This window comes from Chenopodium quinoa, unplaced genomic scaffold, assembly GCF_001683475.1.
Source record: "Chenopodium quinoa cultivar QQ74 unplaced genomic scaffold, ASM168347v1, whole genome shotgun sequence".
In the NCBI taxonomy this organism is placed as follows: Eukaryota; Viridiplantae; Streptophyta; class Magnoliopsida; order Caryophyllales; family Amaranthaceae; genus Chenopodium; species Chenopodium quinoa.
Genome location: NW_018743331.1, coordinates 3,724,000 through 3,796,088, shown reverse-complemented (window position 1 = coordinate 3,796,088; position 72,089 = coordinate 3,724,000). Strand labels below are relative to the sequence as shown.

At 39.2% G+C, this 72,089-nt stretch overlaps 1 protein-coding gene and 1 pseudogene across 4 annotated transcripts; both read right to left on the bottom strand.

The window, feature by feature from the left end:
* Nucleotides 1-40,795: 40,795 nt before the first annotated feature.
* On the bottom strand, nt 40,796-46,119 carry LOC110737550 (annotated as a pseudogene).
* LOC110737777 lies at nt 46,117-56,525 on the bottom strand. Of its 4 annotated transcripts, XM_021918125.1 has the most exons (14): nt 56,087-56,518; nt 55,940-56,002; nt 55,574-55,627; nt 55,004-55,087; nt 54,680-54,749; nt 54,410-54,454; nt 54,068-54,130; nt 49,971-50,027; nt 49,653-49,730; nt 47,530-47,713; nt 47,245-47,440; nt 46,915-47,141; nt 46,626-46,779; nt 46,117-46,538 (listed from the first exon to the last, which is right to left on the bottom strand). In XM_021918125.1, exons 2-12 carry the CDS (start codon nt 55,971-55,973, stop codon nt 47,029-47,031), a joined length of 978 nt encoding a protein of 325 aa, XP_021773817.1. In that variant the 5' UTR covers nt 55,974-56,002; nt 56,087-56,518; the 3' UTR covers nt 46,117-46,538; nt 46,626-46,779; nt 46,915-47,028. The 4 variants fall into 4 exon arrangements, with proteins under 4 accessions (XP_021773817.1, XP_021773818.1, XP_021773819.1 ...); XM_021918126.1 differs by lacking the exon at nt 49,653-49,730 and having other exon boundaries at nt 49,977-50,027; XM_021918127.1 differs by lacking the exons at nt 46,117-46,538; nt 46,626-46,779 and having other exon boundaries at nt 47,001-47,141; nt 47,245-47,343; nt 56,087-56,525.
* Nucleotides 56,526-72,089: the final 15,564 nt, after the last annotated feature.

The following is a 72,089-nucleotide window of genomic DNA, read 5'->3' as shown; positions in this document are numbered from 1 at the left end:
GTAATCACTCACAGTCATAGTTCCTATCCTTAAGTTAGTGAACTCCAAACATTTCTGTTTCCTCAAATGATCAGGATAGAACTTTTTCCTCAAAGCTACCTTGAAATCCTCCCAGCCAAAATTAGGGTCTACCATCAATTCTTCTTTCTTTTGGGTCCACCATAAGTCAGCTTCTTCCTTTAAGTAGTATACAACATTATTAATCTTCATATTGTCTGGACAGTTGATTGCATCAAACAACTTATCAAATTCTCAGATCCAGTTTTCAAGACTAGTTGGGTCCTCTTTTCCTAAGAAAAAGGGTGGTTTGGCTGCAGCTACACCCTTAAAGGCTTCACCAAAAGTATCCCCCTTTCCTGAACCCTTCCCTTGGTTTGCTACTTGGGTAATGTTTTCAGCAAGATCGGTTAGTTTCTTAAGGACCTTGCCCATATTGGAACCAACTTTCTTATTCTTTAACTTTAAAGACATATTTCCTGATGTTCACATTTGAGAGAAAGAAGAAAGAAAAAAAAAATTAAAATTTATTCATATACATAAACATAGAAGAAATCAAGCAAATACTTTATTATTATTAATTAATATTCAAGTACACTTTATTATGCATATAATTTATCGAAACAATCATAACATAAATCATTTAATTGATCACTCCTCTTCTACTGGGTCAAACTCTTGATCTTCATTGTTAATCTTCTTGTTACCATTGGGCTCCTTCAAGTAGGTTGGTACATAGTCACTGTAGTTAGGGGTTTGGCCTGACTTTGGATTTGGGTTTCCTTGAGGGTTTGGGTTGTTGGGTTGTGGAGGAGGGGAAGAGTTGGAGCTAGAAGATGATGAGAAGTCATGGACTCTAGGCCTTTTTAGAATTCGGGCTTTTGTTTGAGGTTTTGGATGTTCACGTGGTATAGGTACATTGTACTGAGAAAAGTGGGAAGGATGAGGGTAGTTCTTACACCGTCCGAGTGGTGGAATGGATTCATCATCAGAAGAGTCAAAGTCTCCCTCATACTTTGGGTAAGAGAAAGGAAGTTGATCATTTAGATAACGGAGTTGGTCAACCTCTCTTAATGTGTGGTGAGGGGTAAGTTTAGGTGGCTTGACGGACTTCCTCTTAGGTTCATAGTTACGCTCCAAATAGTGTAGGTCATTCTTGAAATGGGTCAAGGTGGCTAGCCATTTTCCTTCATGGTGATGCCTCTCATTCCAAAGCCCATCCTCCTTAATCACATCCCCATACTTCTCAAGTAAAGGGTAGTACTTCTTAATCTTGGGTAAGTGGGTTAATGCCAACAAAACTAGCCAAGGAGGTTGAGTAAAAACTTCAAGGTTGTACTTCTCATAATAGTGTACAACTAATACTGTTATTCCAGTCACAAAGTCGCTAACACTGATTGCATCAGTTTTCAAGTAGTGAATGTTAAAGTACTTCTTCCTAATATCATCCAACATCTGTTTAGAAAACAATAATTCAATAAGTATTCATACCAATGTTCACAAACATATAAGTTTAACATATATGGGCCACATATATACTCAAAAATCATGTCCATGGACTTCTTCAAAAGTTCATAATATACTTATCTTATATGCACACATAGTCTTTGAAACTTAAAAAAAAATTTCAATTCATTTTCTTTTGAAATTAATAATGTACTTGACTCATGATATAGGATGGTCGAGCCCGCGTCTCCCAGGTAAGTTACCCACACCGTCGGGGAGAGCCTTGCCTAGACAGAGAGGCGTACCCATTATAGGCCTCGTTATGAGAACCCGAGCATCCTTTTCTCAATCATCTTTCCAAAGAAGAAAATAGGGTTTTTTTTTTTTTTTTTTTTTTTTTTTTTTTTTTTTTTTTTTTTTTTTTTTTTAAATGCGAAACTCTATCCTATATGCCCATCTTAAGTCTACCCATCCAATTTATTTATTTCAACTTTTAATCTTGTTTTAAGACCCGACAAACTGATACCACTTTGTAACACCCCCAAATCCCTCTCTACGTAAATTGTAGAAAAATACGTATAAATACCGTAGAGATAGGTTTAGGCGTATTACCGCCGCGTATAACGCAAGGCTTATACAAAAATACTTTTGCAGCGGAAAACTATATTCTTTATTAAATAACCATAATAAAATTCGTCCATAATTCGTGACACAAAAATGACTCAAACTTTTCCTAGCTAGGTGAAATTCCCGTGGACTCCGTATGCATCAATTAATTTCCACCTGAAATATTCACCTGCTTACCATAAATGATAAACAGGGCAAAGCCAAAAAAAAGCACGTATTAGCAAAGTATGCTAAGTAAGTCATGTGTAAGATAAGTAAAACGTAATTTAAATCATTTTCGTTTAAGTAATAAAAGAAATATCAATGCCGTATTCAAATAGAACTTTTTCAATCCAATTCTTTTAATACGAATTAAAACTCAATCGATTCATTCCAACCAATTCCTCACTAAGTGTGCACACCCCCCAAGTGGTTTACTTTATAATCAAAGACCAAACTTGAGGAAAGACTAGGTCATGCAAAGTCCATAGTCTTCTCTAAACCATTCCCTAAGTGGGATTCAACATATCGATTGATTTATTTAAAAACTCGTCTTTAAAAAAAATCCATCACACTTACATAAAAACAAACTTGCAAATCATTTCCAATAATTTTCCAATCACAATTTAAGGTCCTTTTGATTTAAATCCAAATCATTTAATTCAATCCGTCATGATTTCATAATTTAGTACGGAACATAATATCATAAATTCATACGAAACATAAAACATGATTTCATACGGAATGTAATAAAATATGATTTAGTACGTAACATAATAATTTATAGACTCATAATAAATTATAGTTTTATACGGAACATAAATTGTAGTTTCACAATTAAAATTTTATACGGAATAAATTATAGTTTCATACGATCAAAAAATGTAGTTCCATAATCAACTTTCGAAGGTGTCAAACCACATAACGTACCTTGATCAATCACGAGCGATTCACAACTACTTCTCTAAATCACGAACACCCTACACATAATTATAACCTTAATTAATATAAGGTTATCAAATAAACACAACAATTTAATTAAACTACCCTATATGTGCATGAATTAATTATCATTATATAAAATAATTTTCTATTTATCATTTAAAGAATTTTCTGTTTTTATAAAATTAATTTGTATTAGAAATAATAATTAGGAAAATGATTAGTAATATAAATAAGATTAAGAGAAAGGAGGGATTAAAGGATGGTGGAAGAACCAATGCAAGGGAGGAGCAAGGGTGGCTGCTGGTGGCTGGAGTGGCGCCTGCTGGTGGCTGCTGGTGGTTACCGGCAGCAGGTGGTCGCCGGAGGTGGTGGCCGCCGGTGGTGGTGGCCGGAAATTTTGAGGGGAAGGAGCGGAGAAACCGTGAGAACAAGGGGAAGAAGAAGAGAATTCTTGAGGTTTTTGGTGTGATTTTTGGGGTGTATGAAAGGGGTATTTATAGGTGTTTAGGGGATGAGTTTATGGCATTTTAGGGTTTATAATTTATGGAAGTTTTTGATCATGAAATTCCTTTTGGTAGTTTTTAAGCTTGGAGTGCAAGGATGACATAGAATAAAATATTTTTAGGTTTAAGAATGGAAGTAAAGAAATTTAAAGATTTTATTTTTAATAAAATAATTTAAAATCTTTGTAGAAAAACCATGAATGGCCGAAAATATTGAGCAAAATATTACTCAATATTTTCGGACCTATCATGTTAGTTTAGGGATTTTATAAAATAATTTATTTGTCAAAAACTTAAGAATAAAATCAATTTTTCTTGCTAGATTATTAGGGTGGCCGAATTTGGACAATACTAAGGTATAAAAATCAGATTTTTAATTATATAAAGTTTAAAATATTATTTGATAAATTTTTGAAATCATTTTATTTCATAAAAATAATTAATTTAGCAAATAATTAATAAAAATCTGATTTTTAATGTATAAAAATCCGAAAATATGCTTCATTAGTTTAGGAATTAATTTTATTTTATGAAAATACTTTTATTTAGAGAAAAATCAAATTTTTAATTAAAAAAATTCGAAAATGATATTTATTTAGTTTTAGGAAATTAATTTCATTTCATGAAAATAATTAGTTTAGCAAGATATTAAGTAAAATTGGATTTTATTGGGAAAATCCGAAATTATATTTACAAAAATCAGATTTTTAAATTCAAAAATGCCTCTAATTTTATTAATTAACATAGTTTTGTTTTATTATTTATTTAATCAAAATACTATTTATAAAATTTTTAGTTTATCCATTTAATTAAAATAAATGATTTAGGCGCCAAAATTCAAATATCATTTTGGCTCCAAAACTGAAATACTCTTAAGTTAGAAAATACGTCGAAAATACGAGACTAAATACTCTTTAATTTAGAAAATGCCTTTCAAAAATACGGGGTATTTGAGATGCCCTCTCGGGGCATCTGAGAATGACCGGAGCGAGAGCAAAGCAAGTTCCTGCCGTGGGTTGTCTTCATGGTTCCATTTCATGGATTTATAAAATTGAGTTTTAGCATAGAATATCAGTTCTTGGAAGTTCTCCAAAAGTGTGAAAAGCTGGAGGACTTTGTACCATCCACTCCAGTGTGGTTAAATTCTCTTCAACAGACGAACATTTCCCGAAAGTAGACGACAAGTTTTAAATTTTAATGCAGGCATTATGTCTGGAAGGCTAACATCTCTTGTTTTAAACAACACTACTCAGGCTATTGTCATTCTGCATGTGGCAATAATCTTTGTTGGAATGCCCATCAAGAAAGGTGGGAGAGCTTTGAGAGAAAGCCTAACTACATACGTGAAGTTAGCTTATGTTTCTGGGTTTTGTGGAATCCCTCGGGATACTGGTCTTGAATATAGCCGAACGGTCGCGGACACCTGTAAAATACCGAATATTCTGGTACGGAATATTCGCCTCCGACGATTAAGTTAGAGACCGAAAACGAAATAAATGTAGAGAGAGAAAGTAGAGAGAAGTTGGCGCTTTTAGTGCTCTTGAATGATATGTCTTAATCTACCCCTCCCATCATAAATGATTGGGGTATTTATAGGGAAAGTGTGCCCCTTTAGGGTTACTGCCCTAAAAGGCTAGACTCTAATTGGCGCAGTCAGTTTAGGACATGTGTCCTATAGTGGCGCCGTTTTGCAACTTTCTAGGGATTTGGGCCTCCTGATGTAAGGAGGCCTTTTCTCTCTTTAGGGTTCTCTTATGTTTGACACGTGTTTTCTTCCTATAGGGACATGTGTCGCCTTTTTTTGGGCCACGTGTCGCTATGGGATTAGACCACGTATGTGTAGGGTTTCGTAGTGACCCTCACTATGCGGAAAGAAACCCCCCAAGACCCGCCCCGATAACTAAAGCAATTAAAGCATGCAAACATAATTAATACATAATTAAAAGAAAGAGGGATAAAGAATTATACCCTAGACGCGTGCTTCGCTCGTTAAAAGAGCTCTTACTTCAACCTCGCAAATGCAAGGCCTCCGACGGTTCGTACACTCGAACCCGACCCGATCGTCTTAAGTCCCGAAGGTTAGTCGGGACCCGATTAAAATATAAACTTTGGAGTTTTACGAACTTAAGGTATTCTAAAAAATGGAGATGCCTTTATAGTTCCACTCAAGTGTGTGTTCTTAAAATCCCAACCAAGTGGGTATTTATAGAGAATGGGAACTTGAATCCTATTTCATGATCAATGTGGGATCATGTGCAATTGTGATAATTTATTTAATTCTAAATTAAATAATTAATCAATTGCAACCACAATGCAACAAGTGTCAAGAGGGTAGAGAGAGTTAGGTGAGGACCATGTCCCTTGGGGGGGCACCATTGCCTTGCTCCCCAAGGGAAGCCTTGAGGCTTTTGGTCCCCACACCCTCAAACCGCCACACCTTAGACAACTGCGCCTAGCACCAAGGCTGGGCAGCCAGCCAGCTTGTTGTGCCAACAAGCAGTGCCAGCACGCACTGGCCCCTAGCATGCTGCGAGCTACTGGGCGCTGGTGCTGCTAGCGTGGTGGTGCTGCCTAGCACACGCACACGCACACGCACACGCACAAGGCGATGCCTGGCATGGTGCTGCTGTGTGAGGCTGCCATGCGATAGTGCTATGCTTGTGCAAAGGGCTCTGCGATGGTGCTGCTATGCCATGCGAAGGCTACGATGGCATCTAGGCACCCAAGCACGCATGTTGCGGTGGTGCTGTGCCATGCGAAGGCACGCACACACGCAAGCATGCTGCTGCAATGGGCTGCCTTGTGCGCCTAGCACACATGGCGCGCCTATCACACATGGCGCGCCTAGCACACATGGCGTGTCTAGCACACATGGCGCGCCTAGTACACATGGTGCGCCTAGGCTTGCGACGAACTAGCTTAGCCTAGCACTTACATGGCTAGGCCAATGTGATGCTACGGCTATGCTCGTACTTGTTGTTTGTGATTTTGTGACGCTCGGTCTCGACGCCCTAGGCTCGATATCCGACGTCTGTGTTCGTAAAACTCCGACGACTCATTGAATCCTTCAGATTAATTCGTCGTCTCGGATCGGTTGTTCGATTGGGTTTGACCCGAAGGGTTCAGTTAAGATTAAGCTGTAATATTAATTGTACCTTCATATTACTGATCGGAAGCGGCCTCCACCTAGGCATTCCGATCACTTGACCTTACTGAAGAATTAGCTCTGTAATAATTCTGAACCCTCTATCAGAATAATACACTTGTTGGAAGGACACCATTCCTTTCAATCTCCCACTTGTCCTTCCGGACAAGTGTGCATACAGTGTATAGCCCATTTCCTATGTCACTTAATGTCTCTTCGTGAACTATAAGGTAAGATTCATCGTCATCCTTATTACGTTCAGAAGTGTTTCTCGATCTTCGAGTTCGACTATCAATAAGCTGATGATTTCTAAAATCCATCTGAGCACGACCATGCATTTTCACAGTCTCGCTCTTCGAGCGGCCTTGTAAACAACAAAGACATGTTCCCTATTGTTACTAGGGGGACATTCCCAATCTTGTAGTGTAAGTTTCTCTTACTAAGAGGACCTAATCTCTCGAGTGTTCCCGTTATGATTCCCAGTTACGGCAGACGTTAGGGAACATCAAAGAGACTAGTACTCAAACAAGAAAACTTCACAATACTCATGGTCGAGGAAATAAGTTCCGATAGCTATAATGAGAAATGTACTTATGACATTTTAAATCTCTTAAAGTACTCTCATAGGTCGAACCGGTGCAGTTCCAAACTGGCACCTGTGCAAATGATTTATGACTGTCACGTCCTGGCAGCACAAGAAACGGTGCTGTAAATCATACTACACACTAATCTATGGCGGTCATCAATCGTCCATCTGTTAGATGACCTCGATTAGGGAGAATTTTCGATTTAAACATTCAATGTTCACTTAACATGTGTTTCTTTATCAAGACATGGTCTTGATACCCTATTTTGAATATTTCCGTAAATCGAATAGACTCACTATGTAATTCTAAACCACAATTAAATAGCAATTGAGTGAATGGTATTTTTGCAAGAAAAATTAATTACTCCATAAATGAATGGTTTTAATACAATGTCTTACATTAAAACGACCAGTTTAATTAAAACACATGTACGGGGAATTTCAAAGCTAATCTCCAACGTGCTTGATTCCCATTGCCTCAATGTGCTTGTTGTGTTTCACTTGAGGCAGAGGTTTAGTCAAAGAATCGGCCACATTATCATCAGTTCCAATCTTACAAATTTTGATTTCACCTTCGGATTTCCATTCCCTTATCATGTGAAATCACCTTTGGACATGTTTGACCTTCTGGTGCTCCCTTGGCTCTCTAGCCTGTGCGATAGCTCCATTGTTGTCACAGTAGAGATCTATCGGACCCTTGATGGAGGGTACAACACCAAGTTCACTAACAAACTTGCGAATCCAAACAGCCTCCTTAGCGGCTTCTGAAGCTGCTAAGTATTCGGCTTCAGTTGTAGAATCTGCAGTGGTGCTCTGCTTGGCACTCTTCCAGCTAAATGCTCCTCCATTTAGGCAAAATATGTACCCTGACTGTGACTTGAAGTCGTCTCTGTCAGTCTGGAAGCTAGTGTCGGTGTAACCTTCAACAACCAAGTCTTTGTGGCCACCATAGACCAGGAATTTATCCTTGTTCCTTTTCAGGTACTTTAGGATGTTCTTGGCTGCAGTCCAATGCGCCTCTCCTGGGTTTGATTGGTATCGGCTTGTAGCGCTTAAAGCATACAATACATCTGGCCTGGTACATATCATGGCATACATGATCGACCCAATTAGCGAAGCATATGGAATCTGATCCATTCTCTCTCGCTAAACAGGTGTCTGTGGACACTGTTTCTTGCTGAGAGTTACGCCATGGGACATGGGTAAGTGCCCTCTTTTGACATTCTCCAAGTTGAATCGTGCCAGTACTTTATCAATGTAAGTACTCTGGCTTAATCCAATCATCCTCTTAGATTTATCCCTATAGATCTTGATGCCCAATATGTACTGTGCCTCACCTAAGTCCTTCATTGAAAAGCACTTTCCCAACCATCCCTTTACGGACTCTAGTAATTTTGTGCTGTTTTTAATGAGCCGTATGTCATCGACATATAGGAATAAGAATGCGATTTCACTCCCACTGACCTTCTTGTAGACACAAGATTCATTTGGATTCTTGATAAAACCAAACTTGCTGATGGCTTCATCAAATCTCAAATTCCAACTTCTACTTGCCTGCTTCAGTCCATAAATGGATTTCTTAAGCTTGCATACCTTTTGCAGCGTTGCTTGGATCTACAAAACCTTCTGGCTGTGTCATATACACAGTTTCTTCCAAAATCCCATTTAGGAAGGCGGTTTTGACATCCATCTGCCATATTTCATAATCGTAATATGCAGCAATCGCTAGGATAATCCGGACAGACTTTAGCATTGCAACTGGTGAAAAGGTTTCATCATAGTCAATCCCGTGGATTTGTCTCTAACCTTTCGCCACCAGTCGAGCTTTATATATTGATACATTTCCATGTTTGTCTGTCTTCAGTTTGAAGATCCATTTGCAACCGATGGGTGTGTAACCCTCAGGAAAATTCACCAAGTCCCAGACTTGATTTTCAAACATGGAGTCCATCTCGGATTTTATGGCCTCTTGCCATTTAGCAGAGTTAGGGCTCGTCATAGCTTATTTGTATGTCGCTGGCTCATCACCATCCACAACTAGGATGTCCTGATCATCGGTTAAGACAATACCAAGGTATCTGTCTGGTTGAGATCTTGGCCGTTGCGACCTACGAAGGGTAATGGGTTGAGCATTTACATTGTCTGTTTGATTTTAACCAATCTTCTCAGCTGTTTCTAAAGCACTTAGATTGTCAGTTTTATCAGGTAGACTTTGTTGCTCGTCCTCTCGAACTTCGTCGAGTTCGATTTTCCTCCTACTTGTCATTCTGGAAAGGTGTTCCTTCTCTAAAAAGACACCATCACGAGCAACAAACACTTTGTTCTCGGATTTATTGTAGAAGTAATACCCTTTGGTTTCTTTTGGGTATCCCACAATGAAACACTTGTCTGATTTTGGGTGAAGTTTGTCCGAAATTAATCGTTTGACATATGCTTCGCATCCCCAAATCTTGAGAAAAGACAACCTAGGAGGTTTCTTAGTCCATAATTCATATGGAGTCTTTTCAACAGCTTTTGACGGAGCTCGGTTCAGTGTTAATGCCGCGGTTAGTAATGCGTGTCCCCAGAAAGAGATAGGAAGTTCACTAAGACCCATAAATGATCGAACCATATCTAACAAGGTTCGATTCCTCTGTTCTGATACGCCGTTCCATTGATGAGTTTCGGGAGGTGTCAGCTCTGAAAGAATACCATTTTCTTTCAAGTGATCGTCGAATTTATTGCTCAAATATTCGCCACCTCGATCCGATCGAAGTGCTTTAATTTTCTTGCCAAGTTGATTCTCAACTTCTTTCTGAAATTCTTTGAATTTCTCAAAAGATTCAGATTTATTCGACATTAGGTAGACATAGCCATATCTACTAAAATCGTCGGTGAATTGGAAGGTGATGAAATATCGGTAACCTTGTCTTACGGGTGTACTCATTGGTCCACATACATCTGTGTGTATTAGACCTTATAAGTCACTAGCCCTTTCTCCCAACTTGGAGAACGACTATTTTATCATCTTGCCTAATAGACATCCTTCGCAATTTTCAAACGACTCCAAGTCGAATGAGTCAAGAACACCTTCTTGTAGAAGTTTCTTGATGCGTTTGACGTTAATATGGTCAAGACGACAATGCCACAAGTAGGTTTGATTCGACTCGATGGTCTTAGCCCTTTTGGCGGTATCGTCAATGTTATAAACTTGTTTGTCAAGAGAAAGCACATAAAAACCATTTTCTGAATATGCCTTACCATATAAAACATTATCGAAATAAAATGAACAACTATTGTTCTTAATTCGAAATTCAAAACCTTTGGCGTCCAACGCCGAAATTGAAATAATGTTTATGGTAACTCTAGGAACATGATAACAATTGTCAAGTTCTAAAACAAGCCCAGAGGGCAAAGACAAACTGAGAGTTCCAACGGAGACGACAGACATTCTTGCTCCATTGCCGACCCAAAGCTCGTCCTCTCCCTTCTCTAGCCTCCTATTTATCCTTAGTCCCTGAGCATTGGAACAAAGGTGTGAGCCACATCCGGTATCTTATACCCATGATGTTTTGCTAGCGAAGTTTAAGTCTATAACAAAAATACCTAATGAAGAAGCAACGGTGCCGTTCTTCTTGTCTTCCTTGAATTTGAGGCAGTCCCGTTTCTAATGTCCCTTCTTCTTGCAGTAGAAACATTCGGAATCGGATTTGGAAGAGGCTACTTTTTTGTCCTTGCTGCCCTCGGCAGTGTTTGACTTAGGCGGAAAATTTTCCCGTTTTCCTTTAAAGCTCTTCTTCTTGCCCGAGCGCTTAAATGGCTTGCCCTTTCTCACCATGAGCATATCATGCTTTCCCTCATCCTTAAGGGTTTCGGCTTGCTTCAATATACCATGAAGCTCGGTGAGAGTTTTCTCCATGCTGTGCATATTATAGTTCATTTTGAATTGATCATAACCTTTATGCAGCGAGTGGAGAATGATGTCAATTGCCATCTCGGTTGAATACCCAGCATCTAGCCTTTCCATGTTCTCAAATAATCCAATCATTTTAAGTGCGGGCTTACTGGCTCTCCTTTCTTGAGCTTGCTCTCAAGGATTTGCCTGTGGGTTTCGAACCTTTCAGTTCGGGCTTGCTCTTGAAACATATTCTGAAGCTCAGAAATGATCTCAAAAGCCGTCTCCTTTTAAAAAAAGGTCTTTTGAAGGTCCGGAGACATAGTGGCCAACATGATGCATTTGACATCCTGATTGGCACTTTGCCATCGGTTAAGGGCGGCCTTGGTGACCTCCTCATTGGAAGAGTCGGGCATTTCCTCATCAAGGACGTATTCCTAGGGTTTCTATGTTGGTTGATTTAAGTGAACTTAACTTATCATCGCAACATTTGAAATCCTAGACATGCATCTAACATTCAAGTATATATATAATAACAGTATATATAAAGCATAAAAAATAGATGCATTTGGCAACTAGCATGACCCCTTGAAATCTTCAAATCTTCAAGGGCCTTCATCTTGGCTCGTCTTCATCGAAACGCCGTCTTGAGACATCTTTGCCAAAATAAAATTACTAGCTACTACAACTAAGATTAATCTAAAGTACAAAAAATACTTAACGGTACGCAGACCGTATTTAGATTTACAAAAATACTTAACGGAACGCAGTCCGTATTTTCTATCCTAGTCGGGTCCCACTAGTTGCCATTTTTCTCAATAACCTGTTTTGAAACAATCTTTCATTCACCCATTCACTATTTGTGAATGGCCCATGCATTTTACGAGATAAATCAAGTAAACACGCAAAACTAGTAACTAACTTAGGTGGTTAATCCGATTAACGCGCCTAATTAAAACTAGTCAAAGTTGTTTAATACATTATGTATTACTAAGGTGTAATCTGTTCGCATAATTAGCTAAGCTCCCACTAAATTCCACATCCAACTTAATTAATCCAATTAATTAAGTCGGTTAACCCAAATTTGTCAAAATCAAAAATTTTGCAAGAACCGGAAAAATCGAGGTCTAACCTCGTTAAAATAATTACATAAATATTTTAAAACGGCAAAATTTTCGCAAAACACATAGCTTGATATTAAGCAAAAAACAGCCCACTCATTATCTTGTGGGTTGCACACCATGGCTGGCAAGCAGCCCATGGGGTGTGCTTGGTGCGTGGTGCTAGCATGCAGCGCCTAGCGTAGCATGCCACGCTGCTAGCACCAGCAACCTGCCTTGCATGTTGCGCATGCTGGCTAGCATGCTGGCGCCTGCCAACAAGTGGCGGGCTGGCTGGGGCTTGCTGCCATGCTGCCTAGCAGCGTGCCCAAGCACTCCAGCAGCCTAGGCCACTGCCCACGCATCAGCTCCAAGCATCCCTCGCCACACAGCAACGCAGCATCATGGCATGGCCCCTGTGAACACCATAGGCACCCTACATGCGGGCTGCTGGGCAGATCGACTAGCCTTGGTGACGCTTGGGGTTTTACCTCTATTTGCGTGCATTTTTCTCGGGATTTTAATCTCGATTTGTGTGTGACACAAAATTAATTTCAAATTTATTTTAGAATCAATTTGAGGGAAAATGAAAATAAAATTAGTCCAACTTAATTAAATTCAATTTTAATGGTGCACAAGCCTAAATTTCTTGATGCTTAAAATTGAAAGAGCTATGTCCATAATTAATTTAGCCCATATGCAAATTAATCATGGATTTGACAAGTAGGGAGTTGGAGAAATAAACTAATCATCTAATGATAAAATTTTCCAACTTTTATATTTGGGTAAAATAACAAGATTACATCTTCCAATATGAAGATTAATCAAAATTTACTCACAAGCATTTGAACTCCAAGGATTTTAATAAAGCAAATATGAAAAATCCAAAATTAGTTCAACATGGAATTTAGGGTTAAAGTTCCAATCAATTAAACATTTAAAAATTAGATCTTTAACATACTAGGAACTTAAAAATTACACATTCACAACAAATATTCACACATTAATGCAATTTATTTGCATAGTTGTGAAAAACAAGTTTATGTTAAAAAGAACATATCAACTTAAGCACATATTATAGCTCCATAATCATGCTTAAAAGATATTTAAATTGCAGTAGATTAGGGATGCAATAATGCATTTAATCTACCCTTGACATGCTTGCATTAATCAAGGCACAAAAGATTTAAAATTTTCGTTGAAAACGAAAAAATCATAAAAAAAAACTGGGTTTTTGGTTCGAATTTGGCTTCTGGACAGCCCTCGAAAGGATTGAAACTGATTCAGAATGTTGATTCCACCCAAAAAACACTATTTTTGAGCCAAAATCTGGGTTCGACAGCCAAAACGAGAAAAAAAAACGAGTTTTAAAATTAATTAAAACGAGCTTCTAATCCAATTAGAAAAGCAAAACCAGAAATTAAATCCACTTTAAAACACCTTAATTAATAAATAATTGCAATACTTAAAAGGAGCGCGGCTCCGATACCGCTGTAGGGTTTCGTAGTGACCCTCACCTAGACCGAAAGAAACCCCCCAAGACCCGCCCCGATAACTAAAGCAATTAAAGCATGCAAACATAATTAATACATAATTAAAAGAAAGAGGGATAAAGACTAATACCCTAGACGCGTGCTTCGCTCGCTAAAAGAGCTCTTAGTTCAACCTCGCAAATGCAAGGCCTCCGACGGTTCGTACCCTCGAACCCGACCCGATCGTCTTAAGTCCCGAAGGTTAGTCGGGACCCGATTAAAATATAAACTTTGGAGTTTTACGAACTTAAGGTATTCTCAACAATGGAGATGCCTTTATAGCTCCACTCAAGTGTGTGTTCTCAAAATCCCAACCAAGTGGGTATTTATAGAGAATGGGAACTTGACTCCCATTTCATGATCAATGTGGGATCATGTGCAATTATGATAATTTATTTAATTCTAAATTAAATAATTAATCAATTGCAACCACAATGCAACAAGTGTCAAGAAGGTAGAAAGAGTTAGGTGAGGACCATGTCCTTTGGGGGGGGGGGGGACCATTGCCTTGCTCCCCAAGGGAAGCCTTGAGGCTTTTGGTCCCCACACCCTCAAACCGCCACACCTTAGACAGCTGGGCTGGCAGCCTGCCTTGGCTGCCAAGGCTGCCAGCTGGCGCCTAGCACTAAGGGTGGGCAGCCAGCCAGCTTGTTGTGCCAGCACGCACTGGCCCCTAGCATTCTGCGAGCTGCTGGGCACTGGTGCTGCTGCCTAGCACACGCACACGCACACGCACAGGGCGATGCCTGGCATGGTGCCGCTGTGTGAGGCTGCCAGCACGCTGCACGCTGCTCGCTGCTGCCATGCAAAGGCACGCACGCAAACAAGGAAGCACAACGTGCTGCTGCGATGGCCTACACGTACACGCACATACGCACTGGCCTAGCCATGCGATAGTGATGTGCTTGTGCGAAGGGCTGTGCGATGGTGCTGCTATGCCATGCGAAGGCTGCGATGGAATCTAGGCACCCAAGCACGTATGCTGCGGTGGTGCTGTGCCATGCGAAGGCACGCACACACGCAAGCATGCTGCTGCGATGGGCTGCCTTGTGCGCCTAGCAAAATGGCGCACCTAGCACACATGGCGCGCCTAGCACACATGGTGCGCCTAGCATACACATGGTGCGCCTAGGCTTGCGATGAACTAGCCTAGCCTAGCACTCACATGGCTAGGCCAATGTGATGCTACGGCTATGTTCGTACTTGTTTCTTGTGATTTTGTAACGCTCGGTCTCGACGCCCTAGGCTCGATATCCGACGTCTGTGTTCGTAAAACTCCAACGACTCATTGAATCCTTCGGATTAATTCGTCGTCTCGGATCGGTTGTTCGATTGGGTTCGACCCAAAGGGTTCAGTTAAGATTAAGCTGTAATATTAATTGTACCTTAATATTACTGATCGGAAGCGGCCTCCACCTAGGCATTGCGATCACTTGGCCTTACTGAAGAATTAGCTTTGTAATAATTCTGAACCCTCTATCAGAATAATACACTTGTTGAAAGGACGCCATTCCTTTCAGTATGGGGGTATTTTACCCTAAACATTTTCCGCGTAGAGGGGGTGACTCGTACCATACGGGCCGCCTCCTCTGATCTTTATCCGTCCATTATTGGCCGAATGTTTGGGCTGATGGAGCATCGTCATTAATAAGAGACAGGCGGTACCGTCCGCCTACTCATGGGATTTTTCTTTTGGTTGGCTGCCTTGATTGGTCCGCTTGATTTTATTAGTGAACCTGAGTTTTAAAATCAAGCGGATGGGGTGTGCCGACCAACTTTGGGTGAAACACCTGCCTTCCGTGATTTCCGGAATGACCGTTCGGATCCTGCTGACCTGGCTGTCTATTTTGACGCGCCGTTAGGGTGACCGTACATCTTCCCGTCTTAAATGATGGATCGGTTTTTTAATCGTTTAAGCCTCTAGTTAAAAATTTTCAAAAGTTGTCGTTTGAGCTTCTGGGCCGGAAAGGTGGTTTTACCATTTTTCCCTCATAAACTTGGCCTATAAATAGGACTTGTTTGACTTCATTTTGTTACTTTAGAAATTTACGTATTCTAGAGAGAAGTTAGAGCTTTTTAGAGAGAGAAAGTAACTTTCTTCCCAAATCTGCAAGAGCTCCGCCGTGTTCCTTGAGTTTGCCGGTCAAATTTTTGAGTTTTCCGGTCAACCCTCAAGATCTTCAAAGACTTACAAGGTTTTCTACACATACAGAGGTAACCGCTTGCTCACTTCTTCCTTTTTTCTTTACTTGTTTTATTTTTATAAACACGAACTAGCACAACACTCGGCTTCGTCCGTTTCTCCTCATAAGGCCGGCCGTTCGCCTGGGACTGAGGATTCTAGAGTGGACGGGGATAAGTCCTCCTCTCTATGGAGTGGGTCCATTTCGAGTGCGTACCAACTCACCCGCCACCTATTCTTCTCTGTCCCTGGAGTCGAACATGGCGCGTACGAGGCAAACGTGCGAGCGAGACGTCCCTAGAAACATTAATGGGAGTATGGTTGACCCTTTAGTCCCCAACGATCCGAGTAATACGGACAGGGAGACCACGAACACAACCACTATCAGTGGTAGTGCATGCTTTGTGGTTGAGGTGACGGCCTCCTTTGAAGAACGCCAAAATCAGCCAGGCACTTCTTTTTTAAGGGAGGTGTCCAGGCAGAATCCGAAACCACCCCTCTCACAATTTACCAGCTCGGTCCAGGCATCCTTCCTCTTTTTAGGCAGACGCTAGGGCGTCCGTCCAAAATTTGCAACAACCCTCAATCCAAAATTTGCAACAACCCTTGGACTGACATTCATATTACTGAGCTAGCCGACTTGCCCCCTTGCAGCGCTCCTCCTTCTGGAAACCAAGCAGATGCTGGGGGAAGGAAAGATAAGGGCAAAAAGCCCTAGTGCTTGAAAGCACCATTGTTACTAAAGGTGGCCAGGGCTCCAGGGGAGGGAGCTTGGCCGAGGCTGCTGAACTGGACACAGTGTTGTCCTCTGAATTTGGGACCGCTTCCCAAGCTGCTGAAGGAGAGGCTGAGAACTCGGACGCCGATCAGGCGGCCGAGGAGCCAAATGCTGATAATTTCAAGGACTCTTACGCCTGTACGGTTGGCGACACTCCCTTGACCTTCCTGCACTTAAAGTTTGAGGAGTTCAAGAAGTTCCTCCACCTGGGAGAAGGCTACAAAATCCTAGCGCCCACTCGCTCTTACTTAGTGGCCGCCTGGGAAAACAAGAGGCGGCAGAAGAAATGCTTTAGTGTCTATCACGCTGCCTTGGAAGTAGGCCTTTGCTACCTTCTTCATCCGTTCATCTAGAAGATCATGGACGTGTATTGTATTGCGATTTTCCAACTGGTGCCGAACAACTGGTTAAACTTTTTTGGCTATCTGGTGACGTGCCTTCGGCAAGGCTTCAAGCCGGACGTCCCAGTTTTTTGTGAGATGCATTCCATTGTCTACCAAGATGCTGGCACGGACAACTGGTTTATTCTGAGCACCTAGGAGGATTATATGGTGGTGATGGATAAGCCGTCCAAGTGGCGAGACTAGAAGCACCGATTTTACCGCATAAAGACAAGTGACAAAAATTTTAATTTGCGGATGAATCGGTTCAATGCTGACTCGATTCAGCTTGGCTGCGGGCAACAAAAACCTAGCAAGCCGCCTGTCCATCCTGATTACATGCACCAACTGGAGTACTTTGGAGTTAGGAAGGTAGTTAGGGATGAAAAGACGGTGGTTGTGCTGCTCAATTGGATCCCGCTGGCCACGTGGCTTAGGAACCTGGTATTCATGTCGGCCTATGGCCTATACAAGAACTACCCTCAAGGTGGAAACTTGTGACTTAGCCGTTCAAAAGTTATTTGTAACATGAAAATATTCTAACACTTTTTCTCTTCTTTTTCTTTCCTCGGACGTAGCTCTTATGATGCTGGATCCTGAGCAAAAGGGGGAGGTTGACATGTCTGAGCTGGACTTAGTGCGGTAAAAATTTCGCCAACAGCAGCACGACCAGGCTAAGGAGGTACTGACAATCTGTTCTTCTCTTTTTTCTTTTTTCCTTTTTTTTTTTGGGCCGAGCTGGTGTGTTGGAGGAAAAATTTCTCCCCATTTCACTCGGACGCAATTCGACTTGCCTTCACGCCGAGTTGATATGTTGGGAAGAATATCCTATCTGATTTCACTCGAACACCACTTTTATCTATGTTTACCGAGGTGATAGGTTGGGAAGGGGTTCCTTCTCAACTTTGCTCTAACGCTTGCTTCATTTTATCTAACTTTAACTCATTTCTTTTAGGCGGCCGCTCCTACTCCTCGGTCAAAGAGAAAGCAACCGACTTCTGCTTCTAAGGATGGCCTGTCATCCAAAACCAAGAAGACAACAACCACAAAGGCTAAGTCTTCCACCAAGGCGGCCAAGGTCACGCCGCAGACTTCTTCCATCAGGCTAAAGGAGAGCCACCCCAGCTGTCACCTAGTGGGGTCTTCAAGCCCGTGGATCCGCAAACTGAGGGGGTCCACTATGAGTCCATCCATGCGAACGATGGGGGGTAAGTCGTCCCAGGCAAAACGATCGGCAACTCGGCCTGAACTCCGCATGTCGAGGTAGTAGATAAATCCGAGTTGCAGAAAGCTACTTATCAGTCGGCCGAAGAACAACACGGCCGCACACAAGACGAAGGGGATGAGCCAATGCCTCCTCTTTCATTCAACCTTCCATCTCCTCCATCTTTCTTGGACAGTATATTGAACATTCAAACGACTGTTACTTGTGTTTTTATGCAATTGCTTGTTAAAAGGAATGGTGTCCTTCGAACAAGTGTATTATTCCAATAGAGGGTTTGGAATTAATTAGAAAGCTAATTATTCAGTGAGGTCAAGTGATTGGAATGCCTAGCTGGAGGCCGATTCCTATCAGTAATATTAACGAATTATTAATATTACAGCTTAATCTTGACTGAACCCTTCGGGTTACACCCAATCGTGTAACCGAACCGAAACCACAAATTAATTCGAAGGCTTAAATGAGTCAATAGAGTATTACGAACAAAGACGTCGGATTCCGAGCTTGGAGTTTCGAAGCCGAACGTCATAAGTCGAGTCGATTATAGGAATCGACGAAGACGAGAAATCAACCAAACAACCAGTTAAAATATAGCCCTAGCCTTGCGTTGGCCTAGCCGAGCGAGGGCTAGGCTATAAAGGGTTGCTAGCCATAGCCGCTAGCAAGGCTGCAAGCCCAGCAGCCCTACTTGGGTGCTTGCTAGGGCTTGCTTGCCGAGCAAGCATGCTAGCAAAGCCAGCCGCAAGCTACCCGCACTAGGCCTCGCTAGAAGCTGCTAACGTTGGCTACCCGGGCTAGCATGCCCAGGCACACAACACATCAGCAATGCCCAGCAGCGAGCAGCTTGCATATGCATGGCACGCTACTGCGGGCTTGTGCGACGAAGCAGCACAAAAGCATCAGCTCGCAAGCTGAGCTTGCGGTAGCAGTGCACAACACGCCCAGCAGCAGCCCGCATGCATGCAAGGCATGCTTGCTGGGCTGCATGCACACGCGACCAGCAAGCAAGCCCAGCCTAGGGGCCAGGGCGACAGCGAGGCAGCCTTGGCGCCCAAGGCAGGCTACGCCAGCTGGCTTGATGCATGTAGGCGTGTGTATGGAGTGGTTCTTGGGATTACTTGGGGAGCAAGGGGAGGATGGTCCCCCCTTGTGGTCCTCACCTAACCACTTGCTCTCCCTTTGCCACTTATCGTTTGGTGATTCACTTGGCTATTAAATTTAATTTAGAATTAAATTAAATTCCATTTTGCATTTTTTCCAACTCTCCCATATTGATGGGAGATAGGATTTCAAGGGCTCCTTTCCTTATAAATACCAATCATTTGGCATTGGGAAAGAGCACTTGAGTTGCTGAGCTTTGAGGGATCTCCAAGAAGAGAAAACCTTTGTTCTAATACTCTAAGTTATTTTTGGCCTAGCCCCAACTAAGCTTCGGGGTAAGGGCCGGCTCGGTTCGAGGAGCGAGGGTGTTAGCTGTCGGAGGTTCGCGCATTTGCGGGTCTCTACGCCTTCAAGTCCGAGCTCTTAGTGAGAGCGAAGCACGCTTCAATGGTAATGATTCTTTCTCTCTCCTCTTGTTAATTATGTGATTAAGGTTTTAATACATGCTTAGTTACTTTAATTTGTGTGCGGATTTTGGGCGGGTTTCCTTCCGCGTGATGTTGGACATCACGAATCCCAACACTTGTTCACACTAACACTTTTCCTTACTTTGTGCAGACATTGTCGAGGAGATGCACATGAAGCTACCCGGCCAGTCGCTCACAGGCGTTGACTAGAAAGCTATTAGGGAGGCCATGCAGCGGGCCGTCCCTAAGGAGCATCAGGATAAATTTCGTGGCATTAATGAAGGTTTCTTGGCCTAATGATCAACTGCAGCGCCGAGGTAGCGTCTCTTAACAACACTTGGCTTATTTTTGCTTTCATACTTAGATCATTTTCTTAGTTTGCTTTTGCTGACTTGTTTCCGTCCGAATGCAGATCCTCCTCAAGCTCAGTGCCTTCCTGGATTGGAAGGATAAGGAGAATGAGAAGATCAAGGCGGCCTGGGCCACCATCAACTGGCTACAAGATGAAAACGCCGGCACCCTGGTGATAAATGGTTTATTTGACAACTTATTGTGGTTATTTTAACCCGGATTTGTAATCTTTTCCCCTCTTTCTAACCCTTATTTGTATATGAATATTGTACCTTGGTATTGCCACCTCTTTGAATGTGTTTGTCCATGATTTCACGTATAAGACTAGCTTTGACAAGCAAACAACAAACAAACAAAGATCGTGGAAAAACCTAGAGTAACCAAATAATGAAGGGAGAGGCCGCTCTTGGAGGAGCGGGCGTGCACCTCTCCAAGAGTGGGCGCTCCTGCAAGAGCTCAACAATCTGCCCAATTCTGAGATTTAGAGGAGCAGGCGTGCGCTCATATAGAAGCGGGCGCTTCTGAATACTCTGCTACAATCTGCCAACTTTCTGGAGCAAGAGGAGCGGGCGCACACCTACCTAGGAGCGGGCGCTCCTCCCCTAGGAGCTGAATCTGCCATCTACTGAAGAACAGGGGAGTAGGCGTGCACCACTTCTAGAGTGGGCTCTCCGAGCTGAGGAGCACGCGCTCCAAACTGGAAATCCGCTTTTCTTTAGACGGATTAACATATGTAATTCGGGGAGTATAAATACTACCCTTTTGGTTCATTTTAATGATAGCAATCTTAGTGTAGTATTTAGCAACTTTCTCTTAGTTAGCAACAATCATATTTGGTAATTTTAGTTTAGAAACTCTCAAATTAATCATTGTAGAAGCAAGTTTTAAAGATTATTCTCAAAATTTCAGCATTTGTTCTCAACATTAGAAGCTTCAATTAGTATCTTCTTTCATTTACCTCTACTTATTTTCTGATTTTATTTTGTTATTGGAAGTCACTTGAATCTCTTTTGATCTTAATAATTTGTTGTTGCATGCTAGTTTTACCCATAGTGAATCACTTTTCCCCAATTTTAGAATTACTTAGAACTTTCACTTGGAACATTTGCATGTTACTCACAATGAATTGTGAGTAGTCCTCTTTGCTAGGGGTTGGGTGAAGCTCAATCTAATGGTTAATTACTTGATTTTGGGAGAAGCATTGATGATTGAATTGTGATTAAATTGATTATATGAGATTGCTTGTTAGTTCATTTTGATAGGAATTGCTACCCTTGATTTTGGGCTTGATGGCATGATATGCTTGGTTTGACATGGAAATGTAGATTAAGTTTATCATTACTTATTGCAATTTGAATATGTATTCTTATTGCTAAACTAATGAGGGATCTAAGTTTAGGGGTGTGAGTTGTACTCTTAATTGCATGAGGTTGGTCTTACATGTAGTCTTTGCTATCTCTTGTCTCTAATTGCTCCCAATATGCTTGATTACCATGGTTGAGTGGATCCCATTCTCTAGTGCTTTTAAATACTTGATTTAGAACAATAGTTTGTTTGTCTACTTGACGAACCCCCAATGAACAATAGTCTTCGAACTAGCTTGCTTGTTAAGATCTTTAGCGATTATATCCCGTTCCTTGTGGACCGAACTCTTACTTATCATTATGCTTGGTTTGTGAGATGTTTGCTTATAAATGTGTTTGAATGAGTGTGGAATGTGCCACCGTTCTAACGCTAATCAAAATGGTGCCGTTGCCGGGGAGCGGTGTTGTTAATTGCTAATTGATTGCTTGAGTCTAGTTCACCATAAAAGGAAAAATATAAAAAGAGTTTGTTTTTTTTTTGCTACACTTGTAGCCTTGTTGCTAATTGCAATTGTTGAGTGTGTATGCGCAGAACCCTACCAACTGCTTCAAATTTTCTATGGAGTTTGAGCCCCCAAGGGAAGACTAGTTTGGATGCGGGAGCCGGTGGCCTGATAATGAACAAGACGGAGGAGTAAGTGATAGAGATCATAGAGGATGTTGTGAGGCACCATATGGATTGGCAAGAAGGAGAAAGGGAGTCCTCAAGCAAAGGAAATAATGTGGTTTACTCCATCTATCACCTTAATGCTATCTACAATTTGACATCTCAAATGGTCAACCTTGGCAAGGAGATGACATCGATCAAGGCAAAGCTTGAATCTCCCTCTTCACACCAAGAACATCCCTCCTAATCTAAGGGGAGAGGTATGAATTCTAATCCTTCTACCTCTACATCTAATAGCATGCCTAGTGGGTGTTTCTTTTCTGAGAATTGCAGCTCATATGATCATGATACTTCTTCTTGCACTTATGATTCTCAACCCCAACCCCAATATGAGGATGGTAATGAACTTGAAAATGAACATTTCAATGCTTTGTCTTATGATAATAGACCTAGAAATGACAATCAAAGGTATTTACCACCTAATCAAAGAGGGCAAGGGGAAATTCCTATAATCAAAGAGGTATAATGATAATGATTACCATAACCAAAACCAATGGTGTAATAGGAACCAAAGGGACCAAAATCCCCAAGGTAACTACAACCAACAAGGTGGTTATGGTAACCATAACCATAATAATCAAGGGAACTATGAGAATCAAAATTAATATCACCAAGGAGGAAATAACAATGCTAGGAACAATTGGAACGATAATAACAATAGAGGGTTTTCTAATCAAAATGCTTCTAATTCCAATGTGAGAGGTACTAGAGCTCCCTAAGATAACTATTATGCACAAGCACCTCCACAAAGACCCAATTTAGAGGAAATGATGGAAAACCAAACTAAAATGTTCAACACTTTCATGGCCACTAGTGACAAGAAATTTAGTGAGGTAATGACTCATAATAAAATGGTTGAAACACAAATTTCTCAATTGGCCAATGCTTTAAAGGAAGAGGCTAGTACTTCCAAACTTCCACCCCAAGGACTAGATCCAAAGAGACCCGTCAATGCCATCTCAATTAGGAGTGGGAAGGTGTTAGAAGAGAGTGTCCCCAAGAAATACCATGAGAAAGTGAACATTAGTGAGCCTCCATTTGAGAGTGATTTTTGTGCATGAAGAAGAGAAAGCTTTTGAGAATGAGAAAGATAATGAGAGTGAAATAGAAAAAGAGAGTGAAAAATAAAAAGAAACCAAACAATTGCAAAGACTTCCATATCCCCATAAATTTGTGAGAAACAAATTAGATGAAAAATTTGGAAAATTTCTTGAAACATTGAAACAACTTCACCAATACCTTTTACCGATGCTATCAAGCAAATGCCTAATTATGCTAGGTTTTTAAAAGATATTTTAAGTGGAAGGAGAAAGTGTGATTTGGTGGAAACGGTGAATCTCACTGAGAATTGTAGTGTTATTATCATGAACAAAATGCCACCAAAGTTGAAAGATCCCGGTAACTTTTCTATCCCTTGTGCTATATATAAGATGCAAATTGATAATGCCTTGTGTGACCTTGGGGCTAGTGTTAGCCTTATTCCATCTTAGTTTATCAAAGACTTGAGATAGGGGAACTTTTACCCACTAACATTACCCCACAATTGGCCGATCGATCAATTAAATTTCCAAAGGGTATGGTAGAGGATGTTCCCTTAAGGGTGGGAAATTTTGTCATTCCGGTGGACTTTGTTGTATTAGAGATGGATGAAGATGTTAACATTCCCATAATTCTTGGTAGACCTTTCTTGCTACTTCGGGTGCTTTGATTGATGTTAAAAGTGCTAAAATAAAACTTAAGGTAAGAGATGAGGTAATAGAATTTGGCTTGAATGAGAGCATGAAATATCCAAGCTCAACTTTGGAGACTTGTATGATGATTGATACTATTGATTCTATTGTGAATTCTATGCATGAGCACTTGCTCACTTCTAACGGGCCCTTGAGAATGTTTTATTGAACAAAGAAAAGATAGGGTAACAAAGCAAGGAGATGGCAATGTATGAAGAAATGCTTGAAGGAAGTACAGAAAGAAGCATTGAGCAAGTATGCATGGGAATCAAAAGCCATGACGCATTTGAAATAGCTACAACAAAAGAAGGTAAGGGTGTTCCAATGGTAGAACTCAAATAAACCTCTACCATCACACCTAAGGTATGTGTTCTTAGGTCCTAACTCAACTTATCCGGTAATTGTGAATTCTTCTTTGGACGAGTGCCAAACCCAAATTTTAAGTGGTGTATTGAGAAACTACCAAAGTGCTTTAGGCTATACCACTGATAACCTTAAAGGTATTAGTCCTGCTTTATGTATGCACCACATAACACTTGAGGAGGGTGTTAATCCTACCATTGAAAGGCAAAGGAAACTCAATCCTCAAATGGGGGAGGTGGTAAAGAAAGAAATCGCCAAACTCCTTGATGCGGGCATCATCTTCCCCATTTTGAGTTCTAAATGGGTTTCCCCCGTTCATGTGGTCCCTAAAAAGGGGGGAATAACCGTAGTTGAGAATGAGAATGGTGAGCTTATTCCAACTAGGACGGCGACCGATTAGAGGATGTGTATAGATTATAGACGTCTAAATGCATCCACTAACAAGGATCATTTTCCCCTCCCTTTTATTGACCAAATTGTTGAAAGATTAACGAGACACAAGTACTATTGTTTTCTCAATGGATATTCGGGTTTCTTTCGAATCCCCATAAACCCGGATGACCAAGATAAGACAACTTTTACTTGTCTATATGGTACTTTTTCATATGGGAGGATGCCTTTCGGACTTTACAATGCGTCAGGAACTTTTCAAAGGTGTAGGATGAGTATCTTTGGAGATATGCTTGAGGCCGAGGTGGAAGTATTCATGGATGATTTCTTGGTTAGAGGGCTCTCATTTGAAGATTGTTTGTCTAATTTGGGCAAATGTTTGGCAAGATGTGAGAAGGTAAACTTAGTTCTAAATTGGGAGTATGCCACTTTATGGTAGAAGAAGGAATCGTCCTCGGTCACAAGATTTCAAGCAAAGGGATTGAAGTTGATAAGGCAAAGGTTGAAGTGATCGAGATGTTGCCACCACCTATCTATGTGAGAGGAGTAAGATCCTTTTTGGGGCATGCCGGTTTCTATAGGAGATTTATCAAAGATTTCTCCCTCATAGCTAGACCTCTTAATTCTCTTCTTCAAAAGGAGGCCGACTTTATTTTTGATGAAAAGTTTCTTGATGCTTTCAACAAATTAAAGGAGGCTTTGATCACTTCTCCAATTGTGCAGGGGTCAAAATGGGATTTGTCGTTTGAGCTCATGTGTGATGCTTGCGACGTTGCAATTGGTGGTGTTTTGGGACAAAGAATTGAAAAGAAGCTTCATGTCATCTATACATGTCTAAGACCTTGAATGAATCTCAACGCAACTACACTACAACGGAGAAAGAATTCCTTGCCGTGGTACATGCTTTTGAGAACTTTTGGACTACCTCATTGGTTCTAAAACTATTGTTTACACCGATCATGCGGTTATCAAGTACCTAGTGGCAAAGAAAGAGTCCAAGCCTCATCTTCTTCAATGGGTCCTTTCACTATGTTGAAATCCGTGATAAGAAAGGGGCCAAGAATGTAGTGGCAGACCATCTCTCCCGTTTAGAGAATGTGCATGCAAGTGATGATGAGGTACTCATTTGTGATGAAATAAAGAGATGATGTGCTTTATGTCTTGAACGAGAAAGAGCTTCCTTAGTTCGCCGACTTGGTGAACTACTTGGCATGTGGGGAGTTTCCTCTCGATTTCTCCAAGAATCAAAAGAAGAAACTTAAAAGAGAAGCAAAGAATTATGTGTGGGATGACCCCATTCTTTATAAGAGAGGAGTGGATGGTTTGCTCCGAAAATGTGTCCCAAATGAAGAGGTGCAAAATGTATTGAAAATGTGTCACTCCGACCCTTGTGGAGGCCACATGGGAACTAACAAAACGCTTGCGGTTGTGTTTGCCATGGACAAGTTTAGGTCCTATCTTATTTCCTCCAAAGTAATTGTGTACACGGATCACATAGCGGTTCGCTATCTTATGAACAAGAAGGAAGCAAAGCCACGCCTCATCCGTTGGGTTCTTTCACTTCAAGATTTTGACATGGAGATGAGAGATAAAAAGGGAGCGGAGAACTATGTGGCGGATCATTTGTCTAGGCTTCCTTTTGAGAACAAGGAGGATGTACCAATCAATGAAGAAGTAGGATTTGAAACTCTCATGGCTATAGCTTCAACATCTAGCCCATGGTATGCGGATATAGCCAACTATCTTGCTTGCGGAGTCATTCCCCCGGAGTTCTCTTCCAACCAAAAGAAGAGGTTTTTCAAGGAAGTAAGGAGGTACTTTTGGAATGACCCTTACTTGTTTAAACACTGTGGAGATGGCCTTTTTGGAAATGTGTTCCGGACCATGAAATCAAAGGAGTTCTTGAGCATTGCCACTCGTTGCCTTGTGGAGGACATGGGGGATTTGATAAGACGGTAGCAAAGATTTCCCAATCTCTCCTATGGTGGCCAACGATGCATAAGGATGCTCAAAAGTTTGTTTCAAGATGTGACAAGTGCCAAAGAAGTGGTGGCATAATCAAAAGAGATGAAATGCCTCAACAAAACATTTTGGAAGTTGAACCTTTTGGTGTTTGGGGTGTCGACTTTATGGGGCCTTTTATTTCTTCATGTGGGAATTTATACATCTTGGTAGCGGTTGATTATGTGACTAAGTGGATTGAAGCTATACCCTCCCCTACCAATGATCATAAGGTTGTGCTTAAACTTCTCAAGAAAATCATATTTCCGCGGTTTGGGGTTCCTAGGGTGCTAAATAATGATGGAGGTTCTCATTTCACCAAGAAGCAATTCGAGGCTCTTCTCAAGAGTTATGGAGTTCATCACAAATTTGGTCTACCTTATCATCCTCAAACTGAAGGGCAAGTGGAGGTGTCAAATAGAGAGATCAAGAATCTACTTGAAAGGATGGTGAACAAATCTAGGAAGGATTGGTCCCTCACGCTTAACGACACACTTTAGGCCTTGCGGACGGCGTACAAGACTCCAATTGGTACAATTTCCTATCAGTTGGTCTATGGGAAGGTTTGTCATTTGCCGGTTGAGTTGGAGTATAACGCTTGGTGGGCCATAAAGGAGCTTAACATGGATATGTCATTGGCCGGTGAGAAGAGATTGCTCAAGCTTAACGAACTTGATGAGCTTAGATATGATGCCTATGAGAACTCAAGGCTATACAAGGAGAAAACTAAGAAATGGCACGACCAACATATAAGGAACAAGAGCTTCAAGGTTGGAGACAAGGTGTTGTTATTCAACTCTAGGCTTTGTTTGTTTCCCGGAAAGCTCAAATCCAAATGGTCTGGGCCTTTCGTGATTTCAAGGACTACTCCTTATGGGTCTTTTGAGTTGGAGGCGGGTGACAAAAAGTTCATGGTTAATGGTCATCGTTTGAAGCACTACTTTTGCAAGGATGAAGTTGGTTTTATTGAATGCATGAGGCTTGATCCGATGGATCTTAAGCCACCCTCTAGATGGTAATTGCTCATGGTCAAGCTAGTGACCTCGTAAAAAAGCGCTTCTCGGGAGGCAACCCGAGTTCTCAACTCTTTTGTTTCTTTATTTCCTTTATCTAAGAGGGCGATTTGACCCGCGGGCGCGGGTAGGAAGTCCCGCAAGTTCGGCCCTTATAACCGCGGGCGCGGCGAACTGGGTCTGCGAAATATCAGTCTTCTTTTCGTCAGCTTCGCCCACCTTATTTTAGAGAGAGTGAAGAAGAGAGATGTCGAAATTAGGGGAAATAAGATTGGCGGACAATAGGTCGTATCTACTGTCCTAAATCAAATTAACAATTTATATTCCTAACCTAATTCTATCAAGTTTACACTAGATAGTGGAAAGCTAGGGTCGAACCACAAGGAAACGGGGTATTGCACAATCAAGTGGAATTAAGAATCTATTACAAGTAACAAGGGGTATTTTGGTTTGTTTCTGTGAATATCTAAGATTAAACTATCTACCAAGAAAGAATTAAAATAAGCAAAATAAGGAGTTAAACTAGAATCACCAAAATAAAGATGAAAAATAAGATTTTAATGAAAATATGATCAAAAACACTAGGGAGAGGGGGTTCCAATCATGATCTACTAAGACAACTATGATAATAATCATGGATTCATGCCAAGGAGTACAAACTCTACCCTCAAAATAATTCATTCTCATGCAATCACTCAAAGCAAGTCAATGAAATCGATCAAACCCAAACTAGATCATTCTCGTGCATTTAATCTAGAACTCAAATATTGGGCTAGAGGTGCACAACAATAGCTCCAAGCATTATAAGCACAAAATCATCAACTCAAGGCAAAACCCAATCAATCATCAATATAAACTCAATCAATCATGATTTTCACCCCCTTCCCTAGCTAGAAATCTAAGCTAGAGGAAAGAGGATAGTCATACCAACTACTCTAAACATGGATTCAATCCCAACAAAACCAAACATGATTCAAAACCAAAGAAAAAGCAATGAAATAAGTAAAAGCAAAGAACTTTATGGAAATAAACACTATTAAGAGCAATAAAACCAAACAAAAGATAAGGGGTAAAGAGATTACTACTATAAAAATTGAAGGATTAAACAACCATGGACTAGTTGCATTGAAAAGATGAAAACTTGAAGGAAGCTTGAAAAGATCTTGATTACAATAACGGAAACTTGAAGGTTAAGCTACTTTCTCTCTCTAATATTTTGATATTCACTCTCTACAAAATATTCCAATGGAATAGTGAATAATCATAAAAATTCAAGCCAAAGATTATTTATAGTTTCTTGATAAAACAAATAAAATGGGTGAGGGAGAGGCCTCTCCAGCAAGCTGCCACGCCCTCTCTGCTGTGGGTACGAAGTTGGGAAAACCCAGCTCACCGCGCCCGCGACCACATGTGCCGCGCTCGTAGCATTTAGCTGCTGCGCCCGCGGCCACCAGGGTCACGCCCACTCCAAGCCATCTCCCAACTATCTCCAAAAACTGGTGTTCAGCTCAGAAGCTTCTTGTCCGCGCCCGCGGCTTTGGCACCTGCGCCCGCGGCTTGCTTTGGCAGCGCACCCTCTCCTTTTTGCACCTCCTCTTCTTAGAATAAGTCACTCTAGCAACTTCAACTCCGCTTAGCAACTCAAATTCCGCCCACGAGTGCCATGAGCTATCAAAGCAAACAAATAAAGGGTAAAAAGCAAAAGAAACGATAAAAGAAAAGGAAAACACGAGAAAGAACAAAAGTAACTAAAACAAAGGTAAAAAGGGTAAGAAGAGGTACAAACAAGTGACAAATAAGGGGAATGCATTAGTGAAAAAGGGTGAAATGGTGGCGTAAATGCCACTCATCAGGGGGTCGTCAAGCTATTGACGTTAAAGAAGCGCATCTGGGAGGCAACCCGAGTATAAAAAAAAAAAGGGAAAAACAAGGAAGAGAGATAATAAAAAAAATTGAGTGAGTGGAAAAATGGAAAAAAGACCATACTTGAACTGATTTTGCTAACATTTTTGGTTGAAGATGTCTTCTTGTGGTGTTTTATGTAGGATTTTGGAGCAAAAACAAGCAAAGAAAACAAAAAGAAAAGTTGTCATCAGTGAGGAGTGAGCGCTCCCGTCTCAGTACACACCCGCTCCTAGATCAAATTCATAATCAGAAAGCTTCAAAGCAGGTAAGAGCGGGCGCTCCTCATGGACTGTATTCCCGCTCCACAATGCTCCGTACAGATCGGATTCTACAGGCGGAATAGGAGCGGGCGCTCCACCCTCACTGCACGCCCGCTCCTTGTTTTGCAAAAACAAACAGTAACTTCTCAAGATTTAGGAGCGGGCGCTCCTAGGAGCCTACACGCCCACACCTCGAGGTGAAAAATGAGGCAGGAACTTCACAATGTTTTGGAGCGGGCGCTCCGCCAGAGCTGTACGCCTGCTCCAATCTGGGTTTCAAAATCAGTAAGCAAGTTCAAGTATAGGAGCAGGTGCTCCACATAATCAGCACGCCTGCTCGTATTAAAAGCTGTAGAAAAATTTAATTTTGGAGCAGGTGCTCCTTGGCCTCTGCTTGCCCGCTCCAATCTAGGCAAGTAATCAGATTGGATTTCCAAAGAAGGAGTAGGCGCCCCACGATAACTGCACGCCCGCTCTTGACGAATGGTGTGGCTAATTTTTATTTTGGAGAGGGCGCTCCTGACTTGCTAAACGCCCGCTCCGTAGCTGGACAGGTGAGGATTAGTCTTCGATGGCCAGAGCGGCCGCTCCACCCTCACTGCACGACCGCTTCTGCCTGATCCGGGTAAAAAAAAAAAAAAAAAAATCAGATTTCCTTATTTTTTTACCCCCTTTTTCCCACTCTTCACCACTAATTCCTCATTTCTTACTCTCTCTCCTCATTTCCCATCTACTTCTCACTCTAAAACTCCAATTTTCTCTAAGTTCTCTCTTCAAGATCCTCATTTTCTCATCAATTTTCTCACTAAAAATTCACAAATTCTTCTTCTCCACTCCATTCTCTTTCTAACAACACCAAATTTATCCACATTTGAAAACAAAATTTCCAAACCCTAGAAGACCACCATTGTTAAGCAAAGAAAAGCTTGGAATTTTGAAGAAATCGGAGCAAAAGAGGCTAGGTTTGAGCAAAACTTTGGTGATTAAGAGTATTTTCATACTCTTTTGGTATAAATTTCTTTCCCTACTTCACTTTCCCTCTTAAACCCTAGTGGTTTTTCTTCCAATTTCTTTATTCTTGCTTATTTTTGATGAATTTTTTAGAATTTGAGGATTATTGTGCTTCATGTGCTTAAGTGAAATTTGGTTGAACTAGTGGTAAATTAAATTTGATTTGCTAGGTTTAGTGATTGAGAATTGTGGTTTTTGTGAATTGAATTTGTTGTGTGTTGGTTGAAACTTTTTGTTGGATGTGGAAATCGTGGTGGAAAATATTTGGTTGATTGAAACAGGTACTTTGTTTATTTCGGGGGTTTTAAGTTAAGGAGGTTGTGTTGTGAGTTTTGGTGATAGTGTGTGGTGTTTCTGAGCGACCCCTTTTTAGCCTTTTCCCTTCTTTAATCAAAATGGTGATGAGATTGTTTAGAGGAGGAGGAGGAAAGAAAAGAAAGACTCATCATACCGGAGTCCAAAAAAACGAAAATCAATCTAGTGAAAACCAAAACCAAAATCAGAACCAAAACCAAAACACCGCCCCTCCAACCATTAGAATCCGAAAAATTAAAAAGTACCACGCCGAGCTTTCAAAAACAAAAATCCTTCCAACAAGATTTTACGACCAAGAGACTTTCCAAAGGTTAGGGATCGATGAAGGAATTCCACGTGTGGCCGACAACTTCAGATGGTTAAATTTCCTTAACAAAAGGGAATTAACCTACGAATCGATCACACTAGAATTTCTTTCATCCATTTCCATGCGCTGGATTAATGGTGAAGGAGAGCCTCTTGAGTGTGAGATTAAATTTAGGCTTTTCAACCAAGAAAAGACCCTAACTTTAACTCGTGTCAATGAAATCTTTGAGTGGCCTACCTTCAACCAAACGATCCCGATAATTTCTACCTCTCGAGCTACGAGGAGCAAAATTGGTGGAATGCTATAGCGGGGTATCCCAACTTTACCACTCGGTCTAGCCATGCTAGCCATATCATCCACCCCGCACTCCGTATATTCATGAGAAATATGGGGTATGCTTGCTTTTCGAAGCAAGACCTAGGGAAGCTAACTAAAGAGGAGATTAATTGCCTTTTTATGGCTTCCCTATTTGAGGGGAATCTCGAGAGTAATGTTAACATGGGATATTTGTTTATAAAGAGGTGTTTGGAAATAAAGAGGAGTACGAAGTTGAGAGGGGAAATAAAATGTAGGGGAATGATCATGATTATTGCCAAGGCATTGGGATTCACCAATTACCTTAACCAATTGACTCCGGTTGTTAACGGTTCCAATGTCCTTGACATTTAAGGGCTTTCTTCAATGCATATACTTGTTGAAGTCAATGGTCGTGTGACCCAATACTCTTGGTTGGTCAAGAGTAAACATCGTTGCATGCTTCCCAATGCGGCGGTGATGAACACCGTGGGAACACTTGGCAAATGCTAATTGAGCCACCCCCCACGGGAGTTCCCGACCTTGACCAACCATCCCAACTCGCCGCCATAGCATTTCTACCGTTCCTCGATTTATGGGCGGCCCATCCTCTTATTCTTCCTCTTTCGACCTAGAGTCAGCTTTCAACCAACTAACCTAATTAACCAAAGAATTCTACAAGAAAACAAGTACCAAAGCTATGTGTCAGAGATGTCTTATCAAAACCAAGTTGAAAGGGGAGACTTTCTCCCCTATGTCAACTATCCATACCGCCCCGTTCAAGAAGGGCGGTTCCGGGTTAGAACAACAACCATCCCACCTACTCCTATTGGCAAGGACCTCATAGCTCCATTTTGGAGCTACGATCCTATCCTCCCTACGATTATACACAACCCAAGGGTTGCGATTTTATGGGGGACCCTTCTTATTACCACGTCCCTAAAACCTGTGGTAATATGACTTCCGAGGAGATCAATGACCACCCCTTAAGAGGATACTTTGGGTTTCCACCCGGGAATGATGGTGGTTGGGGTGTGAGTAGTGCACCGGATTTTGGCCACTACCGAAATCGCCCCAACTATGATCTTCCTTCCAACGTGGATCATCCCTCTTATTCCGGCGATGTAGATACGAATTACAACTACATGCCATCGCCACAAAGAGTGGATGATGGGAGTAGCATGTAGACATTTGTATTTACCGTTCCCTTTTCTTCCTTCCCATCATTTGTAACATCGAGGCTGGTGTCAAGTTATATCTTGGGGGGGGTCTTGAGGTCTTTGTGCATAGGGGTGGTTTTTGGTTTTGATATTGTATGTGCTTATTTGTGATGCTATTTTGTGCATATATTGAGAAGTTTTAGTTTAGATGTGGAATGTTTGGCATGTGAGGCTTGGTTTAGCCTTTGAGACTTGTGGTTGGTTTCATATTGTCTTATGTTCTAGATTGCGTGCCTACTTTAGGTTGGTCATTGTTCTTTTCATGATGATATGGCACGCCTAGGCTAGAACGATTGCATATTGATGTGTTTGCCTCACTTCTCCATTGTATGTGTGCATTAGAGCATCTTTCTTCTATCTTAGCTTTGGTCTATTTATGGTTGGTTATATTGATGGTTGAATGCATGACATGGTTGGTTTTCTCTTGGTCTCATTTGATGATGATATTAATGATGATGATTTTAATGAATGATGAGTTGATTTTTTTCCCTAAATATCCAAAACCCGAACATCCAAATTTCTTCCTTTGTTCCCTTTTCTTTTCCCTAATATCCAAATTCTTTATGTAGTTTTTCTTTTCCCCCATTCTGAAAGGAATGATGTCCTTCCAACAAGTGTATTATTCCGATAGAGGGTTCGGAATTATTAGAAAGCTAATTCTTCAGTGAGGTCAAGTGATCGAAATGCCTAGGTGGAGGCCGCTTCCGATCATTAATATTAATGCATAATTAATATTACGGCTTAATCTTGACTGAACCATTCGGGTCGCACCCCTATCGAATAACTGATCCGAAACGACGAATCAATCCGAAGGATTAGATGAGTCATTAGAGTATTACGAACAAAGACGTCGGATATCGAGCTTAGAGCATCGAGACCGAGCGTCACAAGTCGAGTCGAATTTAGAATTCAACGAGACGTGGAATCAAGCAAGCGACAAGTACGAGCCAAGCCGTAACATCGCATTGGTCTAGCCATGCGAGTGCTAGGCTAGGCGAGGTCCCAAACCGCATGCGTGCTAGCGTGCCTAGCATTGCCTAGCACACGCACATTGCACAGCACGAGCATCGCAAGATGCTTGCCATGCGTGTGTGTGTTGTGGCTGTGCATGCATGGCTGGCGTGCTTGCTAGCATAGTAGCACCAGCCGTATCATCGCTAGCATCGCAGGATGCTTAGGCATCGCACAACACAGCATCGCAAGCCATGCGTGTGTGTGGCTATGTGTGCTTGCGAGTGTAGCAGCACTAAGAAACAGCAGCTGGCTGTGCGTGCTTGCTAGCGTAGCAGCATCAAGCAGCAGCAGCTGGCTATGCATGCTTGCTAGCGAGCACGCAGCAGCACGCACCAAGCAGCAGCAACAGCAACGCATGCGTGTGCTGGCTGGCTGCGCATGTGTTGCGAGCTGGCTGGCTAGGTTGCCTAGCCTTGGTGCTAGGTGCCAGCTGGCAGCCTTGGAAGCCAAGGGAGGCTGCCAGCCAGCCAAGTGGCGAGGTGGTGCGATTTATGTGTGGGGACCGAAATTGAGGGGTTGCTTGGTGAGCAAGGGGATTTGGTCTCCCCCCCCCCCCCCCTTGAATGGTCCTCGCCTACTTTCTCCCTCCATGTGATACTTGGAGCTTGTTGATTGCCTTGCATTTTTATTTTGTTTTTGATTAAAATAAAATAGAGGAAAAATGCAAATCTCCCACATTGATGGGAGAAGGGAGATCAAGTCTCCATTCCCTATAAATACCCAAGTTTTGGGTTTAAGAAAAATCACTTGAGTTGAACTCAATAAGGCACCTCATCACTAGTGAGAAAACCTTTAAGTTCATAATACTCTAGTTTTGTTTGGTGAAGTCCCGACTAACCTTCGGGATTAAGACCATTCATGTCGGGTCGAGGGTGAGAGTCGTAGGAGGCCGTCGCACTTGCGTGGCTCGAGCTTTGAAGTAAGAGCTCATGAATCGAGCGAAGCATGCGTCAAGGGTAAGAATATATTTTCTCTTTCTCTATCTTATGTTGTTAATTATGTGATTGCATGTTTAGTTGCTTTAATTAGTGAGCAAGTCTTGGGCAGGTTTCTCTTTCGCGTAGCGTTGGACGCTACGAAACCCAACACATTCAACTTGTTTCAAAAAATTAAAAAAAAATGAAAAATAAGATTTGAAAAAATGAAAATTTGTTTTGCCTTTGATTGAATCACGATGATGATATTGGATTGTATGTGGTAGATACTTGCTTTCTTTTTGTAATAAAATTTCGAGCATGGTTTAGATGCCCTTAGTTGAACATAGAATTGGCTAGGCTAGTGTGAGAATAACCTTACCGAATGTACAAGACTTAAAGTCTAGGTTTGTGGTAAGATGTTGTCACCCCGAAAGGTAGTATTTGATCCCACATTTTTCCAAAAAAGTGAGGTTTTATATTTTTCAAGCCATCAACATTTTGAATGAGTGGCAAGGATCCTCCTTGAATTAGTACCTAGATAAAGAACTTGAGCTCCAACTCCTAAGATCGCGGCTTAAACTACTCTTGTTATTAATGAAGGTTGTTTCATAAGGTGTATATGCATGGTAGCAAGTTAAGGCATCCGGTTCTAGTTTTATTAAGTGTATTTTCCTTGTTCATTGTAAATAATAGTTGGTTTTGTATATGAAGTTTTCAAATAGAAAAAATGCAAAAAAAAAAAATGAAAAAAAAGAGATGTGATAATAGTCACCACCCTAGAAAATAAACAAGCTTGGAGGTGCATTTTTGCTTAGAATATGATCATGGTTTGTATTTGGAGATCAAAGCTAGAGCCCTACTTAAGGTTGTTCTTTATGGATTACATTTTAGCTTGAAATCAAATGCAAGCTCTTTTAGTTTTCTTCTATGCCTTAACTTGGTGTCGAATTCCTCATAGTTTTGTGTATTGCTAGAAAGAGTAGTTGAAGCCATCGTCGGTGGAGGGAGTTGGTTCATAAGCATATGGAGAGGGTACTTTTTCATTGAGATGTCGAGTGTTCAAAACCTTCTTTATCTATGTTTTTCCAGCTCCTTCAAGGAGTCATGAGACACTACCATTAGGGGGATTGGAACTTTGTGATGGGGACGCGGTAAGATTTGTTGAATAGGCCTAAGTTGAGTATTTTCGGGAAGGTTAGCTAGGCCTTGGCTAGTCATGACCGTGGTTAATCTTAGGCATATACCTCATGCTCGAGTTTTATTGCTTATGGATTCTTTTATCTATGCATGTGCTTGTCTTTGAGCGAACTAATCTTTCGGGTTGTTTTGTGCTATGTGAATTGCTTGAGGACAAGCAATTAGCTAGCTTGGGGGGATTTGATAAGTGCTTTATTTGACCACTTATTGTGGTGATTTTAACCTGGTTTTGTAATCTTTTCCCCTCTTTCTAACCCCTTTTTGTATATGAATATTGTACCTTGGTTTTTCCACCTCTTTGTATGTGTTTGTCCATGATTGTAGGTATGAGACTAGCTTTGACAAGCAAACAAAGGTCGTGGAAGAACCTAGAGCAAGCAAACAATGAAGGGAAAGGCCGCTTTTGAAGGAGCGGGCGCTCCTACAAGAGCTCAACAATCTGCCCAATTATGAGATTTAGAGGAGCAGGCCTGCACTCATATAGGAGCGGGCGCTCCTGACTACTCTACTACAATCTGCCAACTTTCTGGAGAAAGAGGAGCGGGCGCGCATTTACCTAGGAGCGGGCGCTCCTCTTCTGGGAGCTGAATCTGCCATCTACTGAAGAACAGGGGAGCAGGCGCTCCGAGCTGAGGAGCGGGCGCTCCTAACTAGAAATCCACCTTTCTTTTGACTTATTTTGTGAAACCCCTAATTAGCAAACACGAAACCTAGCCCTCTCAAACTCCCTCTCTCACACGATTCTCTCCTCCCCTCTCGGCGCTGGCGTGTGCAAGGTGGTGGTGGTTCATCGTGGTGGTAGGTTGTCCATCAAAGGTAGTGATCGCGGTTTTTCTCTTCACTCAACAAATCTAGTATTGGTGGACACTTGTTCGAATCCCGTGGACCAAGTAGAGGAGTCACACTTGGGGCTCTATTCTCTCCCTAATTTGATGATCGAATAGCTAGGTGGAATTCACGCTTTAAAGGTATAATTATGTGATTCTTGTGTGTTATGCATGTGATCCTGATTTAGGTGCGTATGAATGCGATTCATGAAATTCCGCTAATAGTACCTAAAACTCCTACAGTGGTATCAGTTAGCCTCTTACATGAACACGCTTGATTATAATAATACGATTATTTGAAGTCCATATTCATAATTTTATAATCAATTAAGAGGGAAAAATTAATTTAATTATGGTTCAATTATTATATTAAATGTAATTTAACTCTTGGAATTGATTAAATGTGATTTAATGATGCTCAAAATAGCCATGAACAGGATCGAATTTAGTCCTAAATTGTTAGAAAATTTCGAGCACCCTAACCATAATTTTCGGATTTTTCGAAATTTTAAAGCCCTAAAATTTTGATTTTTGTACTTTTTTTAATTTAATTCGATTTGATTCATGATTTTAGTTAGATTGATATGCATAAAAATATTTTATGTATGATCACCAATTTGATTTTAAAAGTTAGAATTAAATTGGGTTAATTTTATGAAGAACCCTAATTATTAGAATTGAATGGGGATTTAATTTTAATTATTGGACTATTTTTAATTTAATTTTAGCAAAGGTTGTTTTAATTAAATTAGAAATAAAAAAAAATTCTAAAGTGGCCGGCAACCACGACTAGGTGGCGTAGCCACGGTGGCTGCCGACCGGTGACAATCCAAGAGGGAGGGCAGGTGGTCCGTGGTGGCTGGACAGCAGCGTGCAAGCGTTGCACGGCTGCTGCCGCTGCTGCCACTGTTGCTGTTGCTACTACCTTGCACGGCAGTGGTTGCTGAACGCAACCAGCCACCGTGACTAGCCTAGGCTCGCCATGCACGGTGGCATGCAGCCACAGTAGGTGCTGCTGCTCGTTGTTGCCCTTGCGGCAGTGGCTGTGTAAAGCAGCCAACCACCGTGGCTAGCTTCGGCTGGCCAACCACGGTGGCCGGCGTGCAAGACACGATGTTCAAACAAAAAAATTCTACTTTAAAAAATATTTTGAGATAAAATCAGTTTTAATTTTAGGATAAAATCAAAATTTTCAAAAGTTGACTAATTTGATAAGTATCCATAAATAAGTTGTTATTTTTGTGATTATCCATAGTTAAAGTGGTTAATTTTGGATAAAATCATTTAGGATATTCTGAGCATATTCCAAAAGGATAATAATTGATTTAAATAATATGATTATTCCATAATTAGATTAGGAAATAATTGATTTTAAAATTATTCGATTGGCTAGTAATTAGGATAGAATCTCCTAAATTAGTTAGGATAATCATGGAAAATAAATATGATTTATCTTTCCATATTAAAATAAGATTTTATTCTATCTCACGCCATATTTAAAATACATGATATTTCATAGATGGCAATGAATAATATATGATATTATCTAATTATGATTAAGAAATTTAGATATTTTAGGAAATGCGTTGCCTTAATTATGAACATTCGATGGTGTAGTTTAGACAAGCATGTTGAGTGAATTTTTTATATGGCACTTTTTATAATATATAATATTATGCTGCTATATATAGACTAGTTTGGCCCGTAGATTCAAAATACGATATGCACATCATGATGTATTTTTGTAATCTAAGTATGGTCTGTGTACCGTTAAGTATTTTTGTAACTTTCATTTAAAGTAAATAATTTAGTTATTTAAATAATTTAGTCCAAAGAAGCCCATGAAGTGAAGGCCTAAAGGAGCAATGTGGAGATCCATGAAGGTTCAAGTGGGAGTTTTTCAATTCTAGTTTTCTTAGGACTAAGGGGCCATACTATTTCATGTTTTATTTATGCAATAGTAGATCATGCATGTTAGATTTTATTGATGTTTGTGATGATGCGCTAGATTTCACTAAATAATCAAAACATAATACATCTAGGTCTCGGTAATATTGAGATTGTTTTCCCAATTAGATACCCAAAAACCCTTTGATCGTGAGTGATGGGTTTGCCTCCGCAGGGTGTCACTTGTTATCTTAGGTAATTTGGGGTAGATCACGTTCTACGCATTTAGTTGGTTGTGCTCAACAAGGTCACCTAAAGCGTTTAGAACCTTGAAGCAAAGGGTAATAATTAAACATGTGATGGTTAATTATTCAACCAAGAGTTACAAGAGTTGTAATCAGTAAAGAGTTTACTTACCTTGAAAATGTAATGCTTGATGGTAGGGCCTTAGTCCGGTCAACTATTACACAAATAAAGGGTCTTGGAATCACTTAAATTCAATTGGAATCATTTAATATTGAATATAGTGCTTTAAAGTAACATATTTAATTCGTTTATGGTACTTTATTGTTATATTAAACATAATTATTAAACTTTGCCTTATTATTTCATAGATGGGTAACCATAACAACACTACTTTACCACCAACTTTGAATACGAGGCTCAATTTTCTCAACTTCAGCGATTGGGAAAGCAAACTTAGAAATGTTCTAAGGAACAAAAGTATTGAATTTCGTTTAGACTTACCAATCGAGGGAAGATTTGTCCAGGCATGACTACAGAGAAATATTTGAGAAAATGTTTCAAAATCTAAGAGAGTCGTGTCTGTCATATTATCTTTTATTTCGGAAGATTGGGCTAGAAGATTTATGGATTATGAACCTTATCTCTTATTCAACTTCTTTCACCCCTAAAATGCTAACAATTTCTTTTCGTTGATTTGCATTCAAACATTTGCTAAACACACATCTGTTATAGTTATATCGACACTTGTCCAAATGTTTTTTCATACATACTAATTGTATTAGCTATCACCGAGCACTCTCTAATAGTAGCTCTAGCAAATAAATTAGCTCTAGAAAACATTTGCTATCATCGCAAAAAATCAGATGAGATGCTAATTTTTGCCCCATGAATCAAACTTTGCCTAGCAGCTTTACAAGGAAGTGTCGAGAAAGCATCCACAACAATTAAAGAATAGATAAGAAGACATTGGATCCTCTTGTCTCAAGCCCCTAGTTGGAGGCAGCAACAAAACCCGAAATCGTTCCATTTATCTTAAAAGCAAAGGACACACTTGACAAAATATCTAGAATCCTTCGAAACCAACTATCACAAACACTCATTTTGTACATTATCCTTTCTAGACAAGACCATTCAACTCTGTCGTAGGCTTTACTCATATCCAGTTTCAGAGCTATCGTACCATCATTATCCTCACCCTCCCTCTTCATAGCATGGAAAAGCTCAAAAACAATTAAGACATTATGCTTGATAAGTCTTTTAGGAATAAAAAGCACTCTGGATAATAGAGATAATTTTATTCGGAAAAGGTTTCAATTTGTTTGCCAGCATACCACTCCACCAATAACTCTTGTGTAAGACGGATGTACATTAATTTTATTGTAAAACGTCAATTTGAGAGTAACTTTAACTATTTTTATGGTAACTCTAATCCCTTGAAGGATAACTTTTAATTTATCATTTGTTTAAATTTTATTTTAATGTGTAATTTCTTATAAATTCATGATTACATGCTATAAAGGCTAATAGGATTAATCTAATACGTTATAAGTTTTTTGTAAGATAAAATTTATTATTAGAAAAATAATAACTTTATTAGTAAAAAGGATAACTTTAAATACTTTTAACATAACTTTAACCCGTCTTACAATAAATTAACGTACACCCGCCTTTTTAGAGAATTTGTGCCACTCCACCATACGAGTAACATTAGTCCGAATTGGATACAAAGGACATACAGTTAGCCAATGAAACATTAGAAGAAAAAAAAATTCAAAAATATATCCAAATTGAAATTTCATATCCTTTAAGCACGTGATTTCACATCAATCACATGCCTCTAATATAAATCCCAAGATGTAAACAAAAATCTCGAACCAAACAACAATTTCATTTGAAAAGACAAGAAACACTAGTCATACTCTAACTCATCAGGTGTTATTGGTCTTTTAAGAGGAATAACGGATTTTTTGTCAACATCCCTCGATAATGCTTTCCTCATATCTGGAAATAAATTACCAAGAAAAATAAGTGTTAGATAATGTTGCAAAAGCTTAACAAATTTATGCAAATGCTCTTTCATTAGTGAACTTGAAAAAAGTTACCGTGTATTAGAGATTCATAAGTAACAGTAAAGGAAATTACCTAATCCATCTTCTTCACCAGAATAATAGCATAAAACTCGTCTATACACCACATATCCAAGCTGATACACATGGAAAAACAGTATATTATTGAGCATAATTTTATGCAACCATTTATACAAAATACACATTTGCTTTTAATTTCAAAACTTGAAAAAATAAAAAGGGTGGGAAATGGTTATTATCGTCAATATTCTACTTATCCAGTTTTCTAATCTCCATCTCATATTTCCATTAGCATTTCTGATGCACTTAACCTTTTTATTGGCATAATTATTTTTCTTTCGTTTAACATGGAGTAATTTGTGTAAAGGGACAAAAGGGTTAAATCCTCCCCAACATGGATGAGGTTTTAAAACCATGAGAGCACCACTCTTCTCCTTATCAAACCTCATATGCATAAAATGGTTCACATCATTACATGAGTTCCCACAAAACCTCTATGATTTCATGCTTCTTGGTCTAACATCTACTTCCATTCCAAGCATCAGCTCAGCAGTGTGACCCTTAGCATCTGATGGTCCACAAAACCTTTGTGAAGAATAATAAAGGGAGCAAGGATTTTTCTATTCAACAATGAACAATTTAAAACGAATGGAAATAGAGTGAAAATTGAAGTGGACTGTTATATACAAGGAATGTGGTCTAGAGTAAATTAGATTTTGTTTACTCTCTGAATCACTGGTGGGCTTTACACCTATCATTCCTTTTCTCTACCCAAAAATTCAAGCTAGGTTGAAGTTTTCATAGCATAAAATCTTTTATTATTCCTCCTATTCTCTTCCATACATTCCATTATTTCTTTACACAGAAAGAAAGTTGAAAGATTTTGAATCTATATAACTAAAGACTCAATATACTCATTCTGCAGGTCAAAAGTATTCTAACCATTCTAAAGCATGGAGGTAAACCTAAATTGATTGGCTGTGTTGAGTTTCTTGTGCTCTAATCAAGTTTAATTTACCGTTAAAAAATGCTTAATAGTCTTGTTCAGGTTGCTTAAGTTTGCATAGAATTCTCAAATCCGTCTCACCATCACAATGCAAAAAAGCAAGCCACTACCATAGGTAATTTAGTCATAGTTCTAAGAAACCATCTTATAGAGTGCACCAAAAGCTTGTGAATAATGTTTTAAAAGCTCAAGGCCCACTGAGGCAATAGGGGTATTACAGCCTAGGCATAAACTTCAGGCATAAGGCGGTGCACAGCCAGTACACCTACAGCATGCCTATTGCACCTCTTCAAAAATGCTTTGACTCACACGCTCATCAGTTACCACAACAGAAAACTATTGCATACCCATGTTTCCACAGATGAGCACTCAGATCTTCTCTATTAACTCATAATCTAAAACTGAATAAATGACCAGCGAATACCAAATCAGCTCTAGTTTTGGTAAATCCAACCCTATATTTTAGATCTAGGGTTCATAAGTGACGAGTCCACTATCTCTTCGGAGGGTCCAACAATGATGTTCCTTTTCTCATAACCAAGGATATATCCTGGCCACATGCCCTTTATAAAAACATTAAACAACACAAGAATCAACCATATGATGGAGTAGGTTGAGGCATCACATCAATGCAAATGTGATTATAAGCTGTAGAAAGGGGGCCAGTAGAGCTAATTCATGACTAGTACAACAAAGAGATGCATGAAAATGCTCCATGTAAAGCATTTCAATTTTGAAAGAGAAACCAAAACTAAACAAATAAGTACATAATGAAGTCAAGGATACTTACTTTTTCATACATCTTTATGGCTGGTACATTTGATGCCCGAACAAAAAGGTCAACAAAGTAAGCTTTATCACTGAAAAGCGAAACATATCTTGTCAATAGGGAAAAATCTGAGCAATATCTGACTATTTTTAACAGTTCTATACATCTTGATAAAATAAAACCAACAACACCACGAAACAAAACACACAAATGCCCCCAAACTATAACAAAACCATAGAGGCAAACTAAGTCTATGAGTTGCTTGACATGCTTAAGCTTCAAACAAATTATGGTTCATTAGAGCAAGATGTGCTTTATGCTCAAATGAGGAAAACTCAGTTTAGCAAAAAGCCACAATGCTTAAAAAAAGCAAACTCTAACAGCCCAATGATCGAGTTAGCTCAGCTTATTTGCAATTCATGATTATAAACCTGGGCTCATTTGCTTAACTGTGTACTGTATTATATTCTCAAATCAAATTTCATTAGCTTTTGCTTGCACATTTCTGAAGGTTTATTACAAGATTGTGCTCTTAGCCTCTTATGTTTGAAACACCCTTCCATTAAGAAGAAATAACGAGAAAATATGCACCAAAAGATTGTTTCAGCATACTTCAAGAATCAAGGTGCATAAACAAAAAATTATTAACAGCATGTTTGGATAACAATTTAGAAGGGAAAGGAAATAGGAGGAAGGGAAGGGGAAAGAAAGGGAGGGGGAATTTGGAGCTTCATTTTCCCTCCAAATCTCTCCAATTTTGGAGGTATAGTGTTTATTAAAAGAGGAGGAAAAATGAATCCCTCCCTTTCCCTCCCCTTCCTTCGCTCAATCCATTATCCAAACAAGGTGATTTGTCCCCCTCCCTTTCTCTTCCCTTCCTTTCCCTTCATCTCCCCCCATCCAAACAACATGTAAATTATATTGCCATGTATATGAAGACTAAAATTCCATGTATCCCATCCACCACTCCATCAGATGTTCAATATTATGTATGGCATTTTTCATTTGGTTTTACTTACCACATGGCCAAATATATGGCCATTGCATTGAAAGCAAAATATATATATTAGAAACGCTGAACTCACGTGAATTCATCCAAATGGTCTCTTGGTATTAGGGATACTTCCAACAAGACATAAAATATTAAAAAGAAAGTTATACAAAAAGTACTACAGAGGACTAAAGCACAAACTATAATTAATCCATTATCCATAGAGCACATTCCATGTAAAGAGTGGCTTGAGAAAAGAACACTCCCTTATGGTATTAACGCCTCCATGCAGGATTTTGATGGCTTTCCAAAAGTAAATACTTAGATAGTCTATTCAACAGCAAGATACTTACATTTTGTCACTGATGTCTTCCAGTAAATTCATCAACTTCTTAGCTAACTGTTGTCGGCGATACTCTGGTGCAACACTCACTGCTGTAACATGACCATGCCAAGACTCACCCTGGCCTTCAACTTTTCCCATAACTACAACAAATAGACAAAAGAAACTTACAATAATAATAATAAAATAAAAAAAATCGTTACACCATAACTTCTTGAATAATGTATAATTATTCACTTACAAACGATTAACGACAGATGCCAAACCATCCAGGGAGGCAAGCAGCACAAGTATATAGCAAGTTCACATTAGTATATTCACCAACATCTTACAGCTAATAGTATCAGGAATAATTTAGGAATAATTTAACCAGTGAAATGTTAAAAGCATCATAGAAATTCTTTCTAGAGTATGGATGACGCAACTTTTTCGTTTCAAGATGACATGTCGAAAGACTACATTATCAGGATGGACTTTGGCACATTAATAAAACAAGGCCAGACATATATTAGCTACATGCAATTATTTTAAGTCAATCATAGTGCTGGCACCCACCATATGTCACTCCTCGTGCTACGCAGAGCCCCAAAATGATGAAATGCATGAGATTAAAGAGAAAACAACCTAACTACATTGACTCTTCACTCCATCTTGAAGTAATTGTCACATTGTACCAGATCACTATTCAGATTTTCACATGTTTTGACAAAATTATTTCTAAGACTTTCCATTATAGTAATAGTTGTGTGGTGTTTCTTCTTCCCTTTCTTCATTACTCATCAGGTGGGCATTTGTATAGAATCCAAGCCAGATCAATTTACATTTCAGGAGATATGACAGCTTATTTAAACATCCATGACTATTATATTAAAAAGAAGCAATTATTATACATCCTTTCATTCGTACTTAGTATAGTAGATTTTCTGGTCTCCTTCCACTCAAAAATTGAACAAAGTGGTCACATTCACATATTAACAATGAGAGCAACTAATTTTCCCAAATATCTTATAGGCATCTAATTTTTTTCCAAACATCTTGAAAAAAACAACTAATACTACAAACTACTAACTAGTGAACCAGCCGACAAATAATTTCCATATAAGGCCTTCACTAATCAATTACTTTGCCATGTTCATACTCAAAATCCAAGAAGGAAGGAGAGAAATTTTATAACCGTAGAAGAGAACACATATGCAAGAATTACAAGTACTCGATTTTTTTTCCTCTATTTCAAGAAGCATTCTAAGAGGATCCAAGGAAAACCAACCTGAAATCGATTGTGATTTCCATAAAAAAGCGATCAATGACCAAGAAAGTTTGTAATAAAAAATGGTCACAAGTATTCCAAACGATACTCAAAGTACACAGGAAAAAGCAATCATGTACTTCAAGAAGTACAAACCAATGCATCTTATAGGAGAGGAATAGAAGTGAAACATACTGTAACCCATAATTCGATTGCCAGGGCCTTCAGCAACATGGAAATAATCCGGCCATCTTGCCAAGTAGTTCATGTAAAATGACATGTTGAAGTGCTCAAAGACGCGAATTTGCCACATAAACGAATATCGTTTGTCAGTGTCTCAGAGACAAAGAATTAGGTGTGCTAAATAAGACCAAAATAAAATTGAAAATGTAACTGCAGAAAGCAAAGAATTTACTTACAGTTTCAGTAAGATGATCCAAATTTACGGAAGCAAAGATCATTGCAACAGAATTTACGAATGGTTGTCAAAAATACTGAAAGAAGAAAATCAACACAAAGGCAGATTAATATTACCCAAATGATTGAAAATTTTCAGATACACAAGAAATCAAAGTAGAAAGGCGGAAATTAGCATGAAATTGAGAAAAATCCTGTACAGACACCCAGAAAAAATATAGGGTACATAAGATAAATGAGAATTAGGGTTTACAGGAAGAATTGCCCAGAAAAACGAAACATCTAATTGCAATGAATTTTCATGATATATCACAACGATTCAATACATAATATATGTTTTTATTGCCAAATTCAGTGATAATCGTCCTAATCCTAGCACTAATAATAAGTCTACAACATTAATTAGTTACATATTTAGATATCGATTACATCTTCTTCACTATCATCATGGTAGAAATAGTTGAGAAACGCATCACATTGCAAGCACTCAACATGCGGACAGTGAAAGATAAAAACATCCGGAGGATGAGTTTCGCCTGTAAATAAAAACACAAAAATATTAGCAAAAAGGTTTGAAAGATCCACCGTATAGGTAAGAGAACGAAACAATTTGAATAACATACCAAAATTATAGGGCGCTGGAGTTAGTCTACAACAGTGTAAAACTTCATTTGGTGCATATTTTATATCAGCAAAAAAGTTGATATGAGTACCCCAACCAACTGATCTGTTAATAACGGTTTGTCCAACAAGATGGACTAACTCATAATCAACGCCCTAATATTATTTGGAGCAAAAGAAAAAGAAATCCAATTAAAACAGATTAGTTAGTTATTAACCAGTACTGTACACTATAAAATAGAGGAATAAATAAGAGAGTAAAATACTTCAATAAAATAAATGAGACTATACCTTCTTTTCTTTGTAATATGCCAGACATAAGTTAACAACAGTAATCAACACAGGTCCTTCAAATAGACAAAAGAATCCATATAAGTCGTAGAGCAAGATTCTAAATCTTCTAGATCACCTGCTGACCTCGATATCACTTTCAAACTCATAGTTACAATGATCAACACACTCAAAACACTTGACGTGCGGGCAATGAGAAATCACTTCAAACTGGAGAGGAGCTTTACCTGTAAATAGAGGCACGAGAGAACCAACAAAAGAAATTAACAAGATAGCAGAGGTTGCAAGATACACTACAACACAGTAAAATGAAAGTAAACCATAGCTTACCAAGAGAAAAGGAACTAGGATCCACTTTACAACAGTGTACAGAATTTACTGGTGCAAGCACCACGTCGGCGAAAAAGAGTTCTGGAGAAGAATTTGTGCCTTTGAGATGAGCAAAAAAGTATGTATGAGTGCCCCAACCTTTTGATGTAGTTAAAGGGCACATTGTAACAAGCAGTACAAACTTATAATCACCGCCCTAATATTATTTGGAACAAGAAAACTAAGAAGTCAAGAATTAGAAATGATGGATAATAACGGAGAAAAATTGAGGTGGGAGAACAAAACCTTCGTCTCTTTGAGAAAGGCCAAAGCCAGATCAAAACATCTACGTTCGTGATCAAACAAATTCACCTCATTTTCTGAGTCTGGGTGCTGAGGTTCCATAAGGGCAAATAAAAACTTCTTTCTTGCGAGCTCTAAATCAAACAATCCACTGGTGGTGTTATTTTCCCCTTCCAGTTCATCACTACTGAAGTAAGGAAAAAGAAGCACCAAAATCAGAGAAAAGCTTAAACAGTGTATGAACAAAGTTGAAAACAAAATACAAAAATATATGATTCAACCAGACAAACATAAATATTTTAATCAGCACATTTTGCATTCTCTTCATCAATAATTTACATCTTGTATCAAAGATGTTCTGATTATGAAAATCTATTCTATGTTTCTGTTATGTCTAGCATTCTTATGAGAACAATTTTGTAAGCTAATGGGTAACCCATGAGCAAAGCTTCTTATGACAAACAATGATGCTACGGGCAAACATTAATAAAAGCAAATGAATAAAAAGATTGTGAATCACGTTAATGACATCATATATTGAGCAATTCTGTGAATGAATTTTCCCAGGTCAAGGCATGATCTAATCCTGCTAACACCAGTATTAGGTCTGGCAATCATTCCTCAATGACACTATCAAATAATTTAGAGGAGTGCATTGAAATGGATCAAATAATTAATATCAAAGAAAAATATGGATCAACTAATTAATATTATAAAAGAAAAAGATGGATCAAATAGTTAATATAAAAGAAAAATAATGGGTCAAATTAATTTATTCTTCCCAGTGGAGGACTGATCTTATGCTGCAAACACATGCTTGAGTCCTGGCAACAATTTCTTTCAGGAAAAAATCTGAAGCATAGGTGAGGCGTATAAAAACCTAGGTGTGGTTCTTTATTAAGTTGATGGCAGATCATACTATTTATTTCTCTCCTTCACTAAATTGGCCTGATCCTGTTTGGTTTTTTCCACTGGAAGAGGCAAGAAATGAAAAAATGGGCTGGCAAATCAACATATTAAAGGCACCCCACACAATGTACCGCCTACGCTGCACATCAATGATTTTAATTAAAAGCAGTGACATTCTGTTGCATTGGTTTTATTAGATTCAATGTTATCGGTTCCCTTTTATGTACAAAGCATATTTTAGGACAACATGCTTATTCAAAAATATAAGTGTTTAGGCTATGATTAGCATGTCACCTAAGAGGTCTACACTCTACAGCATATCAGCCATGCTCACTGCTCGATCACCAGGCAAATTTTTACAAGAGATGTCTACACAACGTCACAACTAGTAAAATTTGAAAGTAAAATCATGGACTTTTGACTTAGGCATCTCATATACAAAAAGAGCCTCTATTAATAGTTTTTAGCCTTAACAAGCTAAAAGCCGTGCAAGTTGATCTCATGCATAAGTTTATCCATTTTCACACAGAAGCATACTTACTCCTTTCCCAGCGTAAAGCATAATGCAAAGTATGACAACTGTACATGGATACTAAACAAACTCATAATGCTCAGACTCGAATAAATCTAACTCGGTTATGGATCCAGGAGTCTGACAAGAAATATTCCAATCAAGGACATGGGATCGTGGTTGAGAAGTGTCCAAATGTCAAGATATGGACTCAAGGACACAGTTATTTTTTCTCTATTTTTCAATTGACATATTGTTGGCAATATGTATGCGAAAACTTAAAAGAGGTACCTAATATGATAAGTCCAAAGCATACATGTTACTCATCCTACATGACATTGGCCCACTCAATAACATGCTCTAATCTTATATGAAAAGAGAAACCCTCACATCAAGCTGTTGTCGCTTAACAAGAGGTAGAAAAGAACCAAGGTCTTGATTGTTGTTTTAGTGGATCTTAATTTCAAGATTAGATCTTGGTTTAGAAAGTACCAGCTCCATTTTCTCCCTCCAGGTCCAATTCCTATTCTATGTCCACACCAAGGTCAGGCATATGTTGACACAATAGTCTGAGCATCACTAAAAAACAAACACCTACAATAATGAAAACATACATTACATAGCTAAGCAAACAATCAAAATCAACTACAACCAAACATGTCATCAACTAGATGAAACAGTTATTAAAATGAAGATGAAAATGTAAGCTGCAGCATGAGGATCAAGTGGCTGCATTTGGGTGGGTCTATCCAATTCCACGTAGCAAGAATCAGAGGCATCAGAGCTGTGAAATAGAAAAGAAAATAAAATAAATACACATTAAAGAAAAGAGCAAAGAAATTATTTGCCATACAAGTACTTTATTGCTTCCACAATTGCCCCTATAGGCCTATACTATGTTTTGATTAGAAAAACAAAAGAGCCCAATATACAACAGCTGATTTTCACAAGCAGGATACATCATTTATTAGCAAGTTAGGTCAAAATGGTGGGTGATTCTATCAAAACAGAGGTAAATGACTACCTATACCCGTCATCATTGTCATCCTCACTGTCAAAAGTAGGGGCAAAGGTCAAGTCGCTGCAAAGTGAACGAACAAAACCATATTAGCAAAATCAAGTAATCAATTTTATAAGAATAAATACAAATTCAAGGGGCAGAAGAAAAGTTATGATGATAAACTCGCATGAAGAAAAAAGAATTCAATTGATATATACAGAACAGCGCAGAAAATTTTGACGAGACTTTCATTCCAAGATGGAAAATTAAATACAAAACAATCAAGATACAATGTGCCAAGACTGCCAACATGTGTTGCCATTGTGGGTTTAATGTAAGAATGCATGTAATCATATATCACCATTGCCCTTCTATGAAGGAAGACCATAATTTCAGAAGAACATCTCTAAAATTTATGAAGACATCTCTGAAATTTATGTTAAATAAGCAGTATAAAACAACTCTCTAATTAATAGAGATAGCAAGAGTAATGGAGACAAAAGTTTTGATTGATTCCACTTTTTTTTGTCTTTTAATGATCAGATTCCAATTCAAAAGTGTTTCATTTTAGCAAGTCACTTAAGAACTTCGTAGCTTATCAACGATGGTCAGCAGCTCACAACCTCTTTCAAGAGATTCTGCTAAACTAGTAAAAAACTTACAAGTTCATTGTAGAAACAATAGAAACAATAAATTCTTTGTCAAACAACAAATTGGTTCATAAATTATTAGAATTTAATTACTTTTCCGCTCTTTAAATACTTTACACTTATTATTCATGTGGTTAAAGTAAACTTTGACTGCGTTCAGCGATTCATATAAATAATCTCAATCAAAAAAATACCAAAGTTGCATAGAGAAATTCCTGTCATGAACATTGCAATGAAAAAGAGTCTCAAATTATGCAAATGAATCACTCAGTTAGAACACATACACATCAGAACAAAACAAAAACCTAGTTAGTGAATATGTACGGTCGAAACTTGTTGCTACTACCCTGCCACTAATATTACCAATTTTTGACGACAAAAGAAAAAGAGCTCAATCTATGTATAACTAACAGTTTTCATTGCCAAAAAAAAAATAAAAATAAAAAAAAATTTCATAAACAAGGTACAATATCATAATTCATCAAAACTTATTAACATACTAATATTGAAAACCGCTCCAAAACAAAAATTTGAGATTAAGAAAATATATAAAAGGATAAAAAAAAATAAGACGGAATTTTTTTAACGAGAATTTGATATGTGCCATTTCTAAACTAGTGCCTTTACTGTCAGAAATTCAGGATGCAGAATTATATTTATGCCTTTAATGACTGAAGTCTACACTTTATGATCTGAAATTATGTCAAATTAGCCATATGATGCAGCACAAATTTCAAAAAAAATAGGGAGAGTGTAAAGGAGATGTACTGTTTAATTGCAAGCGTTATGAAGTTAATTAGGGAAAATCACTGATAAAATAGATGAGTAATGAGAAGAAATAAACAAGTCTCATGGCATGGAATAAAATTTCAAGCAAGATTCCAATGATCCAGAAGTTGGTTAGATAAATCCTAAGTTCACCTTTCATATTTCATATCTAAAAAGCTGACAAAGAAGGTAAGGTCCTAGTGATATATTGGCATACACTTTTGCAAATGGTAAAACTTCTACAAGAATTGGTGGAGTAAGCAAAGTCTATTCCAGGGAAAGCAAAAAACAATTTGGGACAAGTTTACAAATATAATAAAAATATGGACCTAAGGATTTCAAAAAAGGAGGTCGAGCAATCCAACAATAAAATTTGAGCTTCCTTCAACATTGGAGGTGGTAATCTAAGCAAGCACCAGTTAGTGGATAGCGCACACCATGGTCAAGCAGAGGAGATTGAGTCATAAAGGGAAAATCTCGTATGAGTGGGTCTCAAGTGTGCCAGGCACCTTCACAATCCAAGGTGCACTAGAAGGGAAGAGCTTGTAGTTTAGATGTAGGTTCGGGCAGCCATTTTGGTGGCTTTGGAGCTTCCATGTCAACGGTTGGTGTAGATTTTTCAAATTGGGGGATTGAATCCAAATTAGGGCCATAAAGGTGGCTAGGGGATATACAAGGGTGTCTTGGTGTGAGAGTGGTGGATCTTAGATCAAAAGGTCGGAGGATCCAAGGTTTGAACCTTTAACCGCACTCTAGTTAAAAATATATCGATAGTTAACCATTGTGACACAATTTATATATTCATACATAAGGTAATAAATTCTTTATATCTAATTGCTTAAAAACAAATTACCAGCAATAGGGCCTCTATAAGCCTGAATTATGTTCCCTAGAAAATTTAAGGGTGGAGAAGTAGACAAGCAATTTAATGGAGACTTCTTCATGCGGTGGTGTGAGAAGATTTATCAAATTATCCTTATCTTGGAGAAAATTCCACAAGATGTTGCTAAGAGCAACAATGTCAATACCCTAATGAGGCATCAAGAATGCAATAAGGCACATTTCAATTCCTCCTAAAAATTCACCTTTACTCCGTTTAATGAGGCACGGACAGAAGTCAGGCCAATCCATTTTAATCCTAACTCGTTGAACCTCACAATGAATCTATTAGGTAGAGCAGAAGTTAAAAACAAGTTCAACTTAAATGAGTGAGGTTAGGGCCACCATTAGTTAACCCAAATTTCAAAATATTTTTCCAAACTTAGACAAAGCTCAGTCAATACTCATTACTCCACCAAACTCATACATCAACTCAATCCACTATTCATTAAACCCACCTATTTCTGCAACAATAATCATCATTTAATCTACTAAACCCACAAAACTACAAATTTACACCCTTAATAGTTCCCACTCTTTCATTTTAACAAAAGTGGAACTTGGAAGCATGACATCTGTTTTGAGTGGGACAGTGCCCATCAACATCAAAGGAAGGCACAAAGGGAAGCACAATATAAGGCTTTGTTCTCTTTACCTTACTAATTCAGATCATCAGATCAACCCAAAAAAGTTCAGACCTAATCAGTTTCGTTTGCTTATTGTCATATATCCTTAACTTTGTTTTTAAAATTATTATGAAAATCAGATGTTTAAAAAATACACATTAAGGTGAATTTAACAAGATCTCACTTGATCATGTTTTTTCATATACAGTAATGAGGCCATAATTCAATCAAATTAAACAATCAAATCAAACCTAATTAGAATAACTCAGATCAAACCAGACTTGACTTCAGATATTTCAAGTTAAAATAACAAAGCCTAACTCTGCTATAAGAAGCTAAGGAAGGAAGAATCAAAAGATTTATAAAAACCTGATAGAGAGAATGGCATTGGAAAAAAGTTGTTTAGTCAGTTTTTGAATTGGTTTTCTTTTGAGAGTAATTTAAGCCACCCAATTGCCCAAAAAAAAATGTCAAGCCACTTGAGAACTCTATAAATTATCGTTATTTCTTGTATTGACAGATTAACAATTAAAGTCGTCTTTTTCTCCTAAATTCTTCGGCAGTGTGTTCCTTTTGTAAATGGATAATGAAATTGATGGAACACAAATATGGCTAGTCTGTTAATGAAAATAGTGTAAGAGCAGATAATTTGTAATAAGCTACCTGAAGGATGAAATGCATAACTGCATAATAAGTGAGATTATTATATGAATTAAAGACAAGACTTGTAAATTATTCTACACTTTCAATTTACCAAACAGCTCTGACCTGACAATAGCTGTTAGCCTTTGAATAGCAACAAAACACCTACCAAATTCACTATTTTGATACAAAGTGGAAAAGAAACTTCATCTTATGTTCAAAATCATTTTGGAGAAAAGCAAAATTTAACCTCATGAAGCAAAAATAACATTATGTGAAGTCTGACCCATATAATAAGGATTCCATATAGATTCTATTGTATAAAAAATTTTTGGAACAAAACAATTATTTTTACAGGAAGTAAACATGTCACCAATTAGATCAATCAAGTAGTTAAATTAAGAAAAAGAATTAAGTAAGACGGTCTTACTTGGCTAGGTCCAATGCCAGCAGGTGATGAAATAATCACCAAACACAACAAAAATCATTATAAAAAATAAAACATATATATATGAAGTGGTAATTAATTGTAGTGAGGTTAAATCAATATACACACGCTTTGATTTCATCATGACGAAGTCGCTTCAGTGGAGGGCTATCAGATTCACATACACGTGCCCTGTTGCAAAGCACAAAAGAGCCAAACAAATTTAAACTCAAAGAAAAATCTCATTGATTTACGAAATTTCTCAAGCTGCATTAGTACAGTTCTCTCATTATTATTGGGGAAAAAATAATAACATACATGAGGAAAAAAGAACTATCCAATGCTAATGTAAATAATACGAAGACAAGATAATTAATTAACAGATGTAAAACTATTTATAAGCCTATCTATAGATGATAATGCCACATACAAAATTATTAAGAGTGATTAAACAAAGTTAGATGGTTCTACCTCCAAGTTGTGTAGCTTTCATTGTCGGAGTTGGAAATGGTCAAGCTACAGGGAGAAAGAACAAACTCACTAATACTAAAGCTCAATTTGAGTAAAACAGATGTTATAAATTCACAAAAACAGACCAATCTGATGACAAGTTGTGAAGAAGGAATTTAAAATCTAATGGATGAATATTAAACAGAGCAATCAGCTAGTCTGCCCAGTGCCCATCCATGTTACAAGGCAAAAGACAAATTGCGTTTGTAACTGGGCTTACTGTGAACTTACAGGAGAATATTTTGGCATTTCTTTGCCAGGATGAAGAGTTGACCACAACAATGGTGCAGGAGGATGCTGGCTAGTATAATGTCAAATCATGCAAACAAAGAAGCAAAATAAAATAAAAAAAAGCTGTTAGTCAGGTTATCCAAACATGATAAACAACACATACAATAATTAAGAGTCATTAACAGAGTTAATTTACAAGTCTACTCCAAAATTGTACTAATTGCCATTGTCAAGCACTGGTCAAATTACATTGTGAAAAAATCTGAGTTTTCATAAAATAAATAATTCAATCAAGAGAAAAGATATCTTTGTGGAAAGCATTACTATAAGAACGCAGCATATTGTTCTTGCTGTTCCATGTCAGGATGAAGACGCCGCGACAATGCCTGTGGAGCAGAGGGATCCTTGCTGAAATAATGTCAAGTTATCCATAAGAAGCAGCAAAAAATAACAATCATAGTTAACATGAGTTCTTTCGATATTAGTTTATTTTCTTAATAGCCAACCCAATTTATAAAAAAGTATTCCGGTAGCAGGATACAGTTACACAATCCACAACAAATATACTACGTAATTGACAACCACACGTAGAGATGTCAATTTTTGTGTGCAGGTCGAGTTCAGTGAAGTCAAGTCGGGTTGATTTTAGATTGAAGTCATGCTAAATTACTACATGCATAGTTCCATACAAGTATATTCTTCCAGTTCAGGTCAATTAGGTCAGTTTTTGATACTTCTAACCATACAAATACACATTCAGACACTCCCGCGTGCGCACACACACAAGGAATTCAATCAATAAATATTTCGTATAAAATCAGACAAGCATTGGAGATCAATTGCGTAAAATATATTTTTAAAACAAAGGGAGCTGGAAATTATATATAAGCTTACAGTGAGGATACAGAAGAAGGGGATAGCTGACGCCCTGGTAAAATGATGTCGTCACTGAAATTATGATCTCAAATTAGCAATAATAATTCAACAATTATATCGACAAAAGCACAATCAACTTGTAGAATGGAAAACAGAGCAATTATAAAAATCAAACACTCTTTTTAGACTTGATTTTCAAAAATATCCACAACCAATTAGCGAAATATCAAGATTATAGCATCAATTTAACGCAAAATTACCACAGCAGCACCAAAATTTTAGAAAAAAAAAAATCAAAAAATTATGAAAAAAAATTGCACAAAATTTACAAAATTATAGCATAAATTTGATGCAAATTAGTAAAATCAAAGATGAGATACAAACTATAGATCCATGTCGCTGTCACTGTCACTGTCATTGTCCGTCTTCATCCGCTGAGATTTAGCACTAGCAGAAATTCACAGTAAAATTAATGAAACGGAACAACTTAAGAGATAAATTCAAAGAGGAATTCAAAGAAAATAGCCAAACCCTAGATGCATTTCAGTGTTGACGAATTCTGCCATCAACGTCCGCTTACTCGAGCTTCACAATTGCTCAGTTTTTGGAGTTTAACAGAAGAGGCAAAGTGTAATCAAAGGTAGAGTCATTGAGGAAAAAGCGTGATACAGTATATAAATAGCGTGGGGGTTCATTAGCTAGCTCTCGCGGTTTTCCGCGTTTTCGGGTACTTCATTATTCATTCATTTCATATTGAAGATATTTTGGATTTTCATACCTGATAAAAGGCTGAAAATGGTTTTTGATATTCAAAAAAAAAAAATATATTTTAACACCACAAAAATTAAAAATTTGAAGTTACCACCAAAATCTTGTATCCGTTAACAAAACTGTTACTGGGCCCCACTCTAACGGATAATTTTTTTAAAATCTCTCTATATATATGCACGATTCTCCCCAATTATCTCCTTTTGTAACCAAATCTTTGTTTGAATTTAGTAGAATCAGATCGCATTGCATCCAAAAAACCAAAATTACCGAAGCATTGTTCATACGATGACAACGAATTATATGTAATCAAATTAGGGAAATATAGTTCGTTTGTTTGGTAATAATGGTTTAAATTCATTACGTTTATTATTTACAATTGTTTTGTACTCGAATTGATGGTTGGATTATGTTATGTATGCATGTAACTGCCCAATTACAAAATTAGGGTTCATCACAAATTGAAATTGGGGCTTTCGTATTAGGTAATTAATGTAAACTCCGTATTTTTATGTATTTTATAAATTTTTTAATTAATTATAAAATATATTTTTAAGTGCTCAAGTATCTTAATTAAATAATTAAAGGGCTAAAGTATTTAAATTATTGAGTTTTATAAAAGTATAATACATTTTGGGCTAAACATTTATTAATTGTTTGGGCTCATTAAACAATAGTATGTAAACAATCCTTATATACTCCTAGTGGACCTATCCATTTAATTTAAGTAAGCCCAATTCTTTTATTTGAACCCTTGTGGGTCAAATATTTCATGACTAAAGTTCATTTATGGCCAATTTCATTTTTGGTACCACCAAAAGACATGCACCTCAGTTTTGTTACCCCTCCAATTTTTATTTTTATTTTGCTACCACACAAAAACACATTGTCAAAATTTGCTACCACTTAACGGAATGAGTTAGGATTCTGTTAAGTTTATTAAAAAAAAAAAAAAACCCACTGCCACCCTCCCCCCTCCCTTTCCTCCACCTTTGCAGCCCACCACCCTCAACTGCCAGCAAGCCCCCTTCCGTCAGCCACCCTCCCCCCTGCCGGCGACCCCACCCCAATCCCCTTCCTCCACCAACGCAACCCACCCCCCCTCCCTTATCCCTTTCTCGCTGCCCCAACCCCGAAACCGGAAAGCCCAAAATCTTCATCATCTTCTTCACTCTCACTCTCATTTTACACTCAAATACACCTTTTCTCTGATCAATTGCAAAACCCGAAACCGAAAAACCCAAAATCAGGGTGGAGGAAGGGGAGGGGGGTCGATTCCGGTGGGGGGCATGGGGAGGGAGGGTTGTTTTCCGGTTTCGAGGTGGGGGGGGTAGGTTGCGTTGGTGGGGGAAAAGAATTGGGGTGGGGTCGCCGGCGCCAGCCAAAGCATTAGGCGCCGGTCGCCGGCAGGGGGGAGGGTGGCTGACGGGAGGGGGCTGGCTGGGCAGTTGATGGTGGTGGGCTGCAAAGGTGGAGGAAAGGTTGGGGGGAGGGTGGCAGTGGGTTTTTTTTTTTTAATAAACTTAACAGAATCCTAACCCATTCCGTTAAGTGGTAGCAAATTTTGTCAATGTGTTTTTGTGTGGTAGCAAAATTAAAAAAAAAAAAAAAAAAAAAAAAAAAAAAAAAAAAAAAAAAAAAAAAAATTGGAGGGGTAGCAAAACTGAGGTGCATGCCTTTTGGTGGTACCAAAAGTGAAATTGGCCTTCATTTATTTATTAAGCCTAAACCTAATCTCTACTCTCTACTCTATAAATATCCCCCAAAATTCCAAAACTTTCCCACACAAAGAGACTCAAAAATCAGATTCTTAGGAATAAATATTATTTTCTTTGTTTTTCCTTATTTTTCTTTTCTTTCTTTTCTTTCTTTTTTCTTTTCTTTTCTCCTTTTTCTTATTTTTTTCTTTCTTTCTTTGCTGCTCCTTGGTTCATGTGTGAACTCATGCATGCATGGCCACTTGCTGCCTTCAGTCGGCACCCTTTACCATAGCCACGCCGCCGGCCACCTCCGTCGACCATAAGATCGCAGCCAGCGACCCTCGGCCGGCCCAGCTCACCACCGATGGTGGTTTTTCTCTCCTCTTCCTTGTTTTAAATTATTACTCCTATACAATTATATATCTTGGTTTTTGATTTTGGTTGTTAAATTATGGTTAGTATGTTTTATAATTATGTTTTGATGATTAAAGATTGTAAATTTTAGAGTATAAAGTGTTTAAATTTATGATTTTATAAAGTATTAAAAGCTAGGATTTCAATTGTAAAAGAATTGATTTTTAGGGTTCTAACTTACAAGTGATTTGGGAGTTTTATATACCTATTGATTGTAAGTGATTATAAAGCTTAAAGACTATATTTTTATGGAGTTTTAATGATTTTTATCAAAATAATAATGCTGGAAGTTTATTTTAAGTACTACTTTTGTGTTTTAATAAAAAGGGGTTGATTACCCATAAGTAGAGAAGGTTTTGATTGATTTTAATGGAATTTTCAAATTTATTTGAAAGGTTTAAACCTTAAAAAGTTTGCTGGAATTTTTATATAAACAGTATAATTGAGCTTTTACATTGGGGTTTTAATTACCCACTTTTAAAAAAAATATATAATAAAATAAAAAGAGTTTTAAAGGTTTTAAACCAAAATTTCAGCTTATTGGAGAGGTTTTAAAATGTTTAAAAGTTGCTGGAAATTCGTGTAATCAAGGGAGTAATTGAGTTTATGTATTTGGTATTGTAGGAGACTTCCAAGTGAGTGATTTTATTTAGTTGTGGCGGATTTGAGATCATATTCAAGGTACGTTCGCGTACTTGGTAATTATTTGAATATGTAGAGGCATGCTAGGCTATGATAAATTAATTCCAAGTAGTATCATGATAGGTGTTGGTTGGAATTTGTGATTGGATTGATGTTGGTAAATGATTTGTGAAGTATGAATTATTTATGATGAATTGGTGATTAGAATTAATTATGTTGGCATGTTGATTATGAACCACACTTTTATTATTGGCATGATAGAGAGCATGTTTAATTAAACTAAATGTTTAATTTGGTTTGGAATATAAAAAGAAAATTTTATTATGGTTCATATAATTTTTATTGATGTTATAAGCATGGGAATTGAACTATTTAAGTGTCTTAGTACACATGAATAAATTATATTGTGGTGCCTATGTGCACTTAAGGTGTTTCTAACACCGAGGGATAGGATTTGCGGCGCACTATGCGTTTAAGGTGTCTTTGATATCGAGTAGATTAAAAAGGGTTCAACAATTAAATTTATATGGTCACTAATTATTCAAGAATTATATTGGTATGTCTGGTTGCTTAAATGAAGTATAATGTTTGATTGTGTTATGGTTTGAGAGTCATCACCAAGTATAATAATATATAAAGCAACGTAAAGTGAAAGAGATTACGCACCAAAACTCTTGGAACGTATATACCTTGAGTATGAATATATGGGGGGAGTTATGCGCCTTTATATTTGACTATAACTTCTACTGGGAGTACAGGATGTTGTATTTTCCTTTTATTTATTTTATGCGCAGGACGTCCAGTCACTTTATGTGACATTTGCCTACCCGGTTAGCTTCCGGTGTAATTTACCTCAATTTTTGGGGCAGGGATTTGGTGGGAAACCCGTTCGATGCGTAATCAAATTAAGTAAGCAATTCATTTATTTATTGGTTGCTCGTTTGGTATGTTGTATGCTTGTAAACAGGTGCAACAAGGTAAGTTGTGTGTTGATAGGATGAAAGCATGTTAGTGTGTTTTTTTATTACGCTTATGTACTCAGCATTGTTGATTGTGTGTCGTATGTTTGTTTGGCCTTGTCTTTACCTTGGCCCTACGACGACCCATTTCTAATGGCGAGTAGTGGGGACAAGTAAAGAGAAGCTTTTCGGGTGATGAAGCATATTCATGATGGGCATAAGTGAAGAGCAAATCATGTTTAGTTTCTATAGGAATATGATGTGTTTTATTTGCTTTGAATATTATTTATTTTTATTATGCTCTTGAGACTAACGTAAACGTTTTCAGTATTGCTTGGTTTTAAGGGCCTACAATGGTTCCAAGCTGTAGGTTGACTTTGTTTGACTTTACTTTCTTTTCGTTTGACTTTTTAAGTTGACTTGTTTTTAAATGGTTTTAAAGATAGTCTTCCGCTGTGTGTCTTTGATATTTGCCTTAGCCGTTTTCACGATGGCGGTAATGTCTTAGATTTTCCTATTTCGTATTTTAAAAGGGCAAAGTAGGTATTTTAAAGGAAATGAATTTCTAGGGTGTTACAATTAAAAATGAAAATTGTTGCTGACAATGTTAATTCGTTAGTGTAAAAATCTATAAATGTGATTGTTGATCTAAAATTGATGCAGATTATGCCGTTTATTAGCTCTTCCCCTTCTAAGCAAAAAAATGCCAGTGTGGTGTGCCAATGGCCAAGCTCACTAGCTAGACAATGGAGGATCCAGGAAGGAAGTTCATATCTTGTAAGTTTTATGACCCAATCACAGAAACAAGGGGCTGCAAAGCTTTCGAATGGGTTGATCAACCTGATGGAACAGATTGGCAAACAGGGGTTATCAACAACCTGTTGTTGAATAAGAAGCTGCTAAAGGGTGAAGTTAATGAATTGAAAAGGGAAGTTGATGAAATCAGTGCCCAAAGGAGGTGCCTACTTAATAAAGTTGATAATTTGAAGATGAGATGCATGGCCTTGAACGCTGACAGGAAGAGAATGAATAGGGAGTGCAATGTAGGGAAGATGTCTTCAATCAACTGTTTTGGTTGGGTGGGCATGGCCATTTGTATTGGTTTGTTAATGGGTGTAGTTTTCCTAATGGTTAGGGGTGTTTAACAGTAAGCTGTATTAAGTAGTTATAATTTCTTGTAATGACTTGAAGTGTTATGAGTTTGGTTTTAGTGATATATATATGTATTTCAATCAACCTATTTATAACTTGTGTAAGTTGTTAAATTGAGAATGTTTTAACATTGGAATAGGATTTAAACATGGGAAATATGTGAAACACTTGCATGTTTTAAAGTTATAGGAATACATTGAAAATGGAACTAAGCACTTCAACTATGGGTTGACAAAAGAAGCTTACTTGAAACTGTATTAATGGCAATCAAAACCATGCAAAAGCTACAATAATGTATCCAAATGTTCAAATGGCAATCAAAGCCATAGAAAAAGTACCAAAATATATTAAACAAACACAATGTTTTCTAAGCAGTCATGAGTACATCACTGAGTGAGGTTTAACTTGCTGAAGGTTTGCAGCTTGGCCCTTGTTACAACACCTGTTTGGAGTGGTTGTTGAACTGTGGTTGTTGCGGGCTGACTTGAGGAAGACTTTGTCTTTGTTTTTGGTTGACTTGAGCTAGGATGACTTGAGCTTGTCTGCCTTAACTGTAACTGTGCTTGCTTGCTTAATGGCAGACAACCTTCTTGTTCTTGAAGAAACTTTTTGTTTGCTATGTTGTTTGGTTATGCCCCAATTGCACTCTATGACATGGATTTAAAAATAAAAGTTAGTTAGCCAAACATACATAAAGGTAAAACAAAGGGGGGGTTGGTGTAATGCTTGTGTTACCTTTTTTGCAGCTCTAATATCTTTCTTCTTCCTCTCCTCCACCATCCAAGGAGTGTTCAAGGGGGGTCTGCCTGCTGACCTTGTCACATCTGTATTTGGTGCAGTAGGTAGTTTGCAGGTCTTAGCATAATGCCTAAATCCCCCGCAGTGACTGCATTGCTTCTTCCTCTTTGTTGTGCTTAGTTGACACCTGCAGTAGAACATTCTCCTGGCTTAAGCTTCCTTTTTTATTTTTTCTTTGGTCTCCCAGGTTGCACCTTAAAAGAAAGAGGTTGTGGTTCCCTCATTTTGACTCTCTCCCAGTGCTTGGGACCAGGCATTCGTTGGACAACTGGTTCATAAGCAGCCCTGTATGTGTCCATGGTATAGTATGGGTCAACATATGCCTCTATGTCACCCCTCATATCCAATATACATGCATAAGCATGAACACAAGGAATGCCAGTGAGTTCTCAATGGTAACATGTGCAGGTCTCTTTATCCAAATCAACCATTAGTCATCCTTTAGCTGCACCTCAAATGTATTCCCTCTTGATGGTTGCACCACACAGGACCTAGCTACAAAGTCTATCCTTCCCAGAACATTCCTCACATATGGCACTAAGTTGCTTGTAATTGTTTTTGAATCCTCTTACTTTTAATTATTCCTATTCAGTATATACCTCCTCATCCATTCCATTTGGGTGAGGACAGGTTTATCTCTGGCAGGCCTAATTACTGTATTGAAAGTCTCACAAATGTTGTTCAACAACATGTTAGACTTGCAGTTTGGTGTAAATGCATGTCTACACCAATGAATGGTCGGAATGTTGACTAAATACTCCTATGCCTCTTCATCAAGGAATTTGATAGACTCCATGGAAATTTCATACTCAAACTGACAATATGCAATGACATACCAGTTCAGGACAACATGTATAAAAGCTAGACATATATAACAGATCAAGACCAATTAAGCATATAAAAGCATACCGATATTCAGGACAATTAAGCATATAAAATCATAAGTTAGCTCCTTGAAGCAAACCAAATTACATAAGTGGTAGCCCTGGCTGCACTCCAAAATAGCTCCTTGAAGGTTGATCCAGCAAATTTGAGCTTGAAGTTAGCCCAAATATGCCTAACACAAAACCTTTGTTCTGCTTTAGGAACAACATCAGCCATTGCTGTAATTAAACCCTACCAAATGCAGACAGAAGTAAACTCATAAGCCAATCACATACATACACATGAAAACTTAAAAATTGAACCTAAATACTTAAGAGGGAATCAGAAGCATACCTTCTGCCTGTCAGACATGATGGTTAGCCCAGCTCCTCGATCATGTTTAAACATTTCCATAAGTGATTCCAAGAACCAACCCCAATTTTCTTGGTTTTCTATCTCCACCGTAGCCCAAGCTAGAGGAAATAAGTTGTTATTCCCATCCTTAGCCACTGCCACCAGAATTTCCCCAGGATAGGCACCTTTGAGGTGACAACCATCCAACCCTATTAGTGGCCTACAACCTTTTGCAAAACCATCTCTGAGTAGCCTTAAACAAATGAACATTCTCATGAACAAGGGTGGCTGCTGGGCTGTCAATACCATCAACAACAACATTGCACCCAGAACCAGGGTTATACTTCATCACAGCTTTCCCATAATCCCACACCCTTGCATACTGCTCCCTAGCTGAACCAAATATGATCAGTTTTGTCCTACACCTAGCTACCCATGCCTTAAAATAAGTCACTTCAATTCCTAAATCATTCAAAATCCTAGCCCTAATCTCCTTAATTCTCCAACCAGGGTTGCTCCTAAACTCTTCTAAATACCTCTCTGCTATATATTCAGCAGTAATCTTCTTGTTCTTCTTCACTCTGAAGCAGGTATCTTTTAATTTCAAGCTTTTAATTTGCCAAGTTTGCTACTTGACAAGTTTTGATGCAAACACCTTGAAATGACACTTTACTCCCCCCCCCACATGTACAAGCAGACATTCTACAGGTGTAACTATTGAACTCACATTCACATCTATGCCTACACTGAATTGTAATCCTTGTATTGTCATTATGCAAGAAGTAGAAATCATACCTTTTTTAAATAGCATGAAGTCTTAAGGCCCTCCTTAAGACTGAAGCATTACTGAGTTTCTGACTTAACTTCAACTGGATTGGGTTGTCAAAGTCCACAGCAGCATTAAACCATGGAGCAAAGTCCTCTTCCTCATCAGATCCACACAAACTCCTTGAATCATCTGAATCACCATCAGTCTCTAGCTTCACCTTCAGTTTTCCAACATCCAAGTCATCCCTCAACTCTGACCTCTTATCTTTTACAACCCCCTCATCTATTTCACTCCCCAAACCTTTCCTAAGGCTTTTGTTCACCTTATCCAAGATCTCCTTTGACCCTTCAATATACCATTCCTCATCCCCTTCATCATATTCTTCTTCACCAGGTTCCTAATCCTGGTTCTCATCACTCAAATCTGAACTTGAATACCTAGATCCTTCACCTCCATCATCCTCCTCATCATCAAACCTCAATACTTTAGCCTTTGCTGAGGCTTTTCCTTTCAACTTAGCCTTTTCATTTGCAAAAATAGAAGCTCCTACTTCTGCAACCTTCTCTTTCCCTTTCTTTGTGACAAATATCTCCCTAGGTGGACTCTCCTCCCTTTGTTCAGTTTCTGTCTTCTTAAACCTAGGGCTCCTCCTAACACTCACAGTAGTTGAACTTCCTACCTTCTTGCCCTTTTTATTTGTCTTTGGTGGATTGGGTTGGGCCTCCTTTATGGGCTTACTAGGAGCTTGTACTGTTACAAAGACTTCAACATACCCCTCTGCATTTACTGTCTCTAAAAGGCCCTTAACTTCTTCACTGTTAACTAGTTCCCTTTTCCTAGTGTTAAGGGTTTTCCCCTTCTGCCTATACCAACAGTTGTAATGCATAGGCACAACCATATCACCATTAACAAATCCATGAATTGCAGTTGTTCTAATCAAATGCACATCCAACTTAGAAACCTGAACTTTCGTGTATCAGTAACTAACACCAACCACCACACCAACACAACAGCTGCCTGTCTTTGCTAACTCTTTTAGGGACAAAAACACCTCCCACTCTAAGTAAGATGTCAACCATACCATCATTGTCACCCATTATTTACCCACCAGTGAAAGAGATATAATACATACTAATAGCCATTTAATATTTTAACAATGTATCAATACATGCACATTATGAATAAAAAATCCATCCCAATTTTCAAACTTACACCACAAAGCACCAATTCCAACATTTACGCATAAACAATTGAAACTAAACAATTAAAACCCAATTCAGGTACTCAGTAACATAAATTAATAAACAAATCACACATGTACAATTAATAGTAGCTTAATTAACAATAAACCACTTTAATTAATCTCTAATTTCAATTAAGGACTCCAATTAACCTAAGTCGCATAGTCAATTGCAGAAAATTGTTTTTTTAGGGTTTCCAGCTCTGTTGCCAAAACTGACCCTAATTTAGCCAAAAATTGCAATTTTGACATCAGTAATAGACGAAATTGTGATCAAAAGATAAAAAAATACCTTCTTTGGTGTCAGATTTCCAGCAACTTTCGCCCTTTTCCAGTTGATGAAGATGGGTGACGAAACCGTGCTGAGCTATTCTTCTCCAATGTTGACACCTCCCTTCTACACTCCACTCCTCAGCCACACAATGTAGGTTAAAATGTGAAATCTTGAAGATTAAGAAAGAATTCAATGAAGATGGTTGGTGAGAATTCAATGAAGATCATTGGTGAGAATTCAATGAAGGAAGAAGGTACGTGTTTTGCTTGGTGAAAATTGGAGGTAAAACCAAATCCTAGGACCCACGTCAATTTTCCGTCACAGAAAACGTTAACTGGTGGTAACTTCAAATTTTTAATTTTATATGTGGTGTTAAAATATTTTATTTTTTTGGGTGTTAAAAACCATTTTCAGCCTTTTGTCAGGTGTTAAAATCCAAAATATCCTCATATTGATTAATTGACAAATTTCACATACCTTGTTGTTGATCTATAAAGTCATACTCCCTTTGTTCTTGAGTAATAATTGATATATTTAACTCATTGACTATTTTCACACTACTTGTATATTTAAAGGAAATTTTGCAAAACAATACCACAAAAATTCAAAAAATGGATTATAACATCAAAAAAAAAAAAAAAATTATAACACCACAGAAAAAACATAAAAGTTTGATTTCATCACCACTTAGAGGCTGTTTGTTTGTTGGGATAAATGGTGGGATAGGGATTAATAATCTCTTGTATCTTATAATCCCTTGTTTGCTTAATGGGAAATGTTCAATCCCATATAAAAGGGATAGGGATAAAAAAACAGAGTTATCCCTCTATTCTTATAACAAGGGGGGCAGGTATAAGGTTTGGGGATTAAAATTGGAAAATAAAAGACAACTTTACCCTTAATGAAAGGGAAGGAAGAGGAGAGAGAGGAGAAATGTTAGTAAGGATAATTAAGTAATTTTACTACTTATCTCAATTTAATTCCCAAAACATACCAAACAATAGATAACATAATTTTTATCCTTATCCCACCTACTAATTCCCTATCCTTATCCTACCTTCTTATCCTCATTATCCCTATCCCGGTTGACAAACGCCCCGTTAATGAACCCTTGGATGGAATAATCCATTAGTGGGGTCTACCATGTACACGTGTCACTCATTTATCGGTTTTACAAAAAAAAAATTAAAAATCGATCCTAAACCGTAACCTAGTCCCACCCCCACTGCCGGTACCCCCTACCCCACCTTGACCCCTACCACCGGTAGCACAACCCAGTCGCCAGCACTCCATGCCTGCCTTGACTGTGGAAATTAGCCTAACCACCACCCCTAAACTGGCGACTCCTCCCTTTCCCCTTTCCCCCTCCCGGAAAACCACCCTAACCTATTTAGCTCACCACGAAATCCACCCTCATTTCCCCACCCTTGAAACGTCCATCAACATCAGCCATCGAAATCGACCATTCGAGGGTTGCTATGGTCGAAATCGATCGTTTTGAGGGTGAAGGGTAAGAAAGGGGAGTTTTCGATTGTTTAGGCTGCCGGTTTTTCGGTAGTGGTTGGGCTGGGATTTCTCAGGGTTGTGCTAGGGTGGGGCATCGTGCTATTGGTCGACTCCAGTGGGTTTCACTAGTGCTAGGGGTGCCAATTCAATGGTTGGGGTGGGATGGGGAGGGGTGAGGGTGGCCGGTGGTGGGGTTGGGGTTGAGTTAGGGTTTAGATTTTTTTATTTTTCCTTTTATTTTTTTAACCAATAGGTTATTGAAACTTGTACGTGGTTGTGGAGCAAGCGTCATATGTCAGTCGCCAGAAGGCGACAGGTATGAGTATGCTCTACGATTTAACTTCCAAGCCTCGAACAACGAGGCAGAATATGAAGCTTTACTGGCCGGTATCTGCATGTGCAAGGCGGCTGGGGCAAGAAGAATAGACGCCTGCTCTGACTCATAATTGATAGTGAGTCAGTATAATGGCAAATACGAAGCAACCCATCCGGCCATGATTAAATATTTGCAGGCGGTACGACAAGCAGTCGGGTCCCCTGAAGAGTTTCATTTGACTCAGGTGCCCAGATTTGAAAATAACTAGGCGGATGCTCTTTCAAAGCTGGCATCCTCGACCTCTTGTGATACCCCAAGAACTGTCTTCTGGGAAGTTATGGAGAAGAGAAGTATTGAAGAAGATCCTATTGGAATTCTAGATCGAAGTTCAACCTGGATGGACCCAATCAGGGCATACTTAACAGATGGCACCTTGCCGGATGATCATTACCAGGCAGCTTTACTGAAAAAGCGGGCATCCAGTTTTGAGATACGAAAAGGGGAACTCTTCAAGAAAGGGTACCTTCAACCCCTCTAAATGTGTTACCCCAGAAAAAGGACGAGAGGTCTTAGAAGATCTGCACTCTGGATACTGCGCCTCTCATGTAGGCGGCAGGTCGCTTGCTCAACGAGCAAGGCGGCAGGGTTACTTTTGGCCTACTTTAGAAGCAGACGCCATGGATATGGTGAAAAAATGTGACAAGTGTCAAAGGTTTGGCAAACTAATTCACCGTCCGGCTACTGATCTCACTGCCATCCATAGCCCACTACCGTTTGCTAAGTGGGGCATGGATATCCTAGGTCCCTACACGCCTGCTACAGGCGGCAGGAAGTACATACTTGTTGCAGTCGACTACTTCACCAAATGGGTAGAGGCAGAGGCTGTTAAGGGAATCAAGACGAAAGATGTGATCTCATTCATCTGGAAAAATGTCATCACTTGGTTTAGAGGGCCCATGTCTATGGTTTTTGATAATGGTCCCCAATTTGAGACGCGTGTTCTCAAAAGTTGGCTGGGAGACCAAGGAATCACGCACTGCTTTGCATCAGTCAGCCGACCTCAAGCAAACGACCAGATAGAAGCTTTCAATAAAATCATCTCAGACGGTCTCAAAAAGAAGATTGAACGAGCAGGCGGCCTATGGGAAGACGAACTACCACATGTTCTCTGGGCCATTAGGACGACTGAAAAAGGGTCGACTGGAGAAACTTCATTCCTCTTAACTTATGGTGCAGAAGCTGTTCTTCCAATTGAACACTACGAACCGACTCTTCGAGTAATGTTGTATGACGAAGAGGCGAACTGGGAGTCCATGCGCCTGGCATTGGATTCACTTCCAGAACGAAGGGGCAATGCAGCCCTGCGCCATGAAATCTACCGCCTGAGAATGACAAGGTCATATAACAAAAGAGTGCACAGGCGTCCACTCAAAGTGGGGGACTTTGTACTAAGAAAAATGGAAGCAGTCGGTAGGGCTAATGAGTCAGGCAAATTAACTCCCAAATGGAAAGGACCCTACCGAATCTATGAAGAGGTCTGGGACGGAACCTACCGTCTGGAAACACCAGACGACCAACCCTTGCCTCGAGCCTGGAATGTAGATAATCTAAAGAAGTATTATTTTTGAATGAAGTAAATAGCCAAAAGCTACTAATAAAATTGCTATTTTACTTCATCTATTTTGTATTATGAGAGGCATGCCGCCTGCTCCATTAGCAGCCGACTACTTTCCATCTTTATATCAATTGAGGGGCATGCCAACTGGTAGAACAGTCGGCTACTCTCCATTTCACTTTAATATACATTCAATTAAGAGGGGCACGCCGCCTGTAGCCATACAGTCGGCTACTCTCCTAAAACTTAATTTGCCATGAATTATCTAAGGCCTATGGTCAAATGATCAGACCAGGCGCCCAGCCATCTGATCCAATCTTTAATCTAATACGACTTGTCCTAACATCATAGTAGGCGTCCGGCGGCATCCATTCGGATGAAATTCGTTGCAGAGAGCAGCTCCCTTTAAGGTGGAACATTGTTCTATAAACTAATTACACGACACCTAGACGACTGTCCCCAAGGACAACAGCGTAGCCGTTTTTGAGACAAGGATAACTCTAACACTAAACCAAACAAGCGTTAGCAGTTAACATCCGAGTCGGATAACCGTCTGTATTACTTGGGATAAGTACAGCCGGTACCTCTTGAGTAAATAGCCAACAAACATTGGTGAATCAAGAGGACCAACCGGCCTCCGCCGCCTGGTGCCTCTACTACTCAAGCATAAAAGACGACGAATGGGTAACCTCAAAGATTGCCCATAAGTCACTCTCTCATACTTAGTCAGGATTCAAGAGGTATGACGAGTCCACCTGCCTAAAGGTGAACCAGAGCTCTCATACCCCGACCCTGCTAAGATGATTTCTTTTCAAACCAAACACGTTTGAAAATCTGGTTTGTGGGTTGACTTCTTTTTGGCAAGCAAGGACTAAAGAACTATTCCTATCTTAACAAACAGGCGGGCTAGTTATAAGCGGCCTGTCCCTCTCTAACTTGAAAAGGTTAAACAAACCTAACGTGTTTCCTAAAAAATGTTAGGGGTCCGACTGGATAAATGGCCGACTGATTGCCTAACCTGGAACCAAGACAACCAGTCGTCCAGGGGCATAGGCAGTCGTTACTTTGTACCTGTTCGCAACTTTTGGCTTACAAATTTTATAAAAAATGGCTAGCCGAAACAGTCGGTATGGCATGCAAACGGATATCAAGGACCCTTGACACTTAGCAAAAATGAAGCACGAAACAAAATTCAATGAGCAAAGACGATCAAAAGATGGTTGCTGAATTCATATAAACAACCGGCCATAAAGACCGACAAAATATTCAATACCCCGGCCCCCTGGCCGGGTAAAATGATACAAGAGTAAACGACGCACAGGCCGAAGAAAAGTTAAAGAAATAAAAGCTTTAAGATTGAGGCAGGGTTTTAGTATTGACTGCCGCCTGAACAGCAAGGGACGCCTGGTTCTGGGAGGCATCCTTCTTACTTGTCTCGGCATCAGGGGCAGCTTCTTTAGATGCATCCACCTTAATCGGCCGCAGGGCCACCTCCTCCTCTTCCTCTTCTGAGCTGGACTCGGCCGCCTTGTCATCCTCAGCCGCCTGCCTCATGATCTGTTGGTTGTACTTTTCAGTACAAGCATTGAACTTTTTCTCCCAGGTGGTATAGTGAGCTTTTGGGAAGAGAGCCGTCCAAGTCATCTTCATGATTTGGGCTGAGTCGTCCATCATGGCTTGGACCAGCTCCATTTTTTCTTTTTCGGCCTGGGCCGAGAGCTCATCAGTGAGGCTTTTCTCCTGCTGTTGCAGGCGCTCTTTGACAACAGCCAAGGATTTCTCTATGGTCTCGAAGTGGGTCATCTTCTGCCTAAACGGCCTCAGCTCATCTCGGAGACTCTTGACCGTCGCCTCCAGCTCATTATTCTTCTTTTTGGCCGCCTCCAACTCAGTTCGAATAGTGGAAGTGGCCTGTGCTTGATAATAAAGAATATCAGTTGTCAAAATTTCATTTTGGGCAATTTGAAACATTTCCTTATCAACGTCAGAGGCGGCCATAGCTTTAGCAGCCTTTACCTCTTTATTCTTGGCGCTAATTGGCCTTCGGAGGCCGTGTACTCTCAGCATGGTCTGGAAAAAGGAAAAACAGGCGTCAGATTTGAGAATAGCAGGCGGTTTGCAAAGTAACCCAATAAAAAATATTTCAAGTCTACCTCAGAAAGGAGACCCATGATGTCGTCTAGGTCAAGGGTGCCGACTCCCTTGACCGCATCCCTCTCCTCTTGAGGGACGACCTTAATCATAGACTTGGCCATTTGGACCAAGTCCGGTTCTTGAGGGCCGCCTGCATAAAAAACAAAGAGAAATATCAGAAACATGAAGAAAGTGATGAAGAAATAAGTTCCAGACCAGTCTATACCTCTCGGTGGCCGACTGAGAACTAGTGGTGGGTTCCCCACACTTTGTGGGGTGACTGGCTGCTTGTCAGCCGACTATTTCTTGGAAGATCCAGGCGTACTCCCACCAGTCGTCTGACGAGCTTTCGACTCCGGTTGTTGGGAGGAGGAAGGTTTGGAAGTGCCCGCCTGCGAAAAAGATGAATGGTCAACACTGATATAAGCAGTTTTTCAAGACAAGTTCTAAGGCTCGAAACTCACTATGGGCGTCTCCTTGGCAGGAGAATCAGAAGAGGTCCTCTTCTGTTGCATGATGGAGGCTCGCAGTAAAGCAGCAGCCTTCTTAGATGCGGAGATTTGGTCCATAGCTTCAACTACAAGTAAGAACCACATGAGTTAGCAAAAAATTTGAAAACAAATCAAAAGAAGGGTGCATATATTCAAGAGGCCGGCTACCTCTGGAGGACCGACTGCTTAGGCCGCAAGCGGCCAGGAAAAACTCGTCGTAGAGCCATTGAAACTCTGGGACACAGTTTAGGGGCACTTGCTCTCGTACCCCAGTAGTAGAGTTTGCCCTAATCTCTACTTTAAAAAGCCCTCGGTCCAGGATCTCTTCCCTGGCCTTGAGGGGAACAAGCGGCATGCTGCGACCGCCTGCTAGAAGAGGTGGATCCTTGTTCCACCTATTATAGCGTTTGTTCAGCAGACGGTCAGGGCTGACAATTATGAGGAAGGTGTTCCTCCAATCCTTCCATTTATTTTCTTTGCCCCTTGTCATCAAGTAGCCCTTGTGGCTCGTTATTTGGTACCAGCCGGTACTGCTTGCC

Bases quoted from the DNA above. Each gene is read 5' to 3' on its own strand.
- LOC110737777 (XM_021918125.1), bottom strand. From the start codon at position 55,973: ATGACAGTGACAGTGACAGCGACATGGATCTATA. The intron at 54,131-54,409 runs GTAGAACCATCT...GCTTTGCAACAG, and splicing joins GAAAGCTACACAACTTGGAG to GGCACGTGTATGTGAATCTG. The intron at 47,441-47,529 runs GTTTTGTTCTCC...AAATAATATTAG, and splicing joins CCTTTCTCAAAGAGACGAAG to GGCGGTGATTATAAGTTTGT.